This window comes from Centroberyx gerrardi, chromosome 2 (assembly GCF_048128805.1).
Source record: "Centroberyx gerrardi isolate f3 chromosome 2, fCenGer3.hap1.cur.20231027, whole genome shotgun sequence".
In the NCBI taxonomy this organism is placed as follows: domain Eukaryota; kingdom Metazoa; phylum Chordata; class Actinopteri; order Beryciformes; family Berycidae; genus Centroberyx; species Centroberyx gerrardi.
Genome location: NC_135998.1, coordinates 29,498,155 through 29,564,336, shown reverse-complemented (window position 1 = coordinate 29,564,336; position 66,182 = coordinate 29,498,155). Strand labels below are relative to the sequence as shown.

General features: G+C 40.9%; 3 protein-coding genes across 4 annotated transcripts; 1 reads left to right on the top strand and 2 right to left on the bottom strand.

Moving 5' to 3' along the window:
• Positions 1 to 5,980: 5,980 nt before the first annotated feature.
• On the bottom strand, positions 5,981 to 18,895 carry LOC139915599 (SWI/SNF-related matrix-associated actin-dependent regulator of chromatin subfamily B member 1-like). 2 transcript variants are annotated; one of them, XM_071904263.2, is made up of 10 exons: positions 18,763 to 18,895; positions 16,136 to 16,247; positions 15,464 to 15,572; positions 15,142 to 15,279; positions 14,087 to 14,214; positions 13,779 to 13,945; positions 12,839 to 13,029; positions 8,301 to 8,432; positions 6,643 to 7,497; positions 5,981 to 6,600 (listed from the first exon to the last, which is right to left on the bottom strand). In XM_071904263.2, exons 1-9 carry the CDS (start codon positions 18,850 to 18,852, stop codon positions 7,458 to 7,460), a joined length of 1,107 nt encoding a protein of 368 aa, XP_071760364.1. In that variant the 5' UTR covers positions 18,853 to 18,895; the 3' UTR covers positions 5,981 to 6,600; positions 6,643 to 7,457. The 2 variants fall into 2 exon arrangements, with proteins under 2 accessions (XP_071760364.1, XP_071760365.1); XM_071904264.2 differs by lacking the exons at positions 5,981 to 6,600; positions 6,643 to 7,497; positions 8,301 to 8,432 and adding an exon at positions 8,525 to 9,102.
• Positions 18,896 to 20,303: 1,408 nt separating this feature from the next.
• On the bottom strand, positions 20,304 to 28,475 carry derl2 (derlin 2). The gene is made up of 7 exons (XM_071904268.2): positions 28,371 to 28,475; positions 24,988 to 25,053; positions 23,033 to 23,106; positions 22,644 to 22,737; positions 21,268 to 21,463; positions 21,062 to 21,152; positions 20,304 to 20,886 (listed from the first exon to the last, which is right to left on the bottom strand). Exons 1-7 carry the CDS (start codon positions 28,461 to 28,463, stop codon positions 20,781 to 20,783), a joined length of 720 nt encoding a protein of 239 aa, XP_071760369.1. The 5' UTR covers positions 28,464 to 28,475; the 3' UTR covers positions 20,304 to 20,780.
• A 2,809-nt stretch (positions 28,476 to 31,284) lies between these two features.
• On the top strand, positions 31,285 to 36,425 carry LOC139915606 (dual specificity tyrosine-phosphorylation-regulated kinase 4-like). Its single transcript, XM_078286217.1, has 12 exons — positions 31,285 to 31,290; positions 33,211 to 33,357; positions 33,444 to 33,561; positions 33,734 to 33,885; positions 34,304 to 34,440; positions 34,589 to 34,729; positions 34,892 to 35,030; positions 35,283 to 35,364; positions 35,465 to 35,637; positions 35,756 to 35,822; positions 35,919 to 36,048; positions 36,218 to 36,425. The coding sequence occupies exons 1-12, from the start codon at positions 31,285 to 31,287 to the stop codon at positions 36,423 to 36,425; spliced, it is 1,500 nt and encodes a 499-aa protein (XP_078142343.1).
• Positions 36,426 to 66,182: the final 29,757 nt, after the last annotated feature.

The window sequence follows — 66,182 nt, the reverse complement described above, 5'->3', positions numbered from 1 at the left end:
GTTCACAAATGAACTGACAAACAAAATTTCACAACTGACTACATAAGACAACAAAACCATCCTCTTACTGCTAGTTTTTGCCGTAAACAAAATGATAAAAACATCACCGTTCTCTGATTTAGATTTATTTTCTTAATCCGCTTCTGTACAACATTCATCTTTATATGGAGCTTTATCTGTCCTTTAATTGCTTCCTCGGTATACTTACAGTTTATCTCTTCGAGATCTCAGTATCCCCTTGGATTCTCAGGGAAAAAATGTCTCTAAGATATTTTTTTGTATTGTGGGAATGGTTCACTTTTGATATTTTGTTATTAGTTTTGTGAGTAACTCAAACTTAAACTACACTGACTTTTTATGAGTTTGGTCCATTGGTCACCTTACCCAATATTTGATGAGAGGATTGGTACCAAAATCATCTCTGTGTCTCTGGTAGATAGTTCTGTCTGCGGTGCATGCTAACGCTTTAGCATACAGCATATTGAGTAATCATAGGCAACTAGCATTATCCTAAAAAAAAATGGTTCTGGATATAATCCGAAAGCCCCTTCAGTGTGCTGTCAAACGCAAACAATGACGTAATTTGACGCTGGTGGGTCACGTACGTACTCACCCTCATGTCTTTCGAAACCAGGGTTGAAACTCCTTCTTCAAAACAACAGAATTTGCTGGATACGGTTTCTTTAGAGTTCCAAAAACAGTAAATAAAAAGGCCATAAAATTTCTGCATACAGGTCTGCAGCATAATCCACGTGTTCTGAAGCCAAACAATTGCACTGTGGGTCCAAAAGTCCAATGTTTACCTCATTATCTTCTAGATTTACCGCACTTGTTCTGCACCGTGACAACCGTCACTACAGTAGCAAGCAGATGCTGCCTTCAGAAATATTGCCTTCGGAAATATTATTACAGGTAGAGCACACTTGAATGACCCAATAAAGTGGTAAATGAAGTCAGTGGCAAATGTTTTTTTTTTTTTTTCTCTGATGTTGACCTCCGATTACATCAAACAAAAGTAACTCTACACAGCAATGTCTGTCTTGAGTAATAAAACACAGTTAGCTCCACTAAAGCTGTATGTTGTCTCTTAACCCTGAAAATGTATACAGTAGGAATTGATAAGGGAATCGATAACGAATTGGATCGATAAGAAGAATCAAAAATGGCACCGGAATCGGTAAAATCCTGACGGTACCCAGCCCTAGTTGTTATGTTAAACCAATAAAATTGTGCTATGGTGGAGCTTGGCGCTGGTGCTCACCTGTGTATTGACCTACTAGCAAATAGTCCTGAAGACAACAGAACATTCCCACTCGTTCCCACAATATTTGTGTCTTACTCCGAACTTTGACCAGCATAATGCAGCGTCAATTCCTTTGGCCTTTACAACGGCGGGGTTTTCAAACTCTGAGCCAATCGAGTGGCTGCCTCTGGCTCCGCAAGGTCTTGTTGTCCAACATTTTCTGACGAGAAGTTCTCCAAACCTCCGTTAGTTTGACACGGAGGTGTGGCTACACGAGATTAACGATTACTCAACATACTGTATGCTAAAGCAATTTTGGTACCAGTCCTCTCGTCACATATTGGTACGCTGACCAATGGGCCAAACTCCCAAAAAAGACAACATTTTATGTGAATTAGACAGAGAGCAAAGTTGTTTTAGGTAGATGAAGGGATGAGGGGAATGCACCACAACAAACCACCTGACAACCTTCTCTGTTGATTAGAGGAAGAATGAAACATCTAGAGATTAGCTTGCCACAGGATACTGAGGCACCAGAAATTGATGATAGGAACTATCCTGTGCACCATAAACTGACTTGGATTCAAGTAGGTGGCAGTTAACAGACCACATCTGGATCTTCATCTTTTCTCATATAATATTTCTAGGATAACACTATAAATCTCAAATGGGTGGTGATAAAAATGTACATCTAATAACATTCATTTTGCTCTGGGGAAGTGTCATACTGCTACAGTATGCCTGCTTGGCCTTTTATCTTATTCATTCTGGTTTGAGTGACACAGTATTGTTCCAAAAAATGTGTTGACTTGAATTTCTCTGGGACAACTTCTTCTTCTTAGTAAATCTGATCATGTTTATTTTCTGAATTCACTGCAACCTTTCAAGAATGACTTTGCCAGATACAGGTATGCTACATCTTTGAAGATTTAAGGTGCTAAAACTCACTCAGTAGGGAAGGTAAACCAGTACCTCAAATATTATGCAAACTACAATCATTTCTTTCACAGCTGCTGTTACAGAAATATCAAATGAAATATACAGTATATTCCTTTGACTCTGCAATTAACCCTCCCTCTCAAATGGTGCTGTGCGTTTTTTATAAAGAGCCATGCAACAGGCTGCATTTATATGTTAAAGAGCTTTGTTTCAGTTCTCTGAATTTCATTGTGGACCTCCATTAGAAATGCACTGAGCCTGTATAATTATCTGAAAAATAAGAAACCACCCTACACTTCAACCATACTTTTGAAAAGAGATTTGGCAGTCAGCTCTCCTCTAATATTTTTTTTATCATTTTTTAAGACGATACAGTGAACTTATTAACGAGAGGCAAGAGGCTGACAAATTAACATGTTCTGATATTAATGGTAAATAATTCATTCCAGTTCAATGCAAGGTCCTATTCAGAGAAATGAGACAGAGCAATACTATGGTTTGACTTATTTTTATGAATTCATGCATATTACATCTGTTCATTTTGATTCAAGGTGCTATGTAATCAGTGCAGGACACTGATACCATTGACTTGTAAAATACACTGTGATGTGACTGTAAAATAGCAGTCCAGCATAGCTGAGATAAAGACTCGCTAGCACTGTTAGTTATTACTTTAAACAATGTCAACATGTCATCACGACAGTTTTTTAAAATCTATTTTTATGTATCTTCAATATATACTTAACCGTTTGCCTTCAATGTTTTTAATTGAAATATGTATTTCCCATGTAAATAATTTTGTGTAAAATTCTGTTTTGTTCTTTGTTTGCAATAAAACCTATAAACTGAATATTTTTCAAGCCATTTGTTCCTATTTCTGCAAATAATGATGATGTGTAGACATTCACATTGGGAATTCACATTTGGATTGTATCTATCCAAGGCCCTGGATGGCTGTAGACTGGCTGACTGTGTCTGTAGTTGTTTTCAGACAGAGCAAATTCCTAACATGTCTATGTACCGAAATAGAAAACAAGTTACCAGTGTAGAGCCGCACTATTGGGCAGAGTACCGGAAAAAATAATAATAATATAGGAATTCTAGCAAAAAGAATTGGTTGGCTGTATTGACATCTAATCCACTGTATGTGAAATTATTATAGTAATAGAGTAAAATCACTGAGCTGAAATCATCATTATTTTCCTAATTTGGGTTTTAGACTCAGTTCTACCCTCCACGTCTGTCTGTGGTGACACTGAAGGGTAAATATCCCATCTGCATCATGAGCAGCAGGAACTTCCCCTGAGGGGAAAGTTCAGAGACAAGTTCAGGCACAGCCACGCTGTAAATTCTTGATATTTGGCACACTGGCTCCAGCATTAAACAAGGAGCCCCATTCAAGTTATAAAAGTATCATTTCTGTTGATGGCACGCTGGTCATAATTCACTTACTATTCTGTCCTATACTCTGTCCCCAAAGGGTGAAAGTGGAAAGGTGAGGCAGTGAAATTTGAAGAAGTCTAAATATCTCATCAAAAATAAAAATGACAATGAGGTGAAGTGATTTACAGTCTGGGCTCGGGTGCTGCTGCTTATCTAGAATCGAAATCTCCAACATCCTCTCCTGTTTGAATTGTTGCAGTGTTTACCTGCTACTGAACAGTCGCTACTTTGCAATCTAGCTGCAGCTCCTGCCTTGATCACCAGTGTTCATACTGTAACAAAAAGGTAAGGCACACAGCACACCCTGCCCAGTGTTCACACTCACAGGTTAGAAACAACATCTATTCATGTTTATCATGTTCAACTGTCTGTCTGTCTTGTAGACTGGCGAAGAATGAAGTGACCACCACTGTCTAATCATAATACATTGGTGGTTGTTACTTTCCAATCTAAGAATTATAGTGAATGGCATGAAGGTTCAATCATATGAAATCTAATGCTTGGATTTACTACCAAGAATATAGCACACACAAGCACGAGAGCCACGATAATGTGGGTCATTTATCAATTACATGACTTATTTTTAGAGAGAGCCTAATCCCAAATGCTTTGTTGCCCCAATGCAAGCATTAGTCATGTTTCTGTCCTACTCTTGTGGTTAACTCGCCACAGGATACTGAGGCACCAGATGCTGATGACTATCCTGTGCAGCATGCGGTGACTTGGATTCAAGTTGGGGGAGCAACAGTTAACAGACCACATCTAAGATTTCAGTATTTCTTGGATAATAGTTGCAGTTCTCAAAAACAGCCCAGTTGGTGGTCCTGGCTTGGGGCCCTTCCTCTTAGCTATAGTGAAATAGGTGAAATGCAATATACTAACATACTAATGACTCAAATGTTCTGTTAGCATAGAGTCCATGTTAGGCCAGGTGACTGAACTAGTCAAATCACTGAATGTGATCTCTATGATACTTTTATGAAGCACAATGGGAAAAAGGCAGTGGAAAAACCGGTTCCCAATGGGTCAGAGAAAGATAAAATAGAAAAGGTGGGAAACCGTATAATGCACAAAACAAATAGTTTATTTGCTACAAATAGTGCTGAAAAAATAGAAGCACTTCAAAGCAATAAATGAACACAAATAGAGGCTTGGTTGGGCAGCTACTCAGTTGCAACACGTTTCCTCAGGCAGCATCAAGAGAGTAATGCTGACGTGTCGCTAGAAATAGAGGAAAAAAAAGGGGAAATGACATAGCATGATCGGAAAACTCATGAAAAAACATAGGAATAATAAGACAGCTCAAAATAAAGATAAATAGTGGGATGCAAACACTAATAATTTGAGTAGACAAAAAATACATTAATAGTAATTAAAGATCCAGATTATACCAAGCCAACTAAACTATATACAGTATGCATTCATATCAACATACTGTAAATGCAAAGGTCAAATAAAACAAGAGAGGTCCAGTTCTTCATTAAGTCCATCAGAGGAGACTGCCCAGATTAAAGATCCATCTAGCCTCTGACTGCAAGAGGCGTCGATCCAAGTCACCACCTCTTCTGGCAGGTGTGATGGACTCGATGGCCCAGAACCTGATGTCTGTGGTGGAGTGTCCGTGTTGTAGGAAGTGAGCAGCAAGGGGGCAAGTTTGTTCTCTTTACCCTGCAGCTATTACATTATCAGTTGCTACACTGCCCCTTTTCCCCACAGCAGCAGCACCCCTACTCATCTTAAATCTATTGTTCTTATCTATTAATCTATTATTCAAAATGCTTGTCAGAGCAGTGACATGGCAGTCTGCAGACATCACCCATTCCCTTGCCTGTTTTCATCTGTTCTTTACAAATTTAGTATTATTTTTTTTCAGATCTATGAATGTCCAAAATTTGACTGTGAGATTCACATAACCAACAGTATTGAACAAGGTATACTTGAAACAAGTATGATATGTTATGTGGTTTTAAATGGGTTTTACAAGTCATTTTAATCACCATCCTTTCCCTTTTGTCAGGAACAATAATAGCAGCTGTCACTGTAGGGAAATAATATTCTTAGACATTAATTACTACAATGAAATTATTAGATGAGAACTCAAAATCTGTCAAAAAAAATATATATATATGATGTATAAAGAATTGTAACAACACGCCCAAGAATCAAAATCTAAGTTACTCATCAAATTGTAAGTTATTCATCAAATTGTTGAAGGGAAATCATGAAATATCTTAATTAAAAGCAGTTAAGGGGGTTCTAGAATAGAACTTGTTGTCTATCATTAGCACAATTCATGTTATATTATTAAGAAATTCATACACAGGTTAGCGAAAGAACCACCACACATTTTCCACAACTATTTCATTTATTTATTTCTTTTTATAAAAACAAGTCCACTAAAAAGGTAACGGAATTTTACAAAAGAACAGGAAGCAACAACAAATACGTTTACATCGTTCTCAAGAGTATAGTCAAGTTGAATATCATTACTTTAAAAAGACACGATTGGTTCTTGTCAGCATGTTATTTCTGCCTACACTACCCAACAAGACTCCCAGTAAAATACGTCGGCCCGGATCTACTAACATATAGTAAGCGAGGGTGCGATTAGTCTCACACGTGCAAGGTATTTACTAAGATTTAGCATGCAAATGAACACAGGTGCACATACTTCATTAGTGAGAACCCGCAAATATAAGGGGCGAGAAAATGACATAGAGGCTAATTGCTGAAACCTAAACTTACTATTTGATTTGGGCGGTGCAAATGTTTAGTAGATCCGGGCCATATTGCGTCTAAAGCCTTCTCCAGACAGCGTTAGAATTACCGGGGAGGTCGGATGATTTTGGTAATTACATTGATTCTGATAGTTCACAGTGGATAGAGACAGGAAAGATTGGGGAAGAAAGTGGGTGGATGGCATGCGACAGAGGTCCCAGGCCAGGTTCAAACCCAGGATGTCACAGGTACATGGCCTGCTCCTGAGCCCGCTGAGCCACCGGGACGCCATCAGTAACTTTGTAAAGCCCCACCAATGCTTATGTGGTCTTTGCAATAAAAACGCCAATAGATGAACATCACCCCAGGACGTCACAGTTACGAATTACAGTAGGTAATTTAAGATGGAATTTTGACCAGAGTAACCAGAGAAAATGACAGACATGTTTGTTCCGACGAGATCAAATTCCTGGGTTCCTGAGGTAAGAAATACCAACTGCAAGACCTCCCCTAGAAATACTGCTGCCGTCTGGAGAGGGCTAAAGCCAGTGTCACAAACCCCACGGTGTCATTTCACAAACCATTCATACACCCTATTCAGATACTTTTAATCCAATGCAACGCCAAGCATTTTTACATGACAAATGTACGAACGTTGCGGATTAGCATGGTTTGGTTTTCATTCTGTAACAGACGACAGATAAACCTCCTTAAAAGAAAAACACTAGCTAAGAGTGATCCTGGATTAGATCTTAGTTGTTGTCATGATTGATGCAACAAAGGCAACGTTAACAAAGAGGATGGTAGACTGTATAACCAGTGGAATGCCTGTATGTGTGTGTGTGTGTGTGTGTGTGTGTGTGTGTGTTAAAAAGGCAGGTCCGATGAAGTGCCCATGGAGATTGATCAGCATGTGTGCGCGTTTCATGCTTACAGGAATGTCCCGATGACCCTTTGTGGATGACCTGTGTGTTGTGTTTATGTGTGTGTGTGTGTGTGTGTGTGTGTAAGTCTGTAGGTGTATAGTTGCTTGCTTATTTCATAGTAACAGCAATCTCCAGGGGAAGCATCACCAACAGCCCATGGAGGCCCTGATGCAGCTGAACGCCTCTTTCTACCAGGAGGGGGCGGTGTTGGCCAGTCGTCTCATGCGCCTTAAAAACATACAAATTTCAATTTCAGTAAAATAATTTCAGAAATAATATCCACTGAGGACAAATTTTCAAACTATCATGCAAACACAAATACAAATGGAAAAACACAACCTTTACGCCATTTCTGGTAAAAGCTTTAATCCATCTGTACATTCTATTATTACAAGCAAGGGCCAGTTGCATTAACTTTGCTCAGTAATGATCTGAGCCTTAGATCAATGATTCTCTAGTTAGACCAGTCTGATGTAAAACTAGGACTAAATGAAATAAATGAAGAAACAAATACATAAATGATTAATTAAATTCATAAATAGCCAATCAATTAAATCTATATTACTGAATTATTTATCTACTCATTTGTTTATTTTAGTTTTGCAAGGTGTGGCATGTACAATCAAATAAATCAACTTCTTCCATCAAAGTTGAATCTCTGCAGGCTTGCAAGTTACACCATCATCAGTGTCATAGAGAGAGAGGCTGATGTCTTTGTAAATGCTTCAAAGAAGCTCTCAACTTTCTCTAAGAAATCAGACCATGACCAGTTGCTTCCATTTTGTCTGCTGAAGCTGTCTGCTATCTGCTTTCTCCTGCTATATCATGTCAAATCTCTAAGTAAACATTTGTCCTGGGTGCAGCCATTTTGAGGTAGGCATGAGCAATCGATTCAAGCTGAACCACCAATCAAAAGTCAGAACCGGTTAGAACCCACCCATTGGCTTTGATGGATGAAGTTGACAGATATCTATTCCATTGCACACACCACATCTTGTGTTGATTCTCCAGTGACGGTCAGACTGTCTCACCTGGTATTCCTGTCTTGGTCTCGGATCTTCTTCTCCATTTCGGCGTCTGTGAGGGTCTCCAGCAGGGGGCACCACTGGTCCGCATCGCCCGTGTTGCGGATGGCGATCTCCACCGTGGGGAGCGGGTTCTCACTGTGGGAAATCACAGGCATGGCAATACAGCGTGAGTCCACCATAACAACACTGAAGATCAGGTCATAATGTGGGTAAAATAAGCCAGTTGGGGATGAGAAAAGTCTTTGTTCAGCTACATTTAGAAGTCTTGCAGGAAACTACAAGATTTCAGCAAATAAGAGAAAAAAGATTTTTTGAGGGTTTCATTTTCCCCAAGATACAGCAGAGCAAGGACTGAGCCACAGAAATATTTGGAACACCGCTAACAAAATTTTGAACAAGCTCATGCAATTTCAATGTGTCGCATTACAAACTGTACAGCACAATACAACTGCTCTTCTCTTATAGGTATTCACAAAACTACTGTTGACCATCTTGTCCGTTTGGTTGGGATGAAGAACTAAATCAAAAAGCCTCTTTTTGGAGGGGACGAGATTGAGGTGACTACACTGGAAGAACAAGAAATATAAAGTGCTCCATTTTTGCATATTTTGACTTGGCCAGTTCAATGTAATGTAGTGTATGACTTCCATACTTAAGGGATGGGCTGTGCAAAATGAACAGATGAAAGAGAGAAGTGTAAATGTACTCAGCTTCCCAGCGCAGTTGGTAAGAGAACGTGGAAGAAGGTTAAGCTTTTGGGGGTAGAGGGGAAGTAATTCGTAAGCATATTGACCTGAAATCAGACCTAGAGGGAACAAGACAGTGGGGAGAGAGAGCAAAACAGAACACATTAGCAACACAAAAAAGCCATGGAGATGATGTTTTCAAAACACTTCCTCACTGATTTGAGGTGAGAACCAAAACATTTTGAAGTTTTCAAAATTGACCAATGACTAAAGAGGAACTAAGTAAAACTGAATGGTAAGCCATAGTATGAAAGTAGTTTGACCTAAATATGCAAAGCAAATTGAAAACTGAAAACAAATGGCATTTAGAAACTTGTGTATAGAAATTCCATATTAATATTGCATGTGGTGTGTGGTTATAAGTAGAAAGCATTTGTCCAGTGAATGAAATCTTTTTACTTAAATGAAATGCATGATGCTGAACTTTTAATACAATGTACTTGACATAAACTACGCAGTGGTGAGGTGGAGCAGTGCTGCGTTTTCTCAGTTCTACCTGGGGCTCAAACTCATGACCTCTGTCATCATAGGGAAGCAGGTAATCCTCAATAAAACTTTGGAATAACCTGCATAAGGAAATACGATTACTTTGCTCTCGTAAGACCCAACTTGAAACTAATTTTGTAATTTATTTAACTGCTTTCTTCATGTTGTAATGACACTGATTTGTTTCTTGGGAGTGGTACGGCTTCTGACTTTTGGTTAGTGTTAAGTTATGGCCATTGGAATCAGTAGTGCAAGTCTTCCTTTCATTATTAACTGGGTTAGGGTCATTATTATAGTAGTGGTATTGTCGTTTGTAGTAGGACAAAGATGCTTTAATCCACCAGTATTTCACATGACATAACCAGCAGTTATTCTGTGTAAATTAGGGTCAACATTTCTACAGCACCGGAGTCTCAATCTTACAACCATTGCTGCAACAGGCAGGTCAAGAATTTATTGAGCCAGCCTTCAAGTGGTTTTACCAATGGTTGTTTTGCACTACAGGTGAATGAGTTCAAAGGATGGTGCATGTTGAATGGCTTCTGACACTCTAAATATACATTGTCCTACTGTGCAGGCTGCACAGTAAGAGTGGACAATGTAAGCTTGAGCAAAGTTAGTGAAAAAAAAGTGAAATTGTTTCAAAGTGGTTGATAACAACATTGTCCTCTGCGCAGATAGATTTGATACAGGTCTTCATAAAACTCTTGTCAGCTCTCAGATGTTATTCAATGTAGACAATTTTAATGCATCGATTTACAATATCAACCCCCCCTGAAACATTCTGGGCCTTAACAATGCAGTTTAAAATTTCGCCAAAAGTCAATTTTGTTTACATGAAATTCTGAAAGGGGAGGGGGCAGGGGCAGGGCAGGACAGGGGACTGCAACTTACCATGTACCTGCAAATGCCAAAGCCCATGCAGCATGTAAAACTGTACATCACTTCAAACTGCCCATGGTCACATATACACTTCACTGACTCCATCTATTATTAAGCTCTTCGGAGAAGAGGCGACAGGGCGGCCGGTGAGTAGAGCCCAAGTGTTGGAATCTACTTTTTGGTGTATCCCGTCTAACACTTTCCTTCAACCTGCCTCGTCTTCGTCTACTTCTTAGTGATTTCCTACATTTCCCAGAATGCCTTTCCACATCCCCCAGAGAAGAGGGTTCTCTGTGCTGTACATGTGGAGGTGGAGAGAGTGATAGTGATAGTGATAGCCTAGTAAGTTTTTCCAGTTGAGAAAAAGTGAGAGAGGAGAGAGAACATTGCTATGGTGTGGCGGTTCAAATGACAAAAAAGCTGTTGAAGATGGCGCTGCACTTCACATGCAACCGACAACAGACTCACAAAGATACAAGCTTGTGAATGCATTGCATTCTGGTCTATTGAGGCTACCGTCAGTGGAGAAATTGGTCTCTCTGCCTCTTCTACAATGGATTTCTCCCTGTATGATTGTTGAACAGAGCACATGGCTATTGGCACAATGGTACAGGGACAACAGTCATATGCTGTGCAACACATACAGACACTACACAATACATATCACTCTTTAAGTATGCATACATCACTCAATCTCTCGGTGTATTCAGGTAGCGTGGCATGTTTGCAGCTGTAGAACAGGTATAATGAGTTTTCAGCAATATGTTGGACCAGTGTATCACAAGGTAGTTGTACCAAGTAGGATGAAATGCGGTTTACACACATTTGTACATAGGGTGGTAAGGAGTCGTCTAGACGTTGCCCCTGAGAAGACACTGAACCCCTACCTGCTTCTGGCCGCCCCGAGACCTCTGATACCTCTGATGAGAGAGCGGCAGGCAGCAAGTCCAGTTCCTATTTACACTGTGTTATTTACCAACTGAAGTGTTCTAAAATAAATGTCATTTTTTTTAAAGGGTCTATGTGGAATTTCGGGTCCAATGCTGGCCTCTATCATATCTTGCAACAATGCTTGAATACTTAAACTTTGTTTTGACAAATCTCCATGCCATTTTGGTGTGCTTTTTAAAAGCAAAAGCATCTGATGGAAGGTGCTGGGCTGCACTCTTTTTTTGTGGAGTGATTGTCCAGTGTGTGAAAATCCAGGTCTGCATTTTCAGTACTTAGATGGTTTTAAATGATGATTACACAGCCTGTTTAAAATTTAGTTTGATAAAGCATCCCGATTTATCCTACTGTTTCAACAAAGTGTCAGCACAGCCCAAAGTCAAAGCTTGAACGCCCAAGACATGCATATGGAAAAAGACAGAACAGGTAGTGGGTGCCAACAGACTGGCTCCTCACACTTTCACATTTTGAAAGCTTTGTTGGTGCCACCTATTGGTGGATTGCAGACAGGCTTCCTATGACATGCTTCCACTAAGACATGGGGAGTCACAGCTTTCTCAAGTTTATTCCATTATGGCAGCCATATCATGTACATGATTAGGCTGGTTTATAGACCAATAAATAAATAAATAAATACCATGTAAGTTTGATGCCAAATTTGGTACCAAGGACCAAAACTGAAAATGCCTTTGGGAAATAACTTTAACAAAAAATTCTAAATGGCAGCAAATCCATTATGGTGGACTTTGAGAAATCTGTACAACCAGATCAGCTGTATATGTACCAAGTTCATACTTACAGAAACCAGTGTGGAAATCACAGCCTTTTACGCTTTTCAAAATTGACTTATCATTATAGCAACCCAATCAGGCCAACTGGACTTAAGTTATGGATTAATTTTTGTTCCACAACTTTTGTTCCACAAGCATTCTGTTTCATGGCTATCTTGAATGGCTGCAAAGATATCTTGGTGGACAGATACAGACACACACAAAATGCAATGCATGCAATCAAGACACTGAATATGTTTTTGTGGATCAAAACATAGTCTATTTGGTGACTGAAAATAAACTATAATATTTCTTTGAGGTTTGTGCACAGTACAATTTACAGTGCAGCAAACTTAAACTTAATATCTGAGATGAAAAAAGTTAAATAAATAGTGAAAATATAATTTTTAAAGACACTGATGATGACTTAATGTTGCTGTCATTTAAATTCTCTATTTATAACCTTATCTTAATTGCCTTTTAAACTTTGAACCATTATAACCTATAGCACCATAATCAGGACAAATGACTTCAGACTACAGTGGGTGTCACTTTGCCTGAGGCTGGGACAACATGGAAAGTTAGGTACATTTTTATGAGTGGGAAGACTAATTCGTTGGGAAGAACGGCACAGTGTGTACAAAAACAATGGGTTTGGGGTGTTGAACCTGATGTTATATACCTCTTACAGAGTGAGTGAGTGAGTTACCTGAAGGCGTACGTCCTCTGGTGCCAGCTGAGCTGACCGCGAATGCTGTAGGCGATAGTGGTGACAAACTCTCCGCCGAGACCCAGCTCAGAGCACAGCTTCAAGGCGAACGTCTCGGGGGAGTTTTCCCTCTCAGACATGTCCCACTCAAACTGGTCCACCAGAGAGATGTTGCCCACGTGGATGTTAAGCTGCAGAATATACAAGGACTTAAGGTACATCACATTTTTTACAACTGAATCCTAGCTGTGCAACAACATCAATCATTGTCAAACACCTGTTATATGATTGCCATTTCCCAAATAAATCAATAAAATATTAAACAGGAATGAAGTATTTCTGTGTAGGGGAATTCCCCCCAGTTAGCCAGATATCTAAGTTGGACTGCTAAATGTGTTGAAACAGTGCTATCCATCACCCTTTATTCTCCTTCAAATGCCCTACTTCTGACTTCATCCTTACTTCAAGTGTACTGGTAGTGACACTTTACAGATGTTCAGCTAGCTGACACATATGACTAAAACATCTGGGTTGCATATTTGTTTTCACGCTCACAAACTACATCCAGGGCATTAACATTACCATCTTATTAGAAAGACTTCAGCGAGAGACGAAATAAGGAATGTTCAAAACGTGGCCCAGATGTAAAACTTTAGGACTTTTGCATGACTTTCCATATATCTAAGTTGGAATGTTTCCATGACCTAAACATGTGATGCCTTAATGGTTTGTTAATGCTGTTTTTCTAAAAAGGGTAAACAGTCTGGTTTCCACTATAGCTGGACACTTGCTGTGGAGAAAAACAGCTGAAAACCACCAATCTGGTGCAATGAACATGTGACATTCTAGCATATTCCTGTAAAGTGACATATTTGTAAAATTCCCTGATACTCCCCAACTTGCCCAGAGAATTTATCAAATACCCTGGTTCAGCACTCACCTTGATGATGACTCTCTGGTCCGTCTGCTCGTCTAGTATGCTGTCAGTGGGGTAGGACTCGATCTGTTGACGAATGGCTGAGGCAATGGCCGGGACAAAGGCCAGAGGATTCAGGTCTAGGTCATCACACAAAATCTCTGCAAACATCTCCGGGGTCATCAGTTTCTCTGGGGGTGGGGGGGTGGGTGGTGTAACATCAGAGATTATGAAATTTTATCACTTGGCACGCAATTGCAAAAGTAGACTGTAGACAATGTGAACTGGTTGCTGGAAAGCTTACTGATGTGATTTGTGTGGGGTGTCTATACCATTCATGTTCCATGTGAAGGCATCTCTGAGTTTCTGTCCATCTATCTCCATGTCTAGACGGATGGGAACCAACACCTCTACCTGGGACGCGTTCTCGTGGATCACTGCGGGGTCGTGATCATCAAAGCTGAGAGAGAGAGAAGAGAGCACAGGGTTCAACATCTGATCATTGAAAGCATTCATCTTATCACTATTCTTACACATTTTTCACTGTACTTCAACCAAACTGTTTAAACAGCTAAATTGTTTTGGCTCTCTCCATTTCCACACTCTAATTAAATGAGCGCTTTGTGCCAATTATCTCACAGATTCACTGTGTTTATGAATTTCAACGGTAATTGCAGGTCTCACCACAATACTTATTAAAAATTCATTTAGAGTCATGTCATCACAGTGTAACCATGTACTCCATTACAGTCTGTGAGCTGGCTCTCATATTGAATTTCTGTATATCAGACCTCATTACAAAGTGATAAAAAAAACAAAAAGTGCCACAGTAAATTGCTCTATCTGAGAAAGCTCAAAACAGTTGGAGATGGTTTGCTTGAGAAACCACACTGGTCTCGGTCCAAAGCCACACCAAAGGTTAGGCATGCTGAAACATTGCATCATTAATGTTGGAGGTCTCGCTGGAGAAGGTAATAGGTTTCACACCCGCAATCAAGACTGAGACAATTAACTAAATTAATTGTGTTGTTTATCCAAACGTTAACCTTGAATGGCTTGCTCTTGACAACTTGAACAGTAACAACAGAATTGCGCATTCTTCCTCAATCCTCTAAAGCACAGACTGACATAAATGCATTACAAATAAACAAAAACCAAGACTGGAGTACTACAAGCCTTTGCCTTGGCTGCTGGTAGCTTTCAATCTTGTTTTTCAAGCAGATTGTGTAAGAACAATACAGACTGAAATTTTTTTATGTCCACAAAGTATCAGGAACATCAATTTAAGAGAAGAATAAAGCTAGTACAGTTTGATTTCTGTTCAAAACAGAAAGATAATGAAATAATCTCAACTGTGACACCTGTGACAATATGTTGTGTTTCTCACCACAGGGGAAAGGTCCTCTTCTTGTCGCGGCCCATTCGGTTGCGGTTGATTGTGGTGGAGCAAGGCACAGCATCTAGATGGTGAGAGCTGTTGGGCAGTGTGGGGACCCACTGACTGCTCCTCTTTGCCTTCTGCTCCCTTTATAGGAGGGACAAAAAGACACACAATGTTGGGAAGGGACACCATGAGCCACCTCAATAAAAACATTGCTTTGCGGTATTAAAAAGGCACAAATACGAATATGTTCAAATTAAATAAACTCTCCAATATAAGCTGTCCAATATGGCAAACATGAATATCCAGTCAGCCAATCAGTAGTTACCTGAGGTAAGCTGGGGGTTCTGTGCTGATGGACACCGCCTTGTATTTCTCATCATTTCCCTCGAAGATCTCTTCACATTCTGATGCCTTCAGCAGAGTAACACTAGTGGCTACAGATGGACAATGGGGAAGAAAACATACAGAGTTTTAGGATAATATTCAGAGGCATGTCAATTATTGTTCCATTTTAAAGTGGTAATCCTCGAGTTCCTCATTACTTGACTTTGTCTCCATCTTTGGTGATAAGCGCTAACTGCTGTGGTGTTTTTGCACTGCACTTGCCATGTTTTTAAATGTAAAGCACAAGGGCAGGTTGGGGGTTTGATTGATTTTTTACCAAGTGCATGAAACACAATCAGAAATGGAATGTGTTTCAGGTAAAAGAGGAGAAAATACTTACTTACCACTATTATAAGCTGCAATAAATCAGAAACTGCCCTATGATCATAGAATTGAAATCTGATTACTGCTGAAGCAAACTTGCTAAGCGCTGAAATTGTTTATGCACACTGAATTTAACTAAATCTGTATGTTTGGTCTTCTATAAGGTGAAACAGATGGTAAAGCATTAATGTATTAGTGGAGGTCATTTTAATGTCACTGTAGACTAAACAACACCGTCACATATATATTCTGAATGTCAAGACAAGTGTGAAACTAAGGATACACTCACCGTGTGATGAAGCTACAATTTTCTTCCTCTCCTCCACTGAGGCCAGCCTCCTCCATAAAGATGGATATCTTTTATACAGAGAGCCTCTGAACATACGCAGATAGTTTCCAACCTGGGGAGGAGAGGAGGGGAGGGGAGGAGAGGGGAGGGGAGAGGAGAGGAGAGGAGAGGGATATCATTTGAATTCCCTGGCCTTTCTTCACACTTAGTTACACTCCACGTTATCACTGTTTGGTAAGGAAGTGCTAACATTATCCCAGATGATGAGATCATAACTCATATTATCATTCAAGCCAAACAGGCATCCAACCCCTTCACACCAACACTAGTCTAGCCTCCTCCACTCTCATTACCATATTTGTGATGATCAACCAGCTATCATGATGGTAGAACAAAGCAGAGAGACACTTCCAGTGTTGTTTGATCCAAGTATACTGTCTCATCTGTCTCCAGTAGATAGCTCTGTCCAGCGCACACGCTAATGCATTAGCATACATGCTAAGTAATTGTAGGTGATTGGTCCAAGATCACTATTTTACTTTATTCAAGTAAACAATATAAATACATGTGGCCAACTGTGGCCAGAGCACCAGGAGCCATACAGATGATACAGCAACATGCCATACCTGCTGATAAATCACTTTACAATAAGCTTCCATCCCCACACACACACCTTATTTATGCCCATTTGGGTATGCCCAACAGTTTATAGTTTACTTTGTTGCTATTGTATAAAATGAGCAGGAAAAAAACCCTCTCATTAAAATGATCAGAAATGCAAAATGACCAGAACAAGTTGGAGATTTATCTCATTTTTGTGGCTCAACAGATGTAAAGGCCAAGTTTCTCTTATAGGTCTATATCTTGGTGGTTACAACGTTTATAAAGCATGCCCCCTACCTAAATTATCATGGAGATAGAATATTATTTATTTGCAAATGTTTTCTACATATTTTGTTATCCCACATATCTCCTTTAGGTGGAACTTTGCAATGTGGTCCTACAGCATATGGAATGGAAAACTTACCAGTACAAATAACTGGTGGAAAGACAGACAAAGTTTTAGCCGATATGGTAGCTCAGGCAATACCTTGGTAGTCAAGGCTCCCAACCTGGAAAAAGGTCGGAGAAACGGTGGTGATGTGTCGTTTACAATAATAAAAAACGTTCTTTTTCCCCACAGGCAAACTCTTTTCTCGTGCCCCCCTCCACAGGGAGGTCAGAGGTCAGGCTCAGCTACAGAGCAGCACTACTGGAGCTGGTAGGGATTCAGCGTCTTGCTCAAGGACACTTCAGCAGCGAGGTTGCCTGCCAACACAGTGACTTGAACCCAGATCATCCGGTGAAAGGACGGTCTGTCTAACCACTAGGCCACCCAGCCACGTTACATCTACATTTTAGCTGACACTCTCATCCAAAGTGTCTGCCACTGAATGCAACAGTAGAATGTCTCAAGCTTTCTTTATCTTCTAGATAAAGCCCTTTCTTTCCTGACCCAGCTGGCTACTCTATACCTGTCTATTACATACTGGATAAAGGCCAATTAACTGGTGCTAAAGAGCTACTCTGAAGGATCCAGCCCTCTCCAAGCCCCATCACCTGGTCCTTCTGTCCATTCCTCTAAACATGGAAAAGCAGACCCTCACTGTGCATCCTGCTCTTTCAAACACAACCAGTGGGTCCTGCTATTTGGTCATCACCCTTTAAAGGTTTGTGCGCAGAGGACCATTTACTGCAGGCCCCAACTTTTCCTTCCCCAAGGATAGAGATGGATGAGGGCTTCATGCAAGCCTCACATAAAAAACAGAGGGAAAAGGTATCTTGAAGTTTGCTTTTTGGTCAAAATTATTACGTGAAGTGATGTTACTGTGATTCTTTTATTCGTTTAATATTTCAATATTTGGTCAACATTTGATTTTTATTAGTTAATCGATAGGATAAATTCATTATTTTTTAAATCTTAAACAGTGGCTCAACAATCCTCAGGTTTATCATACTTCTTAATCTTCATCATGGTAACCTGTGTGCTGGTTTGAACCTTTCTTAGTCGTCTGAGAACAATAAATAATCTGCAACACAGTCTGTTATGTATTAGTAGTTTTGAGAACACAATTTGAGAATACATCTGTTGTATTGCCTATGGTGTAGTTCACAATGGTGAATCTGGTGTAAATGGTGGGTTGACAAGGGGGGGCAAATGGTCTGAAAAAATGGTCAACGGAGGTTTCAGTGAGGCGTTATTTTGAAAATATTAGCGGTCGATATATACATGTTTGCAGAGTATATTACAGTTTTCCCGAATGGTAACGTTACTCTGATTTAGCTGGTAGCGAACTTGTACATGTACTGGTTCAACACTACTAGTTAGTCAACTGCCGGCTGCAATGAGAAGAAGTTACAGCAACATTTTTTTTTTAATGGTTTTGTTTCATACAGCATGAATCATATTTGACCTGCCATGTGTTTGCCTTAACGTTACCCCGTTGCGTCCCCGTTATCAGGACTAGGCATTTCTTTGTTTATCAAACCCTGAATGTGGCATCGTTAGCAAGCTAGCATCAACCAGCCGAAAAATGCGTAATTGAAGCTTACATTAGGGAGCTAAGCAATTATAATTAGTCACATACCTCCGATCCAACCATGTAAAAGTCCCCATCTTGTTCTAACTGAAATTTAATAGGCTTCTGGCCAAATGTTTTACTTAAAGCCAATTGCATCTCTACGCAGTCGCTAACCAGCTAGCTAACTAGTGAGTAGCCTTATTTTCTGCTGCTGTGTTCCAGTCCTCCGGGAAAAATGGGAGATGCGAGCTTCCTCCTTGAAAATACCGTTTACCTCAAGCTTTCAGCTCCGATTTTCCGATTTAAAGAATTGAGTTACCATCAAGGAAATATCTGTAGTCAAGTGTAGTAGATGATAGATTCATTTCAAATAAAATTAAATAATTTAATTACATAACTTATATTGTGATCACAACTCTTGAAATGCCATGGCAGTACACAACTACTTACTGTATTTTTGGTGTATTGTTTAATGGCAATGTTTGGTTTACTTTAAAATATGAACTGAAACGCATCACTCACTGAGAGCATATGTGTTAAGTGTGAAAAAAAACTCAAGATCAAGAGCAGCCAAAGGCTTTGCAGCTTCAAACGAGTTTGAATCAATAGAATACTTCCATGGTTTGAATGCGTTGAACAATAACAAGCGGCGTTTCCCATATTACCTGAACGCAGCATTATTCTTCCTCTTCGGTTGTATGACGGTTGACAAACGATTTACAAAAAGCATTACCGCCACCTACTGATGTAAAGTGAGAGTTGCGATTCTATACTTCGCATTAATTTGAATATTCATACAAATCTAAAGTGTTGCATTATCACCCAGAAATGACACAAAGGCCAGAGGTTTAAATCAATTAACAAAATTATGAAAATTGGTGTTTTTCATATTGAAAAAAAAGGTGTGGTGCTAAGGCACAGGGGAACATGTAGTAGTCCCCTGTACACCATATGGAAATGCATTACCTTGTATTTATACTTGATTGTACTATGGCACACACAGCTTATTGAAGGGTCATTCATATCTGCAGTAGTAGTAGTAATAATAACTAGATTATTGTGACAATTTTCTTAAAATTACAAAGTGCTATAAAGTAAACAATTAAACAATCAGCTATAATAAAATGAAGACTTGCTCTGCTGGCTCCATAAAGGCTTGTTACTCATCTAGGCTACTCAGATTCTTCAGAAAATTCAGAAAATATTATTGGAAACCCAACAACCCAACTGACAAGAAATCCAATAGCACATATGCCAAAACTCAAGGCCCATCAAAAAATTTGACCCAGCACAAGCACAATCCAGGCTATAAAATCCTTTCGATCTTATTCTGACTGGACTGGTAAGCAGTGGGTTCAAAATTTGAAACATGCATTGTCCCAACTCACGACTTTATACCCCCTCCTCAAGAGCAACAAACATAGCCCAAACGTTCTTGAACAGGATTCTCAATCACCACCTGGGTTCCTGGGTCAGTTTCTCTCATCCAGTAAGCTTGAAATGAAAACATTAAAAAAACAATATGGATGCAGCATCACTGAAATAAACCAGCGACACTCTCACAAACAACAGTCAGGCAAATGAAATATAACCAAAAAGTAATTTGCCACACACATTTATTCTTTAAAAAAGTGAAATGAAAAAAAATAAAATAAAATAAAATAAAATAAAAACAAAACACTCGCCATCTGAATAAATTAATTCAGATATTTTACTGCTGCTGTCATTTTCTCTCTTTCATCTGACAATTGTTGAATATCACTATTTTTTCTCTGATGAAGACAAACATCGACCGAGCCAAAAGGCTCGCCATCCAAAGTCCCCGGGGCTTCTGTTCTCTCAAGTAGTCTTAGAGCAACAATCTGGCATCGAGAAGAGTTTCTGAGGGTGATGTAAGCCATTTACAAAGACAACAGACGGAGATCTCCCAATGAGTTCTGGTGGTTTGGCATTCTTAGTCCAGAACAAAACAAACAAGTCGGAAAAAAAGACCACGTTCGTCCCCTTCATCTCTCTCTCTCTGAGGGAATGTCCTTAGAAGTGACCTGGCGATCAGGGGGGTGGGGGGGTGGGGTGGGGCTTGTTTAACCCCCAAGGCGCTGTCCCTCCCCCCAGGCAAACCCTCCGGGGCGCTCCTCGGGGAGGGGGTTGTAGTTGGCGTCTTCCTCTGGAGTGTCGAACAGCATCTTTCTGCGGGGAGATACAGAGAAGAAGAGGTGGATGGACGACTTCTAGAGACGCACACAGGTAGTGACGGATCTCACTTCCAACAGGCCGATATCTCGTAAAATGACGACAAAATGGACAGAAAACAGAACAAATACATCTCTGTATTAGTATTTGCGTAAGGGAATGTAGGACTCACATGATAGAGGGGGTCTTGAGCCACCTGCCACCACCTGGCTGGTTGGGGAACACATCCTCCAAGAAGAAGTACACATGACCAACAGCGATACCTCAGGACGGGACAAAACATGAAATCACAATCACTATCATCCACAAAGACACATTTTGGCTCTTGGAATACCGCTAAGGCGCTAAATAATGAATGAAGATGAGAGCAACAGCTACCTAATAGATCCACAATGATGGAGTTGCCCAGCAACAGAGAGAATCCCATCAGCACCCAGGGCAGGAAGGGCGCCTGGAAGTTCAGCAGGCCGAAGAAGTTCATGCGAACGTTCGGGTTTCGCCGACTCCACACGTACACCAGCATGATAGTGAAGGCTTGGCCCAGGAACACCAAACTCACAAAAGTGCCAAATATCTGGGAGCTTGTTAAAGAAGAACGTGGCAAATAAACTAAATAAACTAGAATTCAACAGTTGAATCCAAAAACGACTTAACACGTCCTTTCAACACAGTAACACTCACACTGCAACGGGACCTTCCTACATCCAATTTCCGATTACCCATTGCCTGAAACTTGTATACATTGTGGTATTAGATACGTTATTTTAATTAGTCTGCAAGTAGAGCGCACAAGTACTCTGATGCTGTGTTCAAGTCATATTGGATGTTCTGTAAATATGAACTGCCTACTGGGTTCGAATCCGGCCAAAGACTTTTTTAGCATTTGATCCCTCTCTCTCCTCCCCAATCTTTCTTGTCTCTCTCCACTGTTAAGTATCAAATCAAGGGTAAAAGGCAAAAAAACAAATTTTTTTTTTAAAAACATAAAAAAAAGAAAACTGGCAGCCAGCAAACTAAACATGGAAGTGTGTGAGCAACGCTAAACAATATCACATGGACTATTATAACTAAAATGTTGTGAATATTGTTCAATCACAGGTATTTAAAGACATTGTGTAACTGCAGTGTGAGTGTTATTGTGTTTTAATTGCTTTTTGGGTTCAACGGTTGGAGCTTGCTTTGGCCCTTGAGTGTGTATGGAAGAGCAGCGCTCAAACTGAAGATCTACAGTGAAGTAATTGAGTAAATTCTGACCACAATCAATCATCATGATGGCAAAAACTAGGAAAATAATGCCCAGGTTGAAAATAACCAGAATTATCCATTAATCACTCTTTAACAGGCTCTAACAGGTGCGTGATATGTTTCTTGCTGGTTATACCACCTGCAGCAATCAGGGTATTAATTTAGCAGTAAAGATACAGGAAAAGAAACCAGATGGCAAAGAGTATGTGGGAAAGCAACCCACAAGCCTCCAGACAGGACAGATGTGATGTTTTCAATGCATCAAATATTTCCAGTACATACATTGTCTGTGGACCTCAGGATAAGTAGTTTGTAGCTAACAAAAAATACAACTTTTAAAAAGGTGCATTATCTAAGATTTTTACTCGTATGCCTGTTGATCAATACCAGTGACTCAGTGATTACTTGGCCTGGTGCTGAGATTTCTGGCTTTCAAATCTCTCTTTCTGGCCCATACTCTGTTTTGGACAAACCCACCAATCAAAGAGAAGCTTTCAGAGGAAGGATACAGTCATCAGAAGCCCACCAAAGAGGAACATGAAGACAAAGTCAGCCGTGCGTCCCCTGAAAGAGCCCTCCTCCAGCATACGACAGTATCGGTACCTGAAGGCAAGCGGTTAAGGAAATATACACAAAACATGCAACATATCCTGATTATAGAAACACAACTGCAAGGCCAATCTTACGTTTCATCATCATCATCATCATCATAACATAAAGATTCTGATCATGTGACTTATTTCCCTCCATTTGTATGTCTAGTCCCCAGAGCAGCGTAGCGTTTAATAATCCCATCTCTGAAACCACATGTACCTTTACCCTTTTTAAGTGAAACAGAAAATATGCAAATGTATTTCATATGCATACTTGCAGAGAGACCCGCAACTGAAAAGGATACAAAAAAATCATATTGAACAGGAAGTTGAAGCCAACTGGACCAAAAAACAGAAAGTTGGTTATTAGCCGCCATACCTGGAAAATGAGACAAAGAGAGAGAAGATTCAGCTGTAAACCAGGACATGAATACAACAGAATTAATAAATCCACAAATCATTTGTCTGAGAAAAAATATCACTTTTTTCAACAGCTTGCGTTTTAATAGTGGCTGGAGCCTATGTTTTATTATTGAATCTCCAGCAGTTAGCCTTCAGGGACAATTCAGTAAAACCTAAGGTGCGGCAAAATAACATGACATCATGGAAACGGTTGTGGACATAATGATGTGAAGCAGACCACAAGACATGTGAAACATTACTAACAGGCCTGGAGAAGTACAGTACGTGTCAAAAACTTGACGCATTGGGTAAGCCATCTTCAGTTTGGGACACACAAATAATAGAATAAATATTTGACTTTAATTCACGGCTAATGATGTGAATTTGCCAAGAGGATTCAGACTGTTTGAATTTAATGTTACAACCAAGATAATTCTGAAAGACTTCTTGGTTACATAAGTCTGGTTGCAAAGGTAACTTAAGATTGTATTTGTATTAAGTACGCTGAATTCAAATACAAATACAAAGAGTGAAGTCGAACTTATTGCTAAGCCTTCCAATCACATTCATTTAGAACTGTAATCAACCGATTGTATCAGAGATGTTCAGTTACACTGTATAGACAAATTTAATGGTTGCCTTTCAAAAAAGCTAACAATATATTCAGAAATGTTCTACATCCCTACTGTTGAATACACCTGAAGTCAGGCTGAAAATATAAATAACACAGCTGAAAACATTATGTATATTGTGAAGGAATTATCTTAAATTAAGCTAGGGCTAAGCACACCGGTAATAAAAACAAGTTACTAATTTTGTCATGAAGGTGCAACTAAGTACATTGCAAAGCAACCGGGTTGTTTTGCATTAGCCACCTGCTGTAATGTGTTTCCATGCTACACCAAAGAGCAAGTAGTAGCAAGATAATCATCTCGCTCACCCAAAACCTCTTCCTGAGGCCAAGGCTTCATTAGACACAGTTATGCAACATTATACTGCCATGTCACTCTGCTACAGTTATTAGGCCTATCAGCTTCACCTCTTTGTAAGCCAGTACAAACTCTCTGAATAATTTGAATTTTGAGCTGCAATAATGCTGCTGCTGAAAAGTAATAGTGTGTGAATGTACCCCCTTTAATCCTGTCCTGTATCTCTGTCTCCCTCTCAACTATCTTCCCATATATTAAAAGCGCCTTAAAACACTTTCAACATTACAAAACAGCTATTGGTGATGTAACTTTCATTTCTGAGCCCATTTTGTTGTTTGTTGGTGTATTTTTTCATTCCTGTGGATAACTGACCAAATGTAGACGATGTGACGTCACACTGAGATATTAGCAGCTACAATGGAGTTTGGTGTCAGTCCCTAAGGCACCAATGTCTGTTTCTGGTGAAAGATAATAAACTCATGATGATAAAAGTGATCAAGATGTTTAACCAGGGCGACCTTCTACACCTGTATCTCTTGCATCGTAATATTTCAAATATCATGGATTTTATTTGATTTTTAGCTGGGATAACTTTTTATTACTTTCACCAAAAACAAAACAGTCATACAGGGAGAAATCCATCACATGGGGCAGAGACACCAATTTCTCCGCCGACAATAGACCAGAATGCATTGCAGCCACAGCTTGCATTTTTGGGGATCTGGCATTGGCAGCGTGTCCCAGACAACGCCTCTTTCAACAGCGTTTTTTGTAATTTGAACGACCGAGCACGGCGCACCACGGCCTTGTTTTCTCTCCACTCGCACCTCTTCTCGACTGGAAAAACTAGCGCTGTCCACCATCACACTTACAGCACAGAGAACCCTCTTCTCTGGAGGTTATTCTGCTAAATGGAGGAAATCACTCACCTGGTAATTCCTTAGAATCAAATCAGGGTTGAAGTACAGTTGAAAAGGTGTGATGAGCTCTAGTTGCTGTGAGAGAAGAGGACAGAAAAGATAACTGTCATGAGAACTTCAACTGATGATCCAGCTTTGACATACATTACCATCGCCATATGACAAAAACAAAATTCAATATGAACACATTTGATATAAACAACAATTTGGGGGTCTTTACAAACATTAAATATGCTGAAATGTGATGGGAAAAAAATATTGCTTATTTTCCACTTCTGCCTCAGCATATTTAAACTCGACCTCAAAGAAGGGACCCTCCCTGTTCCCTTGCTCATTTTGTGTGTTCGCATTCACATTAATATTCAGTTTATATTCAAGATAATCAAATATTCTGTTTGTGAGCTGGTGCATGTAAACACTATGTCCTGTTTACAGTGACGGAGATAAGCCCATATCCCAAATATGAGAAACACAAATATGCGAGCTGGAATATGCCGATATTAACCAATGATAACATCCTCATAATGTAAACTCCTAATAATGAGTCACGAGTGTGTTTACATGCTCATTAATACTGTGAATATGAGCCTTCTCCTGGCTAAGGTCATATCTTAGTCAGGATTGTTGACATGGACCGATGCATATTGTCTAACGCTCTAGTTATCCTGCTGTCTATATTGTGTATTTTATGTTAATATGGTGTTCACATGCCAGAATTCACCAGTTAATATCGGCATATCCCAGCTAGCATATTCGGGTTTTTCATATTTGGGATATGGACTCAAATCTATTCAAGTCTATGAAAACGTGTCTGTGAAAATTAAAGATCTCACATAAGTACACATACGGTAGGATTCAACAGAATTTGACTGAGAATTTTAATGTGCTACAATAATGAATTATATTTAACAAAGGATATAACTACTCCCCAAGACAATTTTAAATCCGATTTTGTTTGATTTTTGTAACAGCTGGCAGAATTATTTTCAATGGTGTGTGGTAGAAATAAACTGTGAGACCACTTTACATGATAAATGAAAAATGTAACTATGAAAATTATACTACACTATTACCATCTGGCTTAGGCTGTGGTTTTTCAAATCACTCGCCATGCTTGAGAAGTTGCACGTTAATTTGCCCATCCCAAACCGAGGGTGGCATACAGAACAAATTGTTTTCACACACATACCATTCTAGGCCGACTGTGGGAGCAAAACAAAACTGTTTTTCACTGACGCCTACCAATAAACCTCACACTGTGCTAGGACTACTAAACAAGCCGACTGAAAAAATAAAAATATTGGACCAAATCTTTGATCTTTGAATTAATTCTGAGCTAAAAAGACAAGCGGGCTGCTCGGTGTAATGGATTTTAAGCGAACACAGAAACAAGTGTGGGATTTCTCAAGCTTGTTCACGTCCTCCAAGTTTTGACTCTCATCTCCATGTTCATAAACAGATAAAAAAGAAGAGAGACATTAGAGGGCACTCGGGTGTCGCAAACAGATTTCAAGATATCAGAGCGCACCATGTTCTCACAACAGTCGTACATATCTCACGCAGCCTTGTTTCGTACTGAACCTACACACAGCCAGCTGAGTTATCCATCACTGTGTGTGCGCCGTTCCATTACTCCAATAACTCAAGTGAACTTTCTGAAGGAGCGAGTCGACAATGATGCAGACCTCAGGAGCGCATCTTGCCCAGAATGCATCGTGATCATTCGTCATCTCCTGTGCACGACCCACCACGTCCGAACAAGTTAAAGTGCAAGAAAACAAACAATATTTAGAGGATTTAGAATTGTTTATGAAATGAACTCTCAATTTTAAAGGCTGTAGCAGCAAGTTCAGGCTGAACAAGACTTGCTTTCAACGCTGTTGAGAGGCAGGTAACTTGATAGCAAGTTTAGCAGTTCTGCTTGACACTATTCTGTGCCACTGTCATTTGAATACTGTGCTGTAACTCCACCCTGCCTAGAGTGCGCTCTAAACGCTCTAAGTGACACTGTGTATCATGAATGTGATTGCGTTCTGCATTATTAAACAATCCAATATAGTTCAGTTATGAGGTGCACAGTGCCAATTTGCCAACACACTCTAGGAAAGTCAAAGACAATTACGTGGGTTATTCCTGAGATTCCTTAGATATGTGGTTCCCAAAGTGGGGTCTGAGGGCTACTAGAGGTCCCCAACAAAATGAGGAAGAGTTCATTCATATTTGCACAATGAAAGGATGACTGCTCTGATCATGGGTTTCACTGTACCTACTGTTACAACCCCACCAACAGTATAGACAGATATGCATGTACATAGTCATATCTAACAGCAAAAATCTAGTGTGCCTATATATTTGAGGGACCTTGACATGGAAAAGAGTGGGACCCCTGCTGTGTATTACTTTACATATTTGGGACATGTTTCAACCTTTAAGTCTATGAAAATGAATTGAAATGACACCCTCATTCAGAAACTGCCCTCCAAAATCTACTTCAGAGACACACATACAAAAACACACAACACACACGACTTTATGCCACTTCAGGAAAAAAATCATTGTGTTCTTGAAACTGTCCTTGCTCACCTTTACAGGATCACATTTTTCTCTTGTATGGAGAACACCACGCCAAAGTCCCTTAAATGTGACCTTGGGTATCTCTTCAAATCGGCCTACATATAATTCACCATACAACACTTTTTCAATAAAATATCAACTTTTATAACTAGTTCGCCTGTTGTTTCCACAATCTTCTACGACCAAAATACATGGCGGTGGGCGGCAGTGCACAGAGTGAACCAATTATAAGTTTAAATTGTATTGGAATAAGTGCTGCTTGGTGGATTATATAGTTGCCGAGTTGAAAAACGGTTCCTAACAATTCAAAAACGGTATTGAGTCACATTTCATGATGTGGGTCTCTTGGCCGATAAGCAAGGCCACTTTAATTTGACAGATTTTTGAATGGAGTTTGGCATGACGTTCTCTAACGAGAACAGCACATATTCTGCAACCAGCGAGCGAAGAGCTTTCGCTTGCAAGGCAGTTTGTAAACTACTAAACTAACACAAGCAAATTACACTAACCGTAACGTCTGCTGACAATATTAATTCACTGGTCAAATGAAATTAAGAAGACACCAACCACAGATACGCTTTTGCTGTCTTGCTACCTTGCTAGGGCAGCTAAACCTACAGTATCACTGGCTAACCAAATCCTGACACGTACCGTTCTCGCTTTCTCTACAGCAGCACCCATAGGCGCTACGGCTAAACGAGCGAGCTAACAGTAAAGTAAACACGTAGCTAGGTTAAGAGGTATGAAATTGAGTGGCATCCAAGGCCCGTAAGTGGCCGAAATAGCACAGTAAATAGTTGGATTTGGACATATCTTACCACTGCGGCGGTTGTGAGGACACAGGCGGTGGTATATGCCCTAGTTACAACAGGAATCTGTAAGTACTCCTGCTGTAAAGTCTGGTAAGCCATTTTGGACGGACTGAAAGCTTCCGGCACTTTCTTGACACGTCATTCCAGGATGCGAATGGTGGTGCGTTCAAACACATGGGAAAAATTGGAGATACGACTTCCTACTAGACTTCCTAATAGAATTGTAGAACAACAATGTATGTAGCTGTAACACAAATAAACAAGGAAATGATAACAAAAAATATGCACAATCAAAATATCTGATACAAGAAGCACAGAGGCAAAGTAAGATCAATTAAAATAGCAAGGATTTTTTATAATGGGTACCTTACCCGAATTTCCCCAAGGGGATTAATAAAGTCATGTCTTATCTTATCTCTTATCCCCTGAAGGGCTCAATGAAGATCTTGATCTCTCATGTTTTTCGTGATCATTGTCATTTACCTTTCTTGAATTTGTTTGCATTAGAGTCTCACTTCTCCTTTTCGTGACGATTTCATTTCATTTTGTTATAATGCTATGCTATGTAGCTAGTGCCATATTATAGTAGATTTTTGGGGTATATTGTATAATAAAATAGAACATAGTATTTGAAGTTTCTCTGTTTTGTTTCGTCTCTAGTGGCTACTGAGTCTGGCAGAAGTGTTTACTATTTACTATTATCTATCATTTGTATTTATTTTCATTATCCAGTCTAGTCTGTCCCAGGTAAATTCACGTCAGTTCCTTTTATTTTCCTTCCTTTTTTTCACATCCCCCCCCCTTTTCTTATTTCTAGGATCCTCTTCCACTCCCCTTGAGTGCTGCCTGAGGAAAGGTACTGAGCCCAAAATGCGTTGCATGTTCTGCATGTTTATAGCCTATATACTGTATGTTCATTATGCACTGTTGTCTACTGATGTGCTTTTGAAGCTTCAAAAAATAAAAAGTAAGATGCTTCCAATCCTTCTATTTTGATTTTTGACGACCCGAAGACAGGCGACCTGTCAATCACTATCCGTTATATCCTGTTAATGACACAATTATTTTTAAAATCGCCATAAGGACACACATTAGAAGAAGTGAAATTAGCTACTGAGACCATAACCTCCTGTCGAAAAAATGTATTGACTTTATATTTTGAGTGAGAAGTTGGGTTGTGGTCCCATTGACTTGGATGGAGTTGGGCAGCTTGGAGTCTTTTTGGAGCCAGCATCTAGCGGATGCTAGAGGAATTGCCGCCTGCCGACACTTCCTTATTGACTTCAAAATTCACCCGTGGTTTTGTCCGCTTGGGTTGTTCCACAGTACAGAATTGTGTGGTGAAAAGTTGTGTCCATATGACAGAAGAATTCAACCCAACATAGATAAGTCTCCCGTGAGCCAATGGTTAAAAAAAAAATCTTTCCAACTTCCATTCTGGGATTAATGTTCAAATTTTCTGTATTTTGCACATTTATCAGGGGTGCAGGCCAGAATCAAAGAGATACAGCCACTTGCCAAGTATGTGTACTGTGCTGCACCTAATCTAAATCTGGCTCTAAACGATGCAGTCCAAAATGTCAGTGAGACGCGCAAATTTTATGATACTGTGGAGGCTCTTTATACTTTTTTTTTAGCCATAGTGCCTATCAAAAGACGGTCAATGGTCTCTGGCATTATATCCACGGAATCTTCAGAGCACGGAAACGTTACCCTAAAAAAACTGAACTGAAAACTTGAATTGAATTGACCCAAGTGCACTCAGGCATGCGGAAGATGAAGTAGCCTACTCTTCCAGGCCGTGAAGCGCCTGACAGACCACTACAGCATGGACCTGTCACCGGAGTTCCCTGGCCAAATGCTTGAATGCTGCAGCTGTTTTAAGTCTGACATATCAAAACAGCAATCTGTAAGATCTGGCAAAAATGCTCATTGTCGACCACAGCTCAATGACCGCAGACTTTACCAACATTTGCACTGCAATGCTGCTATTCCTCACCATTTAATTTCATTTTAAAATTGGATTTAATTGGTAAATTCATGTATCTGCTTTCTTTGTTTTAAGCATCTGAACATGAACAACTCATAATTTCACCGAGACAGATTCTTTGGAGCTATATGACACAAATGGGAGACCTTTTTGTGAATGATGTTTAAACTTAACTGTGTTCCATATGTATTAATTGTTCTTTCTGGATTCTCTGGAAGATGTTGACTGTCCCGGGTGTGGTCCTTTCTGTTCTATTGTCCCAGGTGTGATCCAATTCTTTTCTATTCTATACTATTTTTGGGAGGCAGGGCAAGAAGAGACAGTTTTCTCTTGCAAAGTGCTCTAAGGCTCAAACTCCAGGCAGCTTTGATTCTTTAGAGACAAAATCAAGCCCATTTTGTTGAGTTGCAGCAGCACAAAAATGAATCTTATTTCATGGCAGCGGCAACACTACTTAACCAGTAAATGTGCTCTTATCTTCAGAAATTCACTCAAGGCACAAACTGTGTGCACAAAGTCAGTTTTCCATTCATTATCAAGGGATCAGCTCCAGCAAATGTCTCCATCATTTTCAGCCTAGAAACGCCCAGCACTGAACGAGGCCAAGTTGCTCCTGCAAGATCTACCAGCAGCCACTAGATGGCGCTGCTGTTCCTCTGCTTGCTTCTTCAATGTCGTCCTACTGTGGGCTATGAAGTTGGATTTGCATTTGACAAGTGCAAGTGTTTGATAGGTTCCCTTCTCGATAGGTTAGATGATTTTCACATAAACTGTTTCATTTAAAACGTTGCTTATTATTCAATTGTACATTGAATTTATTTCTCATTTAAACCTGCAATAAGCGATATCAGACCTTATAACCAATCCTGAAACTAACGTGTGCTATTCGGAGATTTCATTGAGACATAATGATATAAACTGTGTTAGATTATGGACGTGAGACTGTAACTATATTTGACACAGTAACTGTGATTAACGGTTTATGCCTATAGGACAAAGGAGGCCTTCCACAAACAAAAAAAGAACCAGAAAGTAGCACAATATTTTCCACAAAGGGTTAATTGATGTAGCTGAAAGTAGGTAGGTCTGCTTCAAAACTTTACATTACTTTCCATCGAAATAAGGATTAGTTTCAACCAAGCAACAGTATAAATCAACGGTGCGTTCAAATCACGCTCATAATTCCTGTAAAGAATTTTTTGTATTTTTTTTTGGAGAAAATCCATAACAGGCTCCTAAGGTTCAAAAAAGAAAGAAAGAAAGTAGTTTTGGTTTCATTTGTGTCTGTGTTTTATACACTTTCAATGTAAATATGGCATGTGTAGACTAATCCTATCTAAGACAGAGAAATGCTACTCACAGCGCTAACGAAAAATCCCATATATTCCTATATTAACTCACAGACCTTGTCGTAATTTATGATATTTTCCATCCCCTATAGTATTAGCCTACTGTAGTATTCCAAATAATATCCCTAAAGTTGTAGGCCTACTAAATTAGAGAAATATTTTTCACGAGTTTAAAAGTCAATAGGGTAGGCTATGATATTCCAATAGAGACCTATAGTGTGTGTGTGTGTGTGTGTGTGTGTGTGTGTGTGGGCCTATTCAATAATTTATGACATTGACCAAGTGGTCTAACAATCTCTTGTCAGTCATCAGTCATTGCTCCACTTTTCCCCAGAAATGTATTTTCCATCTAAGCAGGTTTGGAGGATTTGGTGGCAAATTATATCAGATGGATTTTCCATATAGGCTCTACCTGCACAACTCTAGAGACAAGTCACTGTAATATTCCTATTGAGACCAATAGAGCGTCCGTGGTAGTCCATACTGAGCTGTATTGTTCTTTATAGTAGGCTATTGCTTATCTTTTATAGTAATCACTATGATATTCCTATAATATTTCTCATAGTTGTATAGTATTCTTATGTCATTTACTATAGGTCTTTATCATAGTGTTCGGAACCAGCCGCACCACTATACCGTCATAAATGGCTCAGTTCTTTTCAGTTTAGGTTTTCATTGCAGCGTTCAGTAGCGAGCAGAGAAATGACACATCAAGTGATTTTATAGACGACCACCATGAGTTTTTCCGACCTTTTGAAAGTTTCCAGGATAGAAATTGGACAGAGGCCAGAAAGACTTCTTAAAAGAAGACGCAACGAACCACAGAACGAGGTTGGTTGAATTTATTTTTCAGTGAAATCTCAAACGTTTTGACATCAAAGACACCCGATTGATAAGATTGAATCCCAGAGACACTCGTATGGGCAGATTTTAATTGTTGTTCATTAATTATTTGGTAGTACTGATTTAGTATTGAGTTGTATAACTGTTTACACTGTATGTGGGGAGATAACACAGGTGAGAGAAACCTACACTGCCTGTCAAAAGTTTGCGGAGCAGTGAAAAACAGAAAGGCTGTGGGTGTACGTGTGTAGTGCTCTGGTCCTCTGACAAAAATAAAGAATATAGACTATGGACGTAATATGGGCTACATTCAGCTGTGAGATACCCTCAATGAAACACCAAGTGTATGCTGAAACGGGTGAACATAGAAAAATAAAGGCTTTCTTAACTTTTGCACACTAAAGAGGATCCTTCCTTTTTTCAAGTGCAGGCTACCTGTGGAGGACTGTGTTCAGAGCAAACAGTCTGTACTGCTCTGACAATAGCAAGATCATTAATTTATTATTTTTACACTTAACTCAACCTGCTTTGTTCACCACACATACACACACGCAAATATAATACTGTCTATCTGATGTTCTCCCCTCAAAAGCTGTTGTGTAATTGCATCATTCTGCATCATCTTCAAGAAAATCACATTTTCTTTTTTTTTTTTGATGCACAGAACAATGTCACCAAGAAAGGCTTCTTGCCCAAGCTGGAGCCAAAGTCTGTGGGTGTGAACGCTCCAAAGCGCCCCCAGCAGCCGGATGTTGTTCTACCACAGATCCACAGGAGCCAGCAGAAAACCCACCAGCGTGGTGGTCTTCTGGTCAGTCCTGATGTCTATTTACACATTTGTTGTTATCTGTCTCCTCATAAAACATCTCACTGCATGTATTCGGTTCCTCTAATCAGCCACAGGTGCGAGTGCAGAACGGCCACGGCTCCACCGTGGAAAGCTTCGCTTCCAAGACGAAGCTGAAGATTGACAAGGAGAAATCCTGTAATGGACAAGAGGTCATGTCCCCTGCATGTAAGTGGGCTGAGACCAGGAGAGGTTCTCCTTGAACTGTCAAAAAGGGCCCAAGTTTAGGATCCAAGTTTACAGCCTTTTTATAATCTTATAGTGAGATCATGAGAGAGGGACAAAAAGAGAGAGCAAGTGAAAAAGACATCTGACTCACCTTTTCTTTCCCTCCATACAGATGTCTTGAAGGCCTACAAGAAATACCTGACAGAGTTTGAGCAGGAAGAAATTAAAGACTATGAACAGGTGTGGTACCTCGGCCATAAGGCTAAGAAGATCCAGGGATCCTATAACTCACAATACGACAATGAGGAAGGATTCTACAGGACGGTAACTATTGCACTATTCTTTCAAACAGAAGAAAATGATTCCTAGTTCCAGCTGTTGATTGCTCAACAATTATTATTATTTGTTTATCCCTTTATTGTTGGACTGAAGACATTTTTGCACCTTCAAATTAATTGATTGAGCTTTTGTTGCAAAGTCCGATAGCATGTGACAGCCAAACCCAAGTTCAGCACATAATTTGTTCAGCTATAAAACGCTTGTGGAGCTTCATAATGTTTGTGAACATTGAAGTGAAACCTGTATTTTGAGTCAGGATGGGTTATGACAGTAGCAAAAAGCTTATTTTCCATTAATATTTATTTCAATCTAGTGGATGTGAATATTTGGAGGCTTTGCACTGTGGGACGATTTGTCCCATGGTGTATCTTATCAACTGATCTTTTGAACTTTTGGTCCGCAGGTCATCAAAGATCACATCGCCTACCGCTACGAGGTGCTGGCAGTGATCAATGAAGGCGGCTACGGCCAGGTCCTCAAGTGCCGGGACCACAAAACAATGGAGCTTGTGGCCCTGAAAGTCGTACGAAACCTGGACTGGTGAAACATTTTCTAAAACTCCAGAATAGCAGACACAAATAAAAGAGACAAAGCTGAACCTGATATGATACTTTAGGAATCAGCTTAGACAACAGTCACTCATTATGACTGAGCTTATATTCTCCTCTGTGGTCCTGTTGGTATTTAGGTGCAACCATGAGGCGATGGTTGAGGTGAAGATCTTAGATGCGCTGCGGAAGAAGGACAACAACAATGCAGCCAACATCCTGCATATGAAGGATAACTTCTACTTCCGCAGCCATCTCTGCATGTCCTTTGAACTCTTGGGGTGAGTTCAGAAAATACTCATTATTTTGTTATTATGATTATGCAGCTGGACTCATGCAAGCAAGCTAACTTGTACCAATGCTATTAAGCAACTCAAGAGGCCGTGGGGATTTGTTCATCAAATCAAAAGGTAACTTAAGTCTATCACTCTCATTCTCTCCAGAAAAGACTTGTTTAAGACTCTGGAAGCGAACAACTTCCAGGGCTTCAGCATCCCTCAGGTCAGACAGTATGCCATAGACCTGCTCAACTGCCTGCAACTGCTCAAGAAGGAGAGGATCATCCACTGCGACCTAAAACCGGTAGGAGTCAAAGTCGATTTTCACTGTGAAACGATCCATCGGTGCAGCTCAAATAATCCACAAGTATTGGGTATTCCAATCAAATTCTCACTGATTCTTGATTCCTTGCCTAAAATACTCAATGCGAGGTGTATTCATTGTTATTTGTTACAGTGCACTGAGTTGTTAGACAATATTGAGTAGTTTAAGAGTAGTTTTACTAAGATGTGGTGCAGGTAAGGCACTGGTCATACTTACATGTTGCTTTTTCAGGAAAACATCCTCTTCTCCGATATAGACCAGGAGCATGTGAAGGTGATTGACTTTGGGGCGAGCTGCTTTGAGGAGAACAGAGGTGAGTGTGTGTTGGTTGTTTGTTCTCATCATTATGAAATCATTACAGGCTGTGTCAATTCTACCTTTACTATCGGTCTTTTCCTCGTCCTCCTCCACAGCCTCTGCCTGCATCCAGACTCTGCTGTACATGTCTCCGGAGGTTCTGCTGGGCAAAGACTACAGCACGGCCATCGACATGTGGAGCCTGGGCTGCATCTTGGCCGAGCTGCACACCGGCTCCCCTCTCTTTGCTGGCCTCGACATGTACGACCAGTTCAACTGCATCATGGAGGTAACACTAGCAGACGTGCAACACAAACGTCAGGCCATTTCCCATTTCATTGACTGCAGCAAATATTTCGTCACCAAGATGTAATGCTTACTAAGGGTTTTTGTGTGTATTCTTTAAGGTGCTGGGTGTCCCTCCTGCAGAGTTTCTGCGGACAGCACCAAAAAAGGAGAGGAAGAAGTTATTCAGTGAGCAAAAACATTCAAGTCTTTTGATTGTTTCTTGGCTGGTCATCTTTACAAGATATCTTGTAACTGACCTGTCAATGTGTTATGGTTGTGCAGATTCTAAGGGCGTCCCGAAGAACACAATGAACTTCAACGGCAAAATTCGGGTTCCCAACAGCAGGAATCTCGCCAGCCTCCTGAAGTCTAAGGATGCAAACTTCCTGGATTTCATTCAGCGCTGCCTCAAGTAGGTGCACTCCCTCAGAAACACTCGACAGGAACTATACTTTTCCAAAAATGTGTTGTACTATGTTGTACTAAGTAAGCTAAGCTTTCTTTCAGTGTATCTTGTAGAGTGTCCTTAGTTTCTCTCTGAATGTGTGGACTGCAGCGCCTTCATATATCTCGTTATTTAGATATAAACCAGAGGAGCGCATGACACCAGACGAGGCCATGCAGCATCCGTGGATTAGGAAGCAGCTTCTCTACAAGAGAGAGCAAATGCCAGCTGTGCGACTGCAACCAGTCGAGGAGAAGGTAGCCGAGGTCACACTCAAGAGCTCCACCGCAGGGAAGGGAAAAATCCCTGTGCAAAGTGTAAGTACCATGAGCACATCAAGGTGAATGGCTTTGTGGTGAGCTGCTATTGTATAACAAAGATGAGTGTGTGCAAGCCATGTTTCCTAAAAGATATCATAGAGTTGTTCATTGTAGACCAGCAGAGTTTATGCTAGGGAGAGGAGAAGGGGAGAGAGTCTGTGCATGAGAACATGATGCCCAGTGTACATGAGGCACTGTTGCTGAAAATGCTCCAATGCCAGTTTGAACGATAGGAGCTCCAGCTAGTTTATAGGCTTTCTGCTCTGCTGTCCAAACATCATTATTGCACTGCTTTGGAGAACCACTCTCAGTCTCAGGGAGGTGTGCATGGGATAAGCAGGAAACAGCTCTGAGCATATAGCATTGGAATACACTGCAGCAAGGCCGTAGCCATGGAGTCGACACTGGGGGGGACCAAATCTGCCGGGGGGTCTGCCCCCCCCCCCCAAGAAAAAAATCAAAATTTGAAAACTCATTTCCTGCCATTCGAAAATATTTAAAAATTCACTAACACATGGGATGAACTTTTTATTTATTTTTTACAATAATGTCTAATACTGTATTGTATTACATTGCTCTGTTTTTTCTTTTTTACCTTTTCTTGTTTCATTGAATCTCTCCTTGCTGAATTGCTCTCCTCTCATTTTCTCCTCTCGTCCTATTTTCTCCTCTCCAGCCCTCTCTCCTCCTCTCCTCTGGTCCTATATTCTCCTCTCCTCTCCAGTCATCTCTTCTCCTCCCCTATCCTTTCCTCTGCTGTCTTCTCCTCTCCTCTCCAGGTCTCTCCTCCTCTCCCCTGCTCTCTAGTCATCTCTTCTCCTCTCCTCGGCTCTCCTCTCCTCTCCAGGTCTCTCCTCCTCTCCCCTGCTCTCTAGTCATCTCTTCTCCTCTCCTCTCCTCTCCTCGGCTCTTCTCTCCTCTTCAGGTCTCTCCTCTTCTCCCCTGCTCTCCAGTCATCTCTCCCTCTCTCTCCCTGCCCTGTCGGCATCCTCATGCTCTCTCTCTCCCTCTCTCTCTTTACTCTGAACGCACCAGAGTGAACATGAAAGGAATATTATCAGTAAACAAGTGGTGTTTCTTGCCATGATGTTCAGGAATGGATTACTAACCATTTCTGATCTGAATGGCAATGATTATGATATCAAGAAACATTGACTCATCTCTTGTACTACTGTGTACTTCTATCATCTCACTGGTACTCATTTTCTCACTCCTCTCAACTTACTTTTCTTCTTTTCTGAGGCTGCCCAAAAAACTGACGAATGTCACTGCCACCCTTCCTCTTGCTCATGATGACACTTACTGTGAATGAAAGCTGACTGTAATAAAACTGCTTGCACTTTAGTAATCAAACAAACACTAAAAATTCTATTTATCATAAGCAAGTACAGGTATACAGTATACTATACGAATATGCAATAAATATAAGCTACTACTGTCTACATAAATTACACATGCAGCGCAACATAAATGATTGACACTTTACTCAGACTTCACGTGGGCTTTCTGACAAATATAACGTAATAAAGACCTTAACGTTAGTTGAATACGCCCGTGAGCACCATTGTTGGTCGCTGGGTGAATGTGTGGCTAATTAACTTTGCAGTTAAGTGTGGAGATAGGTCTGGCTATGTGAGACTACTTTCCAGGTAACTTAGCTATGATAGCTAACATTAGTGATGGTTGATTGATTAGCACTCGCAAATCGGCCCGTTTTCACCAAAAACGTTTGTTTCCAATCTCGGAACCCATCGTCTATCGGTCTGATGATGATTAGACTCGTATAAAATATTATTTATTTCCACAATTACAGTTCCAGCGCGAAATGACATTGATTGTACCTACCCACAGCGGTTGAGCACCGGCTTCTGTTGGGGTACGGCAACACCACTTGGACAAACCACACGCAGAACTGCAGTAATACTAGAACCGGTAGTAATTATAATGGCAAGTTGTTAAGTTTAGTTATGATTATGATTACAGTTGCTAATGATTTATTTCGGACGGCGGTGCGTGGTTGCCTGTCGTAGCATAGCAAAGCCCCTGGCGACTTAATATGTTAAAACTACTATCGACAAATCTAGCTTCTTTTTCAGACAATCAGGGGCTAATGTGGCAACACAATCTCATAGTGAAACATGAAGTTTGAAACACTGATTACATGTTCCATCCAAACTGGATGATAATACCATGAATTGGACACGCCATTTGCTCCTGTTTGTCACGTGAAAAGGTTTTAATCATGGTTAAATCAAACATATTTTTTGCTAATAATGAAAATTTCACTCAGAGTAGAAAACTTCTTGGCATGAGTTGGGAATTGAAACCGGGTTGTCAGAGTTGTAGGCAAGTGTTTACACCACCACACTATTATTTCAATGTCACTACTACTTGTTTGTAGTTGTGTCTGTTATTGTTTGGTGGTGGGAAAATGTATTTCTCTCACTTTTTGTGCACAGAGCATATATTTCCATTTAAATACATGGTGCTCATTTCACATAATTTTGGGTTACCAGGCTCAGTGTGTTGACAATGTGTTGACATTAGTCAATAAATTGGTACGGCTGATTTCTGGCCAATGCACATACATTCGAGCAACCTGTTTGTGTAATCCAAAGAGGTCTGATGACCACAACACCTCTCATACAAAGACCCCTCCCTCTGCTAAGTGTGGGGGGACTGTAGCAAATATTGATATGCACATTAGACTGTAGCATCATCTGGCAACTTCTAGTGACTTTTTGAGCAGCCAGTAGCTACTTTCCTTTGAAATGGTTGGCAACACTGAATTGGTCAGTTCTGGGTTGAGGACAGAGGAGGCGAGGTAGAGCCAGAAAACGTAGTGTCAGGAAAAGACAAGGCAAGATACAGTATATGGATCTTCTTATTTTGTTTAAAAAAAAAAGGAGAATAATAGGATTTGTGCTCGTTTGGTTCAATGAGTAACTGATTATCCAAATCTGGAAAGACAGCAGAAGTCCTCCAGCTGTGTGCTGGTGAGCTGATGTATACTTGATGCTCGCTTGGTTGACACTCGACCGGCCCGCTAGCTTCACAGTTAGATGCTGACAAGCTACAGCTAAACTTCATGTTTCCAAACGCAAAATGGTTTTCAACACATGACATCTAGCAAAGGATATGGTACATCCACATGGAACATCTGTATGATTTTCAACTTGAGACACTGTTACTCTTAAATGTGATAAAATAAGTTGAAAACTTTGTACCTATATATTTCCAATATTTTTTTTTTTATAAATGCATTGTCCACACCCTGGAGCCATTCAAAGTAGATTAGGCTTTTCCATGGCATAATTATGTTTGTTTCTACAGCTATGATGTAGCATGGAAAAATATCAGCTTTCTAACAGGTGATGAGAGGTGAAGTTTTAAAGTCACATTTTAAAGTCAAGTTTCCATATATAATAAACAAACAGAAAAACAAACAAAAAGTAACTTATTATTAGGATTTAATGATATTATGAGTTAATGAAATATATAGAGACACAACTTTGATTAAATATGTTCTCATTAGTTTTTGGACTGGATTTAATTTGTTTTCTTTTACAGCAAATAGTTAATTTGGCAGTAGATACAGGACTGCCATTTTTGCATGCTGGCCTTCACTGTATAGGCAGCGGCAAAGACCCTTTCTGGGCCAGAAAACTCGCTGTCGCCTTTTAAGGGAAAATGTTTCAGATGAATGTTTCAAATGAATGGCTATTTTTAAGCTTAATTACTGTTTGTTTTATTGTTTTTCAGAGGGTAACACAGATACTGCAGACAAAGACAGAAAGAGAGAGGACCTCAGCCTGTATGCTGTGGGGACAGGAGAGGAGGACAAAAGACGAGGAGAGAGAAGGATCCAAAGGAGGAGAGAGGACAAGAGGAGAGACTAGGAGCGGACGGAGGAGAGAGGAAGAAGAGAGAGGAGGAGCCAAAGGAGGAGAGAGGAGAGGAGAGACGAGGAAGAGACAGAAGGACCCTAAGGAGGAGAGAAGAGGAGCCTAAGGAGGAGAGAGGAGGATCCAAACCCCTTCGGCAACTCTCCACTGTTCTTGGATCCTGCCCCTTCTTTAAATAACAGCAGGAGTTTAGGGCAGTTCTTGTAAACCTTATATGAAATACTGCTAGGTCCTGAAGCAGAGCTTGCTCACGCTTTGCGGGCAGCCTCTTCAACTACTATGGAGATATTTTCCTATCTTTATTCAAGAGTGTGGTCTTTCAATTTGAGAGCATGATTTATTGATTTCACGTTTAGATTTTGTAATGTTTTCCCTCAAACCCTGCCCTCGCACTCAAATATCTCCTGCTTGCACTTAGATTTGCTCTGCTTCTGCTCAAACTGTATGCTTGCACTCAGATATAATGTTGCTTGCACAGATTTTCTGCGCTCCAGCTTCAGCCCTTCTCCTCGCACTCTGGCTGCTTCTGTGCGCTCGTGAAACTTCTGCTCTCAGATTTCTGCTCTGCTCTCGGATTTTTTGTGCAACAACCCTGTCAAAATTCCCCAACCAATAGAATGCCAGGTGTAGTGACCAATGAAATGATCCCTGCCTCGTTGCGGGCGCGTTCGCTTTACTTCTTAGAGCGTCCCGTACGGGCGGTTACTGTTTAACCGGGTTCATCCACTCTCACCCTCCAGGGCTTTATTAAATACGACTTTTGGAATAAAAGGACAGTTAATGTATATACCAGCGTCTGTACTTTTTCTTTTACTATAATACCGTAGCTACATAAAATAGTAGCCGTATAGCACACCGGCCTCCCGTCGATGTGCTAGAGGAGAAAACGACGCCACCTTCATGACTCAGGAGCGGGAGTCTCGCGGATCGCTGGCCAATATGGACCGCCAAAGTCAAGGACCTCAAGTACGTTTTTTTATTTTAATGGTGTTATTACTTCCTTCAAATTGAATTGGTTAAGTCATATTTGCGGCACAAGAATACATCCATGATAATATGCTTGGCTTTCAAGTGTTGTACGTTATGGGAACATTGTTGCTAGGCAACTAACAACAAAATGGACGCCGCCGTGTTTCTTTTTTTAGTATTTAGGAATGGGAAAAGTACCAACAGCAAAAGTAACCAGCTAACACATTAAGACAGTAGAAAACAAAAGTAAATTCAATGAGCTACTACATTTTAAAAACGCAGTTGGTGTGTTGTGTATATATCCTTCTCTTCAAATGATGTTTACCGTTGCTGTGTCAAAGTCTGCTCTATCAGAAAGGTTTCACATATTGTAAATACGGTAAATACGGTAAACACGTAACCAATTCAATTTAAAGGAAGTAATAGCACCATTAAAATAAAAAACTTACTTGAGGTCCTTGACTTTGGCGGTCCATATTGGCCAGCGATCCGCGAGACTCCCGCTCCTGAGTCATGAAGGTGACGTCGTTTTCTCCTCTAGCACACCGACGGGAGGCCGGTGTGCTATACGGCTACTATTTTATGTAGCTATTATAGTAAAAGAAAAAGTACAGACGCTGGTATATACATTAACTGTCCTTTTATTCCAAAAGTCGTAATTAATAAAGCCCCGGAGGGCGAGAGTGGATGAACCCGGTTAAACAGTAACCGCCCGTACGGGACGCTCTAAGAAGTAAAGCGAACGCACCCGCAACGAGGCAGGGATCATTTCATTGGTCAACACTACACCTGGCATTCTATTGGTTGGGGAATTTTGACAGGGTTGTTGCACAAAAAATCCGAGAGCAGAGCAGAAATCTGAGAGCAGAAGTTTCACGAGCGCACAGAAGCAGCCTGAGTGCGAGGAGAAGGGCTGAAGCTGGAGCGCAGAAAATCTGTGCAAGCAACATTATATCTGAGTGCAAGCATACAGTTTGAGCAGAAGCAGAGCAAATCTAAGTGCAAGCAGGAGATATTTGAGTGCGAGGGCAGGGTTTGAGGGAAAGCATTACAAAATCTGAACGTGAAATCAATAAATCATGCTCTCAAATTGAAAGACCACGCTCTTGAATAAAGATAGGAAAATATCTCCATAAACTTCCCTCAGCTGCAGCTCTTCTTCCTTAGGATGCACGTCAACTGAGCAAGGTCTATGTGCTTCTCTTCTCCTGCCTGCTTGTACTGGTGCCTTAGGGTCTTCAGCTCCTGCCTGATATTGTGGATCCTCACTTGGTTCTTTAAGTAAGGTCCTTTGGGGCCTTTCTGTTCCTCTTCTCCAAATCTTTGACATGCGAGGCTCACAATGACTGTTGTCATGGCTTGAAGCTTCCTGTCGACATTTCTCCTCACTGTTGCCTCCAGAATTTGGTCTATATCATTGTCAGACTGGTTCCACAATGATGCCACTTGATCCGCTACAGGAAGCCATTTGCGACACTTGGAGGTTCCGGGCACTGTGGGGTGACTCCGGGCCTGGCTCCTCATGCATCTCACCAGGTGTTGCCCCTCTCCCTATCAAACACTTCATCCTGGATTGGTGGATCTTTAAGGCCCATACATTCTTGCAGATCTTGACACAGGTACACTGCTTGCTCGTCCTCGCTTGTCTGTTGCCTGGGTCTAGTGCCGTTAGGTCCGTCTGAATGGGGTGCTTATTCTGCCCCCCTCTTGGGCTCCCCTGGGGGTACGTTTCCATAAGCTTCTCTGTAGCTTGGTTTCCAGTAGTCACCATGCTTTCCGTGGTCGTCAACCAGTATTTCCTGATCGTCACTGACTGAATCGGGTTCTAAGATGTGCAAATACATCTGCTGATGCTTCTGGACGCATCAACTAAAACAACTTGGCCGCCACCATGCCAACCACCCCCTCTCCCAGCTCCTAGCCTCTACCTCAGCTGACCCAAGGAAAACCTCCATGCCTCCACCTAGCACCTTCATGCCAGCCCTCTTCCACTGAGATCCCCCCGGCACCCTGGGGGTGCTGAAACTGTACACCTCTCTCTAAGGAGCCCCTCGCTCTCCTCCCAATTCAACCTGGAGGAGGAGCGCTTCTCATATGTGCTGTGTCATTATTATGAGCCCCATCACCTCTTAGGAGGACATTAAAATTGTGTTGTTGATTTTAAAAAAATAATAAAAAATAATAAAAAAAAGAATGAGATCTTATCATTTTTACCTTCCACCATCCCCCTCTTAGGAGGACATGTTATACTGTATATTCTATTGTAATTTACTTATTTCCTAATAATATCCTTATTTATTTCATTGTATTAGTTTGCTTTTTCACACGCACAAGACCACGTGTTTCCTCCTTGCTATCAAAAGATTATGTGAATGCTAGCGTTCTGCTGACTGCTTGACAGTTTCAGTCAAAAGGCGAGTGGCAACGTGGCGTGATGTCTGATCATGACTTATTTCATTCCAATCAGGGGTATGGATTGAAATGTTTGGCAATCTGTAAGTATTTTAATGTGATTGAGAATCCTTAAGAAATTCTTTACAACAAAGTTGCCACTAATCAGTTTACTTGAAGATACTAGTTTTGTAGTATTTGTGATGTGATGGTAAGGGGAGGGGAGGTTGATTAGCCAACTACGCCACCTTGGTAATTTCACACAAGGAGATGTTTCATACAACACACTAACACAAGCCTGAAAACCCAAAGTTGTAATGTACAGGTTCGGTTCATCCACTAAAGGAAGACAGACACGTGATTCCGTACAAATTTTTTTATTTTTTTATTTATTAAGAATTAAACAGGAGACTGGAAGGAGCTGGGGACAGAAGTAAAATGCAATAGACTATGTTATGAAAACAGTAGACAAATACATATTTTATTACAATAATTATAAAAAATACAGCATCTTCTGTTAATAATTTTGGACTACTTCAGTCCCTACATGAATCTACAATTGACTAAAAACTACAACATGTTAATCAAACACTGGAGTGGGCTAAGACCCCTTGAGGTTGGTAGACTATAGGAGGGCGGGTACAATACTCACCACACGTGTGACCACAGCAAACCAAGTGTACAAACGGTGTCCAGTGCTCTTACTCACAGCAGGCAGTGAAGGTGAGTAACCCCACCAGGGCGGCACTCAGCTCCACTGTAGAATAGAACTCAAAATGAAAAAGATAACTCCAAAAGGGAAGAGATTAAAAGATATACCAGTGGTTTATAGACAATCTTCTATGCACCTTTGCTATCAAGGACAAGAATCACAGTAATCAGCCTAAGGAAATCATGTATGAATCATATATAAATTGGCCAAAATCGGTACTGAAACAACTTAGAAACAACAAAAAAGAAAAATAGAAAAAAAGAAAAATACAGTGATGTCAACAAAAAAATACAGTGAAGACAAACTTCAACCTCAAAACGCAAATGCAGAGAAAGTCATGTGTGATTGTTTGTTGATGGGAGCCTATAACAGCCCGGTAAAACATATTCATATATTGTCATGATCCCAGCCTAGCCCTTGTGTCTTCCTGGTGTTTTTCATCTGCCTCCCAGTCTGTCTCTGTGTGTGTGGTGTGGGCATGTCTGTTCTCTGTCTCTCTCTTCCTCCACACCTGTTGCTCATCGGGAATCAGTGCACCTGCCTGTAATCAATCGATCACCACTCCAAGAAGACTGCACAGACAGCCAGTCCCTGCCGGATCGTCATGCCGTTCATGGATTACCTGCCTGCTTGCCCGCCTCGTCTGCCTGCCAAGCCCGTCAAGTCAGCTCTCATCCTCCGGATTCCCTCTACCAAGCCTTTTCCCGGATTCCTTCCCCTCACCTCAGCCCTAACACCAGCCAGCCTCCATCTCACCATCTCCATCTGCTCAAGTAAATAAAGACTCTGGTATTTCACCATTACCTGCTTGTCCAGTGTCTGCATTTGGGTTCACCTGCTCCATCCTCCATGACATATATACTCTCTGTTTTTTCTGGGTCTTGGACATGCATCTATTGATCTTACTCTACAGGGACAAACTCGTCAAAGGTTTTTCCACAGGACAGAGTGGTTGAGGTTGGCAGCAGATTCACCTTCTGCTGCGTTCTGGAGCCAGGGGGGAGATTTGACAACATGTCTATACCGGGGTATAACAGTACTGACATGAACACTACTAAGATCAGCAATCAGACATATGTGTTGACCGTCGACCTCAACACACCTATATACCTATAGCTCAGATGATGCACTTTGTAACCGAAATATCAAAAGGTGTAGATGCAAACAAGTGAAGGTTGGTGACTCATGTCCAGTTACACTGAACCCTAACCCTTGAATTTAATTTGTTAAAATTAATGAAGCGGAAGATAAGGTCTAGTACATGTTTCTAGCAGCAGAGGGTGGCCTTTTGTAGTTGTTTTCAATGTAACTGCAGCGCACTGAGGTTAAAGACCCCAAGAAGTGACACGATTTGCTTCCGTGTATTGACGAATGAAACAACGTTAGGGCGGGAAGCGTCTCCCTTATTTGAATATTGAGGAAGTGGGCCGTCAACGTCAAGCCCACTCACACTGAGCTTGCATGCTAGAAAAAAATAGCGTGGTGTGGTCCAGCAACATCGGCAAAAAGGTTAAACAAAACAAAAAAGAAAAAAGTTATTTTTGATTTCATGGGGTCTGTAAAGTTAGTTGGCTCACAGGCAAGATTAAATTTTCAGAATTCTACAGTAACATCATATTGCTACTTTTTGCCATAGAGGCAGGCTGAGATCGATGTACCACAAGCTCTAACGTTGCAAGTTAAAGGATACGGCTGGTGTTTTTAAATACATTTCTTATCGTCAACAAATCCTATGAAAATAACAAAATCAACAATGCGTTTGCTCTACTCCCATTACTTTACGACTTCCCACGTTCCCTTTTTAGCCTTCAAACCGGAAGTCATTGGCTCCAATTGTAAGCTAAAAACCATAAATACAGCTCACAAAGACATAGTTTACATTTTAAAAATCGCTAACTGTTGAAAAGTCTTGAACCATGAAAAGTCAGGCTGTTGTAGTTATTACCAAATCAAATTCAAATGGGAACAAATTCTTCATTATGACGGGGACTATTTTCGGTGCTACGGATCTACTTTCCTGAGATGGAAAACGTGTTTACAGCCGGCTTATTAAGTTGTTTGAGGAAAAAGTCGGCCGGCCCGGTGCATCGCGATGATGAAATATGCTGCCCAGAGCAACGGCATGGCTCTGTGATGTGTTTTTAATAGTTTTTTTAATACAGTGGAGTTCTATGGCTACCGAGACATGGCTTTATTGGACATCGGCTACATGGACGAGACTAGAAATGCATTAAAAAACACCAGCCTTATCCCTTAACCCATGTCTCCATCAATGACACACTCATGTGTTTGCATTCCACTGAGAACCCCACCAACATCAACATGCTCATCTACTGCCGCAGCAATGCTGTCATGATAGACATCATGAACAACAGGGGTCTCCTCAACGACGTCTTCAATCATGATCGTATTGTTGTGATCAGCAGTAGGAATCCTACCACTTTGTGTGCTGTTAATCTGCAACCTCTTCATTGCTGCTAGAAACAGAGACTGTGATACCACTTACCTCTGCATTATCACTCACCAAATTTCTGTGTCTTCCCCTTTGTCTCACAGGCTTTCTCACCAAATGATCTAGGAAGGAAAAAATGGTTGGCACAGCAGTGTCCTAAAGGGAGTTGTAGGAGCCGAACCATTAATCTTACGCTGCTGTGAATATTCACCAGGACAACTTATAATTAATTAATTATAATTATTTTACCTACCTGTTTTAAAACTCAATTTTGCAGTTCATTTGATGCTTACAGTCAAGAGACTCTTTTAACACTGGTTCTCACAGTGGGATCTAGGAACCTCCAGGGGTCCTACAGGAGGTTTCAAGGGCTCCCCAGAGCAATTGTTAAATTTCAATGTTATTTGGTTCACTAGAAGTTAGCATAGTAAGAGAATGTATGCAAATAGCCATTCTGATTATAGATTTACATTTTTGTGAAAACAACTATAAAGGATGAAGTAAAAAGTACAGCGCCGCCACTTTAACTACCTCCACCAAGGAGGTAATGTTTTCACCCACGTCTGTTGGAAGGATATCTCAAAAAGTTGGCCACGGATTTGCACAAAACTTGGTATGAAGGTTGGTTATGGGCCAAGGAAGAACTGATTCACTTTTCATGGTGATTGGCCAAAATGGAGCGAGGTGGTGGGCGTGGCATATCACCAAAAGGTGCATAACTTCCTTGCGGGGTGTTGTCAGACATGGAGGAGGTCTGTGCTCTACTGAGCACATTTTCTAGTTCTTATTGTGCCCATTATGTTGGAAAATGGAAATGGCATGGTACATGAACGCTGGAAACAGTTAACAGCAGTTTACTGATATAGGCACCAACTTCAGCTGTTCTCGTTCACTTTGTTTGCTGTAGATCAATAGAAAGTGTGGCAGACACATTATCACTGTAATCCTACAGTGAGGCTGTGTCTTGGCTGGAGTTTCTCATTTGATTAGAATTTCATGATTAATTTAAGATAAAATAATAATTTTATGTCACAATTCAGGTTTACCTTCATATATCTTACCCTTTTCCAGTATATATTTTTTTATTTTTACAGCTGTTACTGTTAGGTATTGTAAAGTAGACAAAATTACATGGTGATATACATGGGTCAGTCAAATTTTACTAGGTTCATTGCCATCTGCTGGTTATCTGATGTAATTACAGGTTATGATATTGACAGGTAACACCCTATTTTTACAGCCTATGGTAGCACTTCCAGTTTTGATGAACACATACATACATTTCTTTTTTTAGATATGAATGATAATAATAATCTATATATAATAATTAGTCATTAATAACGTATATGTTTTTCAGTGAGTAGCTTCCTGGAATATCCACTATTTTATCTCAGTATGGAAGTCAATGAATAACCCCATCTGCTTACATTTATTTTTTACGAATTGTTTAAAAAAAAACAAAAAAACATAACATATATATACATATATAATATTATGTTATGCATGTATTATATTTTTTATAATATAAAAATAAACAAAACTTTATTCCATCTGCTTTAATTAATTTAATATTAACAGAAATGTACAAAAACATAAAATAATATAAAAATACAGCTGGCATGGCTTTACAATCACCATCGAGAGTGTTGACAGTATTATTTATTAGTTCAATCAAGACTGATCAATTTGCTTTACATTTGACACTCGTAAAGCCTCCATTGACCTTAATATTTTGTTTGTCCCTGACCGCCTCCATGAAAAGTTTGTAGTCATCCTTCAGGGCAAACATGAAACTGTAACACTCCCTTTTTTCAGACAGCTCATCATTGTCATCTGACTTGTCTGGACGTTACAACCAATTGATAATCTCCTCCCGACTCTCTGTGTCCATGGTACGGAGAGGAGGCTCAGACACTCTTCCTCTAAATAGGTGTTTATTTTTCTCCACCCAATCCATTGGTGAGGAAACACTCTTCAAAATATCTGCAAGACAGAGGCAATGGCACCATGTTATTAGCATTTATGAAGTTTGTATTAGATGGAAATGCAACATTGTTTTCAACAGCCAATATAAAAATTACCATGATCCAACTTTATTATATGATACAGCTGTTAACTGAACAAACTGAATAAAAAGATGAGGCCATAATTGTACAGAGGTCACCTAATACTCCTTATTACCCCTCCCCCAACCCAGGCAGCGTGATGGACTATCTGTTGACGTTTAGAACAACATATCACGTTAACACCACACACACAAAATGAGCAAAGACTTAAAGTCGCACTGAATGAAAACTGAACTTTGCCTTTTCAGCTCATTTTATCACACCACCCACCAAATTGACAATTTATTTTGTATTTTTATATCAAAATCTCATTCATTTTACTCTTTTACTACAGAGTAGCAACAAAAATTCCAACCACTCCAACCATCACAGATTTTTGAACAATCCCACTCCTCCGCCCATCCCATCAAATAAAACGTTCTCTCCTGATATTCCATTGATTTACACTTTTGAATATTTGAATATTTTTGAATATATATTGAATATACAATATATACATATATATTTGAGTAATTTACATTATCAGGACAGCGTTACCGTAGTATAAAGGCACACACCATTCATTTTAAAGACCGCTTCTCTCCACAGGCAGTAAGACTCATTAACAGCGTCCAGAGTCCTAACTGCTCCCCTAATGTGCAGTGTTTTACTTGCACTTTATGTGTACAGATTACTGCTATGCCGTTGCTGTACTTTTTCTTCTGATGCTGTAGGTGCTGTACATTTAAGTGTGTGTATATGGAGTGCATGTGTGTGTAGATTTATGTATATATAGTCCATTGGAATGCACTGCTTTTTTTTCACATTACAATAAACTACTACTACTACTACTATCTGTGCACTGGAACTTTACCGCATCCAGTGGCTAAATTGTTGATAAAAGAAGCCATGACAGGGTCTATGTATAATTTCTGGTTCAATGTTGACTTCTATCGTTCAGCAATGTCATTACAACACCACATTGAGGCTTGGCACCTGCTGTTAACACACACACACCCCCAACCTCCGTAGAGCACCATGTTACGGGTCCGGGTCGGACCCAGGCGCAGGACACAGACAAGAGGATGTGGGTAAAGAAGCGGTTTATTAATCTGTGTGTAGTAGGAATACTTGTTTCAATATTAATGCAGTACTCCCTCTTAGTTCTCGACACACCCCCACAGCATTAGATTGACTCCTCCCTGGTCCAGCCCTCCAATTAGCTTGTCAGGGTATTTAAGGCAGCTGTGGCATCATGGCTGCTTTTCCTTTTCTCTGCCTGTTGGTTGCCATATTGGCCCCTCTTTGTGACTCTGAGGTAGGTGATGCAGTCATGAGGTTGTTTAAGGGTCTTTTTATGTACTCAATGACTGAGTTTTATTTTGTTTGTAATAGTCTCCTGTCTACCTGGTCGTACTGGTGTCTGCTGGCTGAGATTTGTGACTTAAGGTATGTTTTCACAACTGTTTGTGCACCAAGCACATGTGAAGTGGTACTGCAACTGATCAATCTTATCTGCTGTAGTTCCTGTCTGCCCTTGGGTGCCGTGGATTCTTACCACCCTGAGTCTGCTTAGCCAACGCACATTTCATCAAGGTACTGGTCACTGTAGTTAGGGGTAAGTAGGGTATGATAAATACCTGAGGTAATGGTTATTAGTGTTATAGACCTGTTACTAATGTGTCTCTTGTATTGTAGGTCTCTATCAGCTGCTGTTTTGCCTCTATAGTTTTGTATTTACTGTGTATGTGTGTTGACTTGCTTGTTTTATCTTGTTGCCAGTTGTCTGGTACTTTTAGTGTGAGCCAACTGGTTTGTTATTAAAGACCTTTTCATATGTTGCTCGAGTAATTTAATATTTCTGTTATCTCCCTATAGTGGAGCAGAGTGCTGGCTGGTTGGGGAGGCTAGACACCCTGGTGCGGTTCCCTTCACAAGCTTGTACTGGTAAAAGAGCACTGGGACACTGTTTTTCACCTGTTTGCCGTGATTGCTGTTTTGCAGTGAATACACGTGTGGTAGGTAAGTGGTTGCACCCCTGGACACGCCCTCAGTTAGTCTGCCTCTCCATTGCTGGCCTCAGCCCACGCTCCCCTTTGTAAGCAGTGGAAGTGTTTTAGTAAAATAATTGCATTTGTTAGATATTGATTAAATTATTGTAATAAATATTTTGTTACTTCCTTTCACATAGGTTTGATTCATTTTTCATTTGTGTTTAACCCATCCTCTCCACAGACCCTTCCAGTCATTAATTATTCAATAAATTTGCATTTCTTTTGGAATCACGTCTCTGTCTTACTTCAGTTATCGAACTTGTGTAGCCTGTGTACGACCGAGGTATTAGTCCAGGTTCCTCAATATACTTCCTGGGGTGAAATTCCTCAGGTGGCGTTTGTCGGGTTAGTTATATTCTGTTTGCTTATATCGCCACCCCGCCACACCTGGAAATAAATTACGTTACTGAAATACCTTCTTTTCGTACTCTAGTTTCTCCACCTCGAGCTTCACTTTTTTGATTAAAATGTTTTTGTACTCAATCTCGAGTTCTAATGTCCTCTTGTATAGAGACCTCACATTGTCTGCTCCAACCTGAAACAAATAAAACAAATTATACAGTTGCTTTAACATTTAAGCATTGTCCCTTTGCAAAGCTCACTTGAAGAAAGATGCAAATGTCACTTTGACTACCCTGTTTAAATTAAGGTTAATTCTTTACCACTCCTGATCCTCTTGGCCTAGAAGTGGAGGCCAGGAGCAGACCACGTCCCATGTGCAGACCACCACCATTAGCAAGTAATTAAAGATAAATCAATTACAGCCAAGTGTCCACACTCTCACCATCTGTGTTAAGATGGGCAAATTGCGCATATGTATGCTACACGAGAGTCACTCCACTCCTACGATCTCGCGATGGCTGTAAATAATGTCTGTAACCATAGTAATGTTTACTTCAGATCAATATGGCGGCTACCATTGCCTGTATTTTCGGTTTACTTGACACCAGTAACCAGAGGCGTCAATTTATCCATAAGGTCTTAATGAACCGCCACTGACAGCGGCGTCACATTCTCTTTTTTCACCGCATGGACTTGATAGTTTTAACCGCAACAAGTCCCACTTGCACACTGACTCCATTTTGCCAATGTTCAAAATAGAAATGGGAGAAGTAAAGGGAGGAACAGGGAAAGATCATAGGGGCTTCTGTTTTAGGAGGGTTTGTTAAAGCCCCAGTATGCAGGTGTTATGACCATGTAAAATTGGGGCATTTCCTCATTATTTAAACTGATTTGTTTCCATAATTATTGGATCTCAGTTCTGTGAGTGCAGTAGTACTCAGGAGAGAGATCCAGTATTGCTCTGAGAAGACTAAAATATGAACTTTGTTCTTATATTTAATACTATTTGTTATATTTTTGTTTTAGCCTACTTATTTCCTACAATTTAAAAATTACATTTCTGCACTGACTCAAAGTACATTAAACATTCACAATTAATAAAGATTATCCATTTATTTTTCAATTGAGCCTTTAATAAAAATGTTCATGTTATTTTAATTGTCATGCTTTCATAAACATATTTAAGGTTTGGTAAAAAGTGGCATCACCGGAAAATTGTATCTTGCCACCACAAACATCCCTTAGCCGGTTACTTTTCCCATCTGGCTGGCTACTCAAAAATTTGGGGAACCCCCTGTTTATTTCTTCTTAATTAGCCTATCATAGTTGACTGATTTGTACACACACGTTTTTCACTTCATGTGTATTCCCTCTTTCAGGAGGAGGAGTTTGAAGCATTCCAGGAGGGTGCAGTGGCGCTGGTGGCCGTGGTGGATGAAGAGGATGTGGCTGCAGGGATTCCCTTTCAACCTCTCCATGTGTCAGTCATCCTTGAGGATCAGGTTGTAATGTCTCACACATCTTGGACAGATGCGCTGGTGTTTTTGTTTGGCCTAATCTATGCTCTCCATTTGAGCTACCCAGAGAAGCTGAGTGGCTTCTTTGAGTTCATCCAGGTTGTCCTCTTAAATCTTGATGATGGAAGAAAGCAGCTCAAACCTAAGTTGCAGGCCTTGAGAAATGAGCTAGAGTAAAGTCAGACAGGATGTGGTCTGAAACTGGAACTTTTTGGTCTGAAACTGGAACTTTTTGGCTCACTTGCCAAGGGCTGGTAAACAAAAAAAATGTACCTGTCAAGAATACTGTTTACTGCCCCAAATAATGTACATTTGTCAGTGAACAATGTTTAGTTTTAAGTGCCGTTTTGTGTCTAGAATCAGGTCCTGTGTGAATCATTCAACAAGGAGACAAGAATCAGATTTAGTTTTAATTACAATTTTAATTTACTTTATCTTTTTCTGTTTTCCTCTGCATTGTTTTCTTTCTACTGTTTCAACAAATTGACCATTTAGGCAGCAGATAAATAGAAGTTTAGACTCTACTGTTTTATGTAGAGCAGCATAACAGGCAGCTAGTCAAGGAACCTGTTCAGTACAGAGCCAGTGTTTTACTTGGATTTGATTGTCTCGCAGTTAGTGTGTATGGTGGTCAGCAGGGCCAAAGCTTCACAATAAGACTGTATATATAAATTAGGGTTTCAAATGATATTGTCTCAAATGGCAGGAGATCCATATTGATTTGTCTGCCAAATACAACCTGTATGGTGTTACCTGTTTGGTGCTTACCCAGTGTCAATTTCAAACCCTGCTGCTCAGTAGTTTGGTAAGCACAACATTTTGTGAAGAGAAAATATGAAAGCTTTTGTTGACTCTCACTAGAACATTTCATTTCAACATTTTTACAGATGTTTTAGTTGTGAGCACTGAGTATTTTATCAGTGAATTTTTCTGTTGGCAGCTGTGAATGTTGAAATTTATAATTTGTCATGCTGTGGTCAAGAATGTGATGTTCAGTTAATAAATATTGCATCTAACTAGTTGAGTATTTGTACTGAGCTAATGCAACTTAAAAGGTTTAAGGCAATCCGTTTCCTTAAATGAATTGAGTAGCTACTATACAATTTTAAGTTGTTACAACAAAAGCTAAATATTTTACCTTAATTGAAGGAAAGTGAGTCAATGAAACTTGAATGGCAAGATTTGGGTAAAGATGGTGCATTTAAGTTAGTCAGACATAATTCATATACATAATGTTTACATAATTTTAATGAGGTCATACAAATATTACATATGAGTGCAAATACTGAATACTTTTAAGTTCTATAAAATGAATGGAGTTAGTACAATTCACTTATTTACTTAAGTATACCTAACAATAAATACTTGTGTTAATAATACTCAATTCAAGGACTTTATTCTACTAAAATGATTTGAGTTATTAACTTAAATGGTTTAAGGCAGGGGTCTCAAACTCAATTTACCTGGGGGCTGCTGGAGGCAGAGTCTGGGTGAGGCTGGGCCGCATCAGGTATTCCACAAGAAAAGCTTTGTTAAAAAAATTCCAATCTTCTCAAATGTCTTTATTTTTATTTTTTAACACAAAATAAGATTTAAACGTCTTTATTAACAGTTCTTTAACCTCAATGGGTTCTTCTGAATATGAATTGTCCTGAACATGAATGGAACATTGAAGAACATGAACTGTTCTTCTGAACATGGCTTCTCTTGCCTACTCCTTGCTGCTAGAGACCTGGCAGCGCTTCCTCTCGCATAGCTGAGCCACATTTGGCTTGAGGGAGGAAGCAGTTGAGACCCTCAGTATGGCTTGAAGATGATTATCAGTAAGTCTGGACCTGTACTTGGACTTATTGAAGTTCAAGGTGGAGAAGAGCTTTTCGCACAAGTATGTGCTCCCAAAAAGGCACATGGTCCGCTTGAACATTCGGGAAAGCTCAGGGAAGCTGGGGGTCAATTCTCTCAAAAATTGCCCAAGCTTGTCTGCTTTTCCACTCACCTAGTAGTGTTCATCGTGTGAGGCAATGCAAATAGCGCGATGCAAATAAAAAATAATGACCCACAAATAACGGTGCGACCCTATAATTGGTCCGGTTTACCGGGGACTGTTATCGCCGACGGACAGGTGTCGCTATGTGACTGCAGACTACATTAGGCTACATTGAGTTCCTTACTTTTCTTTTATCCCGCCGCGTACGCATCACTTTGATTTATTTTGTCAGAGAGAGACATATATACGTATAATGTCCCGCTGGGCAGCAACTTAAAAAACTTTTTTTTGGAAGTGTTGTGAACGCAGCGCGCTGGGACGAATGTCCGCGTGTGCCCAATAGAAACGAGGCAGCCAGCCAGGCACGTAAGAAAACTCTCCATGGCAACGCTGCTGTAACTTTCACTCATTGAGAAATGTTTCTCTGCTTGCATCAAGCCCGGTCGATGTCCCACCCCCGAGAGCCATATACCCCACCGTGATTGGTAGGTTCGTTCAGCTCCGCACACAATACTGTAAAGTGCCATCCATATAAAACTCGCGGGCCGCACTAACATTAAACTTTCATATTAAGGTGGGGGCCACAAAATATCGTCTCGCGGGCCGCAATTGGCCCGCGGGCCGCGAGCTTGAGACCCATGGTTTAAGGCAATCAGTTTCCTCAAACAATTTGAGTTGAGTTTACTCATCAGGTTTTACAGTGTACCACGTATTCTCCGTACGACTACATGCACCGAACCGTAATGTCTGTACCGTGACGGTTCAGGACGAATACACGTACCGTTACACCTAGGGATGCACCGATTTATCGGCCGTACATCGGTATCGGCCGATATTCGCCTTGTTGACTGCCATCGGCCTATCGCCAAATAAGATGACATTCACCGATGGCAGTGGCCGATGTTTATCTGTTGTGTCACATCAATTTTGCGCTGGCTAACGTTAAATGTTGTGTTGGTTATTTGCGGTCTGACTCGGACAACAGTAGCCTACCCAGCAACAGCCACTGGTTGGACACGACTCTGGCATGACGTAAGAGGGCAGAGTATTTCACTGTCTCGGAGAAAGATCAGCGATATGCAGTTTGTAAGACATGTTCCAGTGACATTTCAAGAGGAGGTACTACAAACAAGAATTTTAACACATCAAATCTCATCAGCCATTTGAAAAGCAGACACGGAGAAGTGTACAACGATTACCTGAAAGCCGATAAAAAACGGAGAAATGAACTGGACACCAAGAAAGCACAAACCACCACCAGCAAGACTCAGTCGATAACCACAGCATTTGAGAAAGGGAAAAAATTCCTCACAGACAGCGCCAAAGCTAAAGGGATCACTAACAAGGTAATGGAGTTCATCGCATTAGATGACCAACCTTTCTCCGTTGTGGAGGACGTGGGGTTTCGAAGCCTGATGGAGTATGCGGAGCCCCGCTACACACTGCCCAGTCGTCGTCATTTTGCTGACGTCTGTCTCCCCGAAATATACAACGTTGTGGCCACACACATTCATGAGCTACTGGCTCGTGACATCCCTGCCATCAGTTTTACAACTGATATATGGAGTTCGGATGCTAGCCCTGTGAGCATGCTTAGCCTCACGGCACAGTGGATTGACAAAGATTTTAACTTGATAAAAGCAGTGTTACACTCCGTATCTGCTATTTCGGAGGCATTTGAGAAAATGTTTGAAACATGGAAAATAGACAAATCCAAAGTGCATGCTGTCGTGAGAGATAACGCCAGAAATATGGCAAAAGCTATGACAGATAGTGGTCTGGCTAGTTTTGGCTGCATGGCACACACCCTGCAGCTGGCTGTCCACGATGGTGTTCTGAGCCAGCGCAGCATCTTGGATGTGGTGGCAATAGGCCGAAAGATAGTCGGACACTTTAAACACTCACCCCTTGCCTACTCGAGCCTGCAGGCTGTGCAGATCCAGTTGGAGATGAAACCAAAGGCTACAGCAAGATGTTTCCACTCGGTGGAATAGTACATTCTATATGATGGAAAGCCTTCTGGAACAAAAGCACGCACTTGCTACATATGCCGCAGACTACGACCTCCCCGCAACCCTCACTGCGCACCGGTGGGGATTAGTTGAAAACTTTATCACACTTCTCTCCCCGTTTGAACAATTGACAAGACAAGTCAGCTCATCAGAGGCATCGGCTGCTGACGTGATCCCCTCGGTGAGAGCCCTGAGACGTCTTTTAAGCAAGGAGGCTGACACAGACCATGGTGTTAAAACCACAAAGCGTTATTAGAGGCTGTAAACAAACGCTTCGATCAAATGGAGTCTGATCCCATTTTCTGCATTGCAACCTCACTGGATCCCAGATATAAGGACCGCTACTTTGATGAGGATGTTAAACAACCCGCACGAGCAACACTTGACACGCAACTGATGGATAGGCCTGCTGCCGGTGCTGGAGATGAGACGCAGACGCACGGTAGAGAGAGAGCTGATCACCCACAGTGCAAGAGGGCACGAACGGACGGGGCACGGCCCACTCTGCATGACATGTTTGAAGAGATTCTGGAGGAAAAGGGACCAGAAAGGCCAAGGACGAGGGCATCACAGCAGCTGGATGGTTTCTTTGCAGAGGCCCCCATTTCCAGAAATGAGACCGCACTCGGATATTGGAGAAATAATCACCTCCGTTTTCCAGCACTGGCACAAATGGCACGCAAATAGTGTGCTCCATGCACCAGCACGGACAGTGAGCGGCTGTTCAGCTCTGCATCTCACATCTTGGATGAGAAGAGAAATAGACTGAGCATAGACTGAGCTGCAACAAGGCAGAGATGCTTATCTTTGTAAAGAAAAAGAAGTAGGCTATGAGGTACCGGTGATTTTATTTTATCATTAATATTCGGAAGAGGCGGCCCACTGTATGGGAAGGCTTTTCCTAAGAGGCCAATTTTTGTTTTGTAAAGAGGCCCATGTTCAGCCCCATGTTCCAGCCTACTGTAAGTTTGTGCTTAATGGAAACATGGAAATGTTGTATTCTGTATGAAAAACACAAGAGGTGAAAGATAGCCCTATTTATGTTTGTATTTATTAATCATTTATTTTTTATATTTTATTTTATATTTTATTGCTTTTCTAATTGCTTTTACATTTACATTTAATTACATTTAATTTATGTTAAACAAAAAATTTTTGTTGGGCTAGAAGTACTGAAAAATTCTTCTTATTGAGTAGGTAGTTGTATAGCAGGCTAAAAAGGCTTTTGAAACAGTTATTTTTCACACAAAGAATCTTTGTCATGTGAAAGAAGGTTATATTAAAGGTTGTTTCATAAATTTGTATGATTGAATTTGTGCTCATTCAAAGATAGTGTGATGAAGGGCTGAAAGACTTTAAAACAGTTCAGTTTTTTTTTTTATAATGAAGATTTCTTTGTTTCCCTGTCACAAAAGGGGGAATAAATAACAACAAAAACAAAATAAACAAACAAAAAAAACCCCATCGGTATCAGCATCGGCTATCAGCCAAATTGTTATTTTAAACTTCGGTATCAGCCCAGAATTTCACAATCGGTGCATCCCTAGTTACACCCCTAGTGTATATCTGTTTATTATTACATTTCCTGTCACTGTTTTCTCTCAAAAGTAATTTGATTGGCCGGGGGCCTCCTATACTTTACCCTGAATGGTTTAGCCTGATTGCATGATTACCATCAGGTGTTGTTGGTCTATATAGTTTACCAGGGACGCGTTCAGCCCTGACAAAACGTAGCAAAACGTTTATTTAAACGGAAACGGTGGTGCGTTGAACACCCTGTTGTGTTACGCAAGCGTTGCAACTATGGCAGCTGAGAAGGCCATTCTTTGCATTCTTTTCGAAGAATTTTCAGAGCCTGATGAAATCGGTTTAAAACTATAAAATACTTACGACAAACATTTCTTCTAATTAGTTCAATTGTTGCAGACACCAAGCTGCAGCGGACGCATTTGTAAAGGACTTTTGTTGGATCCATTGTGCGCACTGCCTTTTTAATACAGCGGGGTTTATATACACGTCGCTGCTGATTGGGTAACACCTCTGACACACCCACCAAACGAGAGACAACGTACCTCAAAGCCCGTAGCAAAACGGTACACACCGTCTTCAGATTGAACGTGCCCCAGGACTTGGTTGCGTTTAGGGTATTTTCTATGGAGCTGGAGTGTGCGACACTTTTTCTTCTGTTTTCTCCTGTTTACTGCCAGTGATCAGCACCTCTCTACAAAAAGTTTTTTTTTTTTTGATGTGCGTTATCTCTCTACTATAAATATTCACAATCTACCTGCACTAAACCCAGTGGAATATAACAATACTCATTAAAGATTAACACGTCCGCTGACAGCTAGAAGACTGCACTGGAAAAGGGAGGGAAAAGGGAAAACCAGCCGCACACACACACAGAGCTGTGCAAATGCAACACAAAACCCAGACATATTTGGCCACAGACACACTCGTACAGACAGCAGATAGAAAGTGATTAGACACAGTGTAACCAGGAGGCAGCCCTATGCTATGTTCCCAATGGCAAATTCCTATGTAAATACTGTCTAAGGTAAGAAAATAGACTGTCGATCCCAAGCCAACGGTGCTATCATAGGTTGTATGATTGCGAGAATAAATAGGTTTTGAGTCTAGATTTGAAGATTTCGACAGAATTAGCTTCCCTGACTGTAAGAGGTAGCTGGTTCCAGAGATAGGGAGCTCAGTAGGAGAACGCTCTACTGCCTGCTGATTTTTTTTCTTGATTCTAGGGACAGTAAGGTAAGGGCACGAGGGGGAACATAAGGGATGATGAGGTCAGATAAATATGATGGTGCAAGCCCATGTAACGATTTATATGCTAACAGAAGCATCTTAAAGGGTAACTTAGGTATTTTTCAACCTGGACCCTATTTTCCCAACTTTTTGTGTCTAAGTGACTAAAGGGGACAACAATTTTTGAAATTGGTCCAGTATTGAGCGAGATCGCGTCAGCCGGCAGCCGCGAAACGGGCTGCAATGTAATCCGACGGGGCAAATGTGAACCGTCAATGTACGTCTACTAAAAGTGCTTGTTTTTGCCACTCACGGTTCGAATTACGGGGGGGATTGGGGGGGTCTGACCCCCCTAATTAAGACTTGGACCCCCCCAAAAGAGGTAAAAACAACAGGTCGGGGGGGTCGAAATATTTATATATCCTTCTTACTTGTAATCGTAAATATTACAATATATTTCCCATATTCATGCCTAGAAGAATCTTGTAATACGATTTCAGACACCCCTAAAGTGGACCATACCATTTCTTAACCTTGACGTTAGTTGAACGTCTCGTCTGCCTGCCTCACTCAAACAAGGCTTTAAAGTCTATGCTCGCGTGCGTCGCGCAAGCCAATGGAGACGCCAGGGCTGCCAACTCTCACGCATTGACCGTGAGACTCACGCAATTGACACTTCCACACGCTCTCACGCCACAAGTCCATTTTCTCACGCAGTGAAAAACAAATTCATCACTAATAACGTCGCGGCGCGAAAAGAGACACTGACAGCGCACGGACAGACGAGACAGAGCAGCACCGTGCAGCAGAGAGTTATTCAGACCATGGGGGAAAGCGAGAAGAAATATACACAAATCTATTATATTGTAGGCCTAATTTATTCCCATGCATGCTGCTCAGAGTAATCTGTCAGCGGCTCTTCTGCGTCTCTCCCTCTCCTCTCGCGCCACGCAGGCAGGAGTAAGAGTGAGTTGCTATGGTTACGGGACGCTCTGTGTCTGTCGCTTTGAAACTTTCTTGCGATTCCATAATAGGTTTTTAGGTTAGTATGCCTATGCAAAGTCATGAATGTAAGCACCTCAATGCTGAAATCTAGTAATATAACATAATTTTACATTTTTGGTTAACATTATACAGGGTTGCTGTTTCTTGACTTAATCCAAGAGGTTAGGTGGTGTAGAAATGCAGGAAATTTGTTTTAAATTACTATTTTTTTTCTGGGGGAGGACCCCCAGACCCCCCTGCCAATTATGTAGAGAATACTTTGTTGGTGACCCCTGACTACAAAAGTTGTTGTGTGGTACGTGCCCCATGAGCTGGTGTAATGGATTTGATTTATCATCATCATCTACAGACTGCAGACATTACGTTAAACAAGCAAGACGCTGTAAGGATTGTAAGACTTCAGTTTACTGAAGCACGAGTCTGCGCTGTACTGGGTTCTCTTTACGCCCTGTAGAAAAAGTTGACCCCCCCGATTGTCATTGTATAATTCGCACTCTGTTGCCACTGACAGGCTCAGATTGTTATTATAAGTGTCTGACAACATTATGGAAAGGACCCTACAGAGAAATCAAACGTTTTTCTTTCGCTTGATCCGGTCTGTTTGTTGTTGTGTGTAACCAAGTCTTTTAGGCTTATAGCCTATTTCACAATAAAGCCTACGCTTAAAAAACACAACACCAGCCTATAGAAAGAGTAAACTACAATGCACCATGTATTTACCAAGCTGCACCTACTATGTGTCCAAGTCTGAATTTGGCTCCGTTAATTCACCGTTTTTAACCGAGACCGGGGTCAACAAGTCGGTCCAACTCTCTAGACAAAACCACGACACAACTTTCAGGGACCATAACGGCCATCCAGCGGGGAGATTACCGGACTGCCGAGGCTACTGTTACTTACCCCGAGCCCCGGCAGCAGTGTCCTCCACCGGGGAAATGGTCCCTTTACCAGGCGAGCCGCGTCGCCTCCCCGCTGCCGTCCTGCTTCTACACCCCGGAGGAAGTTGTTTTTCACGGGAACCCGACTCTCCCACCCTCATCGGAGCGGATCTTCAACCCCAATAACGATTGTTTTCTGTACGGCGGCGCGGTTTATGGCGCTCCTGGTCCGCGTTATCACGCCCAAGTGTTTGCCGGAGCCCTTCGGACTTTCCACGGCAGCCCCTCCGCGCCCAAGCCGCACTCCCCACTCCTCTCCCCGGTGGGGCGGAGCGGGATCTTACCGCCGGGTTTCGACCCGTTCTTCGAGGCGACTGAGGGAGGGGGTCCTGAAATGGAGAGCACACCGGGGAGCCGCCAGGCACACGAGGCGAACCGGTCCCGGTGGAGAGACTGTCACAGCGTGGAGAGGAGCGAACAGAGGCCGGGGTCAGAGCCTCTCAAGGCGGGGAAGGAGGATGAGGAGGACGCGGCTTTATCCAGCAGCACCGGAGAGGACAGTAATGGGCCGAGTAGGTGGAAGTCATACAGATTGTCTAAATAAATAAGTATAATAGGCTAAATAAATATATCATTATAGATTATAATAGGAGATTGACTAGCTTAATAACAAACAGACCGGATCAAGCGAAAAGTAAAGAAAAACATTTCATTTCTCTGTAGGGTCCTTTCCATAATGTTGTCAGACACTTAATAACAATCTGAGCCTGTCAGTGGCAAAAACAAGCACTTTTAGTGGACGTACATTGACGGTTCACATTTACCCTGTTGGATTACATTGCAGCCCGTTTCGCGGCTGCTGGCTGACACGATCTTGCTCAATACTGGACCAATTTCAAAAATTGTTGTCCCCTTTAGTCACTTAGACACAAAAAGTTGGGAAAATAGGGTCCAGGTTGAAAAATACCGAAGTTACCCTTTAATGTCAGATCTGGCTTGAATTGGGAGCCAGTGAAGGGAGGTCAGGATTGGAGTAATGTGGTCAAATTTTCTAGTTCTGGTTAGTATTCTGGCAGCAGCATTTTGCATGAATTGTAGATTTTTTATACTGCAGTTAGGTAGGCCAGAGAATAAGACATTACGATAATCGAGTCTTGATGAAACAAAAGCGTGTATAAGGTTTCAGCGTCCGCCGTATTTAGCAGGGAATGAATTTTCGAGATATTGCGAAGGTGGAAAAATGCTATCTTAGTGATTTCCTTAATGTGAGCATCGAATGAGAGAGCTGAGTCAAAAGTAACGCCACGGATTTTAACTGTGGAACTCTAAGTAATTAAGCAATCCCCCCAATTTTAAGTAAGGTCTGCAACAAGAGGCAGTTGGGTTTTTGGGCTAACGACTAGCATCTCACTTTTGTTGGCATTTAGTCGCAAGAAGTTTTGTGACATCCAATTCAGCGATTAGGCATAATTCTAGGTTTGTAAGTTGTAAACGGTCGTCAGGTGTAATGGGTATGTAAATTTGAGTATCATCCGCGTAACAGTGAAATTTAATACCATAGCTGCGGATAATTTCACCAAGAGGTAGCATGTAAATGGAGCAAAGGTCCTAGCACAGAGCCCCGTGGTACGCCAAAGTTAACTTTAGAGTGTTCAGATATAATATTTTTAGTGAGACACAATGCGTTCTATCGGATAAGTAGGGTTAGTGAGTCGCGGATGCCAACGTAGTTCGCTAGGCAGTTTAAGGGAATATTATGATCGACTGTATCGAATGCCGCACTCAAATCAAGTAAGATAAGAACAGAAGAAGAGTTGGAGTCTGAGGCGAGGAGTAGGTCATTTACCACCTTTGTGAGAGCAGTCTCAGTGCTATGGAGAGACCTAAAGCCAGATTGAGAAGGTTTGAAAAGACTATTGCACGAGAGGTAGTCGGTTAGTTGGATAGAAACTATTCTTTCCAAGACTTTAGAGAGGAAGGGGAGATTAGAGATTGGTCTAAAGTTATTAAGAACATCAGGATCGAGGTTAGATTTTTTGAGCAGAGGTTTAATTATGGCTGATTTGAAGGAGGAGGGCACAACGCCAGAGGAGAGAGAGGTGTTAATGATGTTGAGTAAGGAGGGGCCTAATATTGGGAGAAGTTCCCTAACCAATTTAGAATTTTGGAAGATGGTCAGATAGGTTGGTTGTGGATTTAGAGGAAAGTACTAATTTAGAGAAGGTGTCTAAGGAGACAGTCTCATATTGCCAGAGTACGGTGGTGGTCTCTATGGCACCTAATGCACGATTAGGAGAGGGATCAACACCCTCGGTGGGTAATGAATTGATAATCTCATCTCTAATACAGTCAATTTTGTGATTAAAGAAATTAAGAAAATCATTTTGTGAGATAGCTGTAGCCTGAGGGCCTTTAGTGAAGTAGGAGACTGACTCAGAAGGCGAGTTGAAGGTCCCACAGGTGGACATTTATTTACAGTGCAACCAAAAGTGCAACACAAGAAAAATGAAAATTAGGAAAAAAACTGAAGATTTAAAGAACAGAGGATAACTCAACTCATATCAATACCAAATCAAAATAACAGCATCTGCACTGCCTGACCTTCCTTTCCAGCTGGCATCCAAGCAACTCTTTAAATCCAGCCATCAATTTCAGAGACACATCCCCTGGCCTTCACCAACCTCACTACAGGGGTGAGACATATTACCAGCTTTTACACACACATAGCTTTTACATATTATTAACCATAGTGTTATTTTCCACAGAATCTCCAATTTCCTACTGTAGAGAATGCATCACCAAAAAATACAGTAAATACTTAGCAAAAGAATAATACACATTAGCAAAGTACTGTAAATCATTTCACAAATTCACTCATGATGTTTTCTCAATGCAATCACATATACAGTACATGTGTTGACCACTTCACACATTAACTGGAAAAATGTCTTACATGTGCAATGTGTTACATCTTAGATGTGCAGACAGTGTGAGTAATGGCACATTTTTTTTTTTTAATTTTGCTTTACAAATTTGTATCATGGAGAAGTAGTTTAATAAATGATTTATTTTGCTTTATTCTTGTTTATCTTATGACCTGCTCCTAGATCTTAACAAAAACGGCAGACATGCAGATACCGGCAAAAGATAAGGGAATTTATTTACAAAAGCAGAATAAACTAACAACGAAATACACCATAATGCAGCTAAATCAGTGGAGTCAGTAGTGTAGTGAGTGGATGAGTGAAATGTATGTCTGAGGGTAGACTACTGTATGGATAATGCAGAAAAGAACAGAACGACGGTCAAACGAAACGTGGTGCGATGGGAGAGAGTCTCCACGGCTTCTGGGTTGGAGCAGGTCTTACACCCCTGGGAACACTGGCCAGGTGCTCCCAGTTGCTCTGATGGCTCCCAACTCCGCCCCACCAGAACCTGCCAGCAGAGAGAGCAGACACGCCCACAGACACACAAGCCCTGGCAGAGGGAGTTGGGGCAGTCACAATCTGAACACATTGTTTCTCCATGATGTAAATGAGATGATCCATGTCTCTGCTTGAATACTGTAATTCTCAGTCAAACTCTTCTCCGAGTCAAATATTGTCATGCATATGCTATTGTTCCTGGGCAGCTGTGAGAAGACCGAAGTACTCCAGCTCTCAGACTGATGGGTTTTGAAAAGAAGCCACTTATAAACTGGACTGAACCAGATGAGGTAAGTGTCCTCTATATCAATTCAGAATGTGGCAGATTCTGTGTATAGTATTGTACTAGTATTAATCTGTTTATATCCATCTTTCATGCTTGGAAATCTGTAATTCCATAGAGACCTATCGGACTTTCACCTCCTCACCACCCTCAAGACATCAGAGAGCAAGGACTTTTTTTGTTTTTGTTTTGTTACTAAGGAGAAATGGAAAATCAAGCCTTTCTAAATGTCTCTGCCATTTCTGATCAGGAAAACAAAAAATGCCTTGTATTTCCATCAAATCACCATTCGTTTCTGAAAATAAAATAAAATGATCAAAAAATACACGGACCATAGGCCTATAGAATATTAACCAAAAAGTATGTTACTCACCAAACAGATGACTGGAGACGCAGCCTGTCTGATTCGTGTAGTCCTACCAAAGTCCAAAGCAAGTCATCCAACAGCCCTTATCAAACGTTGAACTATCGTCCATGCATGTTCTCAGATAACTTTTGATAAGTTTCAGGCAGCTGAAGTTTCTCTCTGCTTTGGCGCTGCTGCAGTAGAGAACGGTGAGATCTGGAAAGGCTCGATCCATATCGTTGGCAAAGAGGAATGGGAGAAGTTTCTCAGTGATTGTGAAGTGGTCAGCCTGATCTCAAAGAAAAATGTGAAATGAACACTATGTGTTAACAGCAAATGTTACGTATTGGTGGAACGTAAAAGTGTTAAAATGATGTATTCCTAGCACAAAACTGTTACATGAAGGAGACACGACTATAAGCAGGAAGTACTGTCACATTGAAGTAGCACGGTGAGGGTGATCCAGTCGGAGTGGCGTATGGGCGTATGTGTAGGGATGGAGAGTCGACTCCAAAAGAGTCGATTCTCGATTCCATCACGTCAATTCTGAGAATCGATTCTACTAATAAACGGAATCGGAGTCGACTCCAAACTCTGGAATCTGAAACTGTTTCATTTAAATTAATTTGGGGGGGGGGATTCAAGGCTCACTGTTGAATGCCAACCAGCGTAAAACTGAAATTTTTGTCTTGATTTTCACT

Bases quoted from the DNA above. Each gene is read 5' to 3' on its own strand.
- LOC139915599 (XM_071904263.2), bottom strand. From the start codon at position 18,852: ATGCAATTGGCTTTAAGTAAAACATTTGGCCAGAAGCCTATTAAATTT. The intron at 16,248-18,762 runs GTATGTGACTAA...TCTCCTCCCCAG, and splicing joins TTTACATGGTTGGATCGGAG to GTTGGAAACTATCTGCGTAT. The intron at 13,030-13,778 runs GTGAGTGCTGAA...TATATTCTGCAG, and splicing joins ACCAGAGAGTCATCATCAAG to CTTAACATCCACGTGGGCAA.
- derl2 (XM_071904268.2), bottom strand. From the start codon at position 28,463: ATGGCTTACCAGACTTTACAGCAGGAGTACTTACAGATTCCTGTTGTA. The intron at 21,464-22,643 runs GTATCCTTCCTC...ACAAGCTCCCAG, and splicing joins TTGGTGGGCTTCTGATGACT to ATATTTGGCACTTTTGTGAG. The intron at 20,887-21,061 runs GTGAGTCCTACA...ATCTCCCCGCAG, and splicing joins CTCAAGACCCCCTCTATCAT to AAAGATGCTGTTCGACACTC.
- LOC139915606 (XM_078286217.1), top strand. The intron at 35,365-35,464 runs GTGAGTGTGTGT...CCTCCTCCACAG, and splicing joins CTGCTTTGAGGAGAACAGAG to CCTCTGCCTGCATCCAGACT. The intron at 35,823-35,918 runs GTGAGCAAAAAC...ATGGTTGTGCAG, and splicing joins GGAGAGGAAGAAGTTATTCA to ATTCTAAGGGCGTCCCGAAG.